Source organism: Lactuca virosa, chromosome 8, assembly GCF_052849685.1.
Source record: "Lactuca virosa cultivar CGN04683 chromosome 8, Lactuca_virosa_CGN04683_v6, whole genome shotgun sequence".
Classification (NCBI taxonomy): Eukaryota; Viridiplantae; Streptophyta; class Magnoliopsida; order Asterales; family Asteraceae; genus Lactuca; species Lactuca virosa.
This window is the reverse complement of record NC_136433.1, coordinates 86858258-86919205: the sequence shown is the minus strand read 5'-3', so window position 1 is coordinate 86919205 and position 60948 is coordinate 86858258. Positions and strand designations below refer to the sequence as shown.

Here is a 60948-nt window from a genome sequence, read left to right as displayed (position 1 = left end):
TCATCTAGCAGAGTATGGATGACAACCACAAACTATTCTAGACAGTCCAGTGGAACACTAGTAGGCTCGCAACCTGTAGGTGTTGTGAACGATGTGTTCACCGGTGTACTCTAAAAACCCATTGACATGTATCGCGGGTGGACTCTCGAAACGATACTGTCAAGAAACGAGATAAACCTTGGCGACTATGGATTTAGTGAATGTTGAGTAAACCCTGGCAATTATGGATTTAGTTCCTGTTGAGTAAACCCTGGCAACAATGGATTTCGTGCCTATTCCTTAGGATAACCGTTAGGAATAAATGAACGAGGAATAGCTGATTCTTAGGGTAGAATAAAGAAGATAATGGGGATGAGTAATTGGGTTGATTGTTTGATGTTTAAACATAATAATTATATTATTGTGGGTTGAAAACCCTATGTACTCACCAGGTTTCCCAACCTGACCCACTCAAGCTTATTTGTATCATAGGTGTCGATATGAAGTTACATTACACCGAGAGATTAAAGAGATGTAGATCACTGGTGTAAATGAATGTAAGTTATGTTTATACTTATGTTTCTGTATTGACGATGACATCCCAAATGTTTTAAAATGAATAAAAAATATGTTTCTTCGGGAATGCGTTGACAACGTATTTATCATGTTTTTCTGAAAACAAATTCCGCAACATTTTTATTTAAAGAGGTACTCTGATTTTAATAAAGCATAAACAAAATCGGTCTTTTCTGGCCGTGAAAATTAGAGATGCACACAAAAACCGGTTTCACTATTCAAAACCGGATCCAATCCGAAACCGGATTGGGTCAAAACCGGTTTTGACCAAACCGGATTGGATCGGATTTAAAACCGGATTTTCAATCGGATCCTAATCCTATATTCCAAATCGGATTTGATACTAGATCGTAAACCGGATTCGCTAAAAACCGGATCCAAATCCGCCCGAAAATCCGATTAAAACCCACTAAAATCGGTTTAAACCGGTTTCAAATCGGATTAGAATTGGATTCGGATTTTGGTTGGAACCGGATCGGATTTTGACCGGATTCGGATCGGATTTTCACTGGATTCGGATCGGATTTTGACCGGATCGGATTTTTGATGGCGTATGCGAAACCGGATCGGATCAGATTCGGGTTTTGTGCATCTCTAGTGAAAATGGGGATGTCACAAACTAAATATGATTTTGGTTTCTCCTAAACCTTCTATTGTATCTATAGGTTGAAAATTAAAGTTCTACATGGATGGGAACATATGCACCTTCGAATCTAGGTGACAAAATGTTTCGGTCTAATTCATGAAAATGATTATGAGGAAACACTTTCTTTGATAGGTTTTAAGGATCTAATAAAGATCAACATAGATATTGGTTGTGTTAATTACATTCTCAAATTCACAATAGGATTACGTTATCCCTCTACATATTTCGAATTGTGAGGAATGGGAAGGAATTGTTTAATCTTGCATGAGATATGTTTATCACATCTTGAAAGGGTTTGAACACATACACTATCCGAATAAAGTGCATAAGCTTAAGAAGCCTAATTAGAGGCTTGATGAAGCATTGTAAAATAGGAATCTACACTTCCATGAGAAAGTCAAATGGTATTGATTTCTAGAAGTCCAGTTGATATCCGAGTATATGTCAAAGCTAGTGGGAGCATAATTGTTATGTTGGTACTGCACTCATACTTCTTTTCAAGTCTAAAGATTTAGATTGTATACAACCTAGTAAAAGGCATACCATGTTGAAATGTTTCTACAACAGACATTCTATATATGGAAATATTATAGCAAGGAGTTAAACCAATATTCGACCCTTGTAATAATGAGTCGAGTCCCATATGCTTTGGATATAAGATCGATTAATATTCGATTATTCTTTTTTGTCAAATACTTTTAGCATTGTGTGAAAAAAGGATTATAATTGCACGTGTCTAAAGTTGTCAAACAACTGTGAAGATCGTTCTAAGGTTTTACCAAAGAATTGGTTGCTTATGGACAGTTGGAAGTATGATATTGTTTGGAAACGACCATAGTGGCACGTTTTGGATTGAGATGATTCTTGGTCATAATTGATGGTCATATGGGAATGTGGAAATGTTTCCATAATGGGTGATGTTTGCAAAGTCTACATATGAGTTGGAAAATTTAAAGAAAAGAAGTGTTCAAGGAATGTACCTTGAATTTGATACTTCATAACCATGGAATTGTTCTGAATAACAAGTTCCAGTGGAACATTTTGTAATGTCGAAGGGTCGGTCGCTGTGAATTGAGAACCTTGACATCATAGAAAGACAACACATGTAGAGATGACATTCCACTACATCTTAGATAGTGACAAGAATTTGGAATCGTGAATTGAGCGTCATTGGAGTAACGTCCAATCGATCTGTTCACAAAGGAAGGACCATCGAGAGGCATATTATGCATGTTCATGACATGGCATGACTGATGTTATCTAATTCAAGAGGTTAGTTGGTTACTCGAAACATTATACAATAAAAATTCATCATTTTTATGGTGATTAAATAAATGGATTTATTTATGATTAATGGGTATGATACTGTAACGTCCCAAAATTTATAACCAAAAATTTCATTTTTGTATTAATAAAACCATCAACCAAACATGTTTATAAAAATCATAAAGGAAAATCAGAGTATATCAAAAATCATCTAAAAATATATCAGAGTCAAATAAGGCGGAAAACCATTGCATATGAGATGCGATCATCCCGAACTCTTCACTTTCGAACCGGAAGTACCTGAAACATAAACTGAAAACCGTAAGCACAAAGCTTAGGAGTTCCCCAAAATACACCATACCATACATATACGCCAGCTCAAGGCTCTACCGAGTCTATTTCACCTCCTGGTATATTTCACCACCGCGTCTATTTCAACTCAAATTTCAACTCAAGGTTGTACCGAGTCTATTTCACCTCCGACTCTATTTCACCCCTGAGTCAATTTCAGCTCAATCGGTATTTTTCAACCATACGAGTCTATTACACCCTCGGGTCTATTTCACCCCACATACATATAGCAAACATGTATACATAAATACAACAAGATTCACAAAGACAACAAACACAGACAACCCTAGTATCTTACAGTATAGTGAGCAAACTCACCTCGATCCAGTGATAAACAAATAGATGCTCGAGCTGGTGAACTTGAGAATCCCCACACTAATCAATTAAATAATACCCTAATTAATAATTAGGTCATAAGCCATAAGTGGGAATCTAATTCCTTAAAACTGACTCTTAGGGTAAAAGGCCATTTTCCCCTTCCCTTAACCTTAAACTACTACTCAAAATACCTAAAATACCCTTAGGTCAAACTTGGTCAAAGTCAACGGTGAAAAGTAAAAGTCAAGGTCAACCTAGCTAGTTGCCACGTCGTGGCCCTCCTTGGCCATGTTGTGGCTACAAACCGACAAAACAGGCGGGTCTTGACCCAGTCGCCACGCCGTGGCAACCTGAGCCACGCCGTGGTGATGAGTCTAGACAACTTAAACAATTAAGTCATTTCCTTCAACTACAAGAGCTCCAAAGCTCAGATTTGGTCCTTCCCAAGGTCTTGATGGATAAGTTTTCCAAATTTATCCCTCAAAACCCCTCAATAAGACAAAATCCCACACCCTAACCACTAATGGTAACTTAATGCATCAAGACTCTCATTAAGTACCTAATCCTTAAAGTTGCACCTCCAAATTTTCTAGAAGGGTTACATCCTCCCAAGAGACCTTAAAAATCATGGCTTTATGGTCTTTCAAGACCAATGCATGCCTTTTCCATTTTAGGTCAAAAATAGGGTTTAATGACCAAAACCCCATGCATGACATCAAAACTCGATTATAACCCAGATCCAGGACACTAAATATTCTATTTGACTTGGAGATTCATAAACTTCCAAAAATTATGAGATCCCACTACTTAAATCCATTAAAACATGGAAAAGGGGGAAAAATCAAAAGATCTAGTAACATGGAAAGAAAATGTTGGATCTTGGACACTCACCAAGGTCCATGAGATATGATAGCTGAAGAAATGATGCTTTCCAAGTGACCACCACACCAAGAGCTTCCTTCTCCTTAAAAAAGCATTAAGAATGAGCTCACAACTTTAATGGAGGCTAGGGTTACGATTTATGAGGTTGAGAGGACGATGGAGGCTGAAACCCTAGCCTTAATGTTGTTTATATTGGGCCCAATGCTCGGAATTAGTGTTTTCACTAAAACACCTGCCACGTCGTGGCAGCCGAAAACCACGTCGTGTCGGGTCATTTAAGTCTCACGATCCAAAATGTTTTGCCACGTTGTGGTGATGCTCCACCATGCCGTGATCACTGAAATTAAAGTTAATGCATAAAGAGTTGATTTTTACCTGGACTGGATGTTACATAATTAAACTGGGATTTTCCGCAACACAATAACTTAAAGCATAAAGAAAAAGTGTCAAGATCCCGATCTTTCTTGACTATTCTAGATCATTCCTACATGATCTATATATTTACAAGGGTCTAAAATATTCCATACTATTCTACGATGTCCTAGAGATGTCTAGGACGTTCTTGTGTTATCCAAGTCATTCCTGCATGATGTAGCGTTTTCTAGATCGCTCCAAAGTCTTCTTAGTTGTTATAACTTCGTCTAGCATCTTACTAACTATTCTGGTCGTTCGATCTTGTTCCAGGGACTTTTATAATTTTCTAGCATCTTTGAGGGTCTCGTAGTGTGTTCTTGCTTTCTCCGAAGACTCATTGAGTATTCTTGATCATTCCACGGTTCTTTAGACGGTCCTAGAAACTTCCGAAAACTTGGTTCGTGACATATGAGAGGCTTCCAAAACCCTTCTGGAACCTCGTAGAAATCGTCCAAGCTATGAGGGTTCTAGAATTAGCTCATTTGTTCAATAATTGAACAATTGCAGTTCAACCGTTACACATTTTATTAATTATAATTAATCCAAAATTAATTTCCAATTAATTCTGGTTAATTCTAAATTAATTCTGAACATTTTCTAATTAATTTAATAATCAAATAATAAATTAACAAATTATTTCCTCCCTCTCCTAAAATTGTTTCTAGTTATTTATAATTCTTAAGGGCAACCCAAAAAGGACTTTGCTTTTATTTCATAAGGTTATACCGATTTAGTTATGACTTTAGACACCTAGTCCAACAAGAAAGTCTTGATCGAGGGACCCAAACCGCATACAAACCAATGGATTTTATCCATCTCTGCAACAGGGTGACCAATAGCGGATAACTGACCACAAAAAATTTTAAACTTTTGTCCAAAACCAGAGACTGTGGAGGCACCTTTGGTAAGCCGACGAAGACTGTCACGAAGGGACTAAATGCGTTCAAATGATGAACTGATGTAGGCCGATTCTAGGCTAGCCAAATATCTCGAGTAATAGTAAACCCAAGAGACTCGGTAGCAGCCTCCTCTGTGAGGGAGGCATTGAGAAGCATGAATCGTCGTTGATCATTTTCTTACTAGGAGTAGGTTTGGTTTTTCTACTCAATGGAATTTTTAAATGGAGGAGATGTTTTCTCTTTGTTGAGAATGCTAGGTTGTTTAGAAGAGGACATGGCATGTGTCTATATTGAAAAAGTTTGTAAGTTTTTTCGCATTATTTTCTGGGCAAGTTTTTGGAAATAGCAACCTACTTTACTTTGTTTAGGTAATATAGTAATTTTTACCCATTATAGCAATCGAATTTCATTTCCTTACATATAATAGCAGTGTATTTACATTTCCCCACTAATGATAGCAATATCTAACAAAGTACAATGCCCATCTTGGTAACGAAACGTAAGTACGTTGCTATTGTGTTTAAAACAAAGTACATTGCTATTATCGGTAAAGAAATGTAAATATGCTTTTGTTATGGGTAAAAAGCAAAGTACATGTCTTTGTATTTTACAGTTTTAGAGACTTGTAAAAAAGAGAAAACAGAGAAGTTATCGAATTCAAACATGTTGAAAGGTAACATTTCAACCTTTATAGATTTGGCTAATATTCAAGTTATATATATTTTAAAATGTCTTGCCTCTTAAAAACCGAATTGTAATTTGGTTGGATCAGAATGAATTTAAATTTAGTTTTGACTATTTGGATCCATATTTTCAAAACCGGAATCCATTTGAATTCATTTGATCGGATTGGATCAAATTGATCCATCCAAACAAACAACCCTACTATTAAGTCATGTATGGATAGAGTAGTTGAATGGGTGATGATTTCTATATGGAAAAAGCCCTGCATGCATAAAGTTTGTTCTTTTTTGGATGTAAATGTAGGGAATTACCATTTAACCCTTACACTCCATCAAATCATTTGACCATATCCATATTGGAGTCGAATTTAAGAACTTGAATCAATCCCGACAATTTGCTAAAGGTTTGGGTCTGAATGTATTAAGCTAAAATTTTGGGCTGAATGCATTAAAACATCATGTATGGATTAAGGAGCTGTTTTGTAGCCTCTTAATGCTTCCATTTAGAGGCATCCTCTAAATGGTTCAGCCATTAAGTGCGTTTGGTTCGTCAAGTTTGAGCCTCTCTCCATGGGTTTAGAGGCATGTGAGCCATTCAGTTAAAAAATGAGTAAGAACCATTCAGAGAGATAAGAAAGACCCTCGATCTTCTCTCTTCCATCGACGATGTAGACAAGCCTCCCCTGCAGTGCCTCCTCTCCCATGTCACAAACCTCCCGGCATCCGCCTTCTCTGAAACAACAAGCGCTTTTGGTGGGTTTGAAATCGATATCATATAAAAAATGAGTTTTCAGAAATCGATTTTGGTGGGATTTTGCTGATTTATTTTTTTTTGTAACAAATCATCATGAAGAACACCTGAATTGAAAAAAAATCTGATATTCAAGGTCAAATCAACGATGAATTTGGGCTTCTTTGGTAGAACCTTGAAAACTTGAACAGGAGATGAAGCAAAAGAAGCATTTGGTGAAGATGTATCCATGAAATTGACGGGTAGTTGACATGTCTGAATAATTATAGGTAAACATAAAAACTAGATAAAATTGATTTTAAACGGTCAACAAAAAAAATGCAATAGGATATATTTTAATATAATATATTTTTTTCGATAACAACATGAAAACTATTTGCACATTCAATATATAATCCTCAAAATTACTCATCTTGCTAATAAAAATATTAATCCTTGGAAACCCGTCGTGAGTGAGCAGAGCATTAAAATCTTTACCGGATAGTACAAATTCACTATTATTGAAGACGAAATAATCTCAATGAACTTTTGACTTGAAATTTCTTACGAGGATTAAGGATGAAGGAGTAGCATTCAAAAGTTGAGCAAAATGATGAGATTCTTCAAAAGAAACAAGGAAGCACAGATTAACGATATCTCTACTAAATCAAGTAGACCATTCTTTTAGGACTCATCGCTAAAATCTAAATGAAATTAAAACAAAGGATATGAAGGCTGTTGACATTGACAAACCAAATGTATAATCGCTAATAAAAAGTTCTCAATCAAATATTCATCATAGACGAGAAATGAAAAAGGAATTAATCAGATGCATGTGAAGTATTAACCTTGGAAGACGTACAAGAAACATAAATATTTACGGTTAACTATTGCTGTAGATGATCTGTACAAACTAAGAGTAAAAGTAATAAACACTGGAAAAACAAATACAAGAAAGAAGAAGATGCAATCAAGTCATGTTTGATCCGATAGAAATAAAAAGGAACATCAAGAAATTGCTCAAAGATGCATCAGGGGATCCAGCACTTAAGGAAATAGTAATAATAATCAATAAATAGGTGACCAAAGAAAACTCAAGAATATGCTCTGGTATGTTTTCACTTTTCACTGCACAAGCAGGTAAAATGAGGAGGAATTGTCTAATGATATCAGAAGAAATAATCGACTAAATGTCCAGTACAGTGATGTTAAAAATAAGGAATTACATATAGATCAAACAATTAGAAGGAAAATGAGTTGGATACATACAAAGAAGCAAAAGATGATACTTTACATACAGATTAAACCTAATCTAATTTCATAATTTGCAGAGTCATGAGAGCAGAAGCAAAAAATCTAAATACCAAATCCAAAACTACTTTATTAATATTTACAAACGAAGAAATAAATGAGTCGAGTTCGACATCAAGAGAGCAGAATTAAACAAGAAAAAAAAATCTACAACTCAAACCCATAGTAATCTAATCTACATCCTGATCATGTAAAAATACCAAATCCATAAGCACAATAGCATATCTAAAAAGAAAAAAGAAAAAAAAAATCATTGATAACATATATTACTTGCATTCGAGAGGATTTATGTGGATTCTCTTCCTCTTGATTTTGGCAACTCTTACCACGACTGCAACATATATCTTGTCCATGGTTTTCTCAACAAACATGAAAAAGTTGTTGTGTGACAAATTCAAATGGCTCAAAAAGTTCAAAGCTGCCATGCTTGAAGGGATCCTCCCACTCAACTCATTTTTTGAGAAATCAAGAGTTTCCAACTTCATCATGTTTCCAATGCTGTCTGGAATACTCCCACTCAAATGATTATTAGACAAATTTAGACCCACCAACATGAAAAGTGTAGTTAGCTCGACCGGTATTTCCCCCACAAGTTTATTGCTTGAAAGGTCCATGTTATAAACCATACCCAAAGTTGTTGTATATTCAAGAGCAACACCTTTCATGACTTGAATAACTTTTATATCAGAATCGAGAGCGGAAGGATTAAAACGTACTGACCGACTCTTAACCATGCCATCTAACTTTCCTACGCAACGAGGGATGGTTCCGGTTAAGTTGTTGTATGCAAGATCCAAAATTTGAAGATTTGAAGTTTTGCATAGAGATGGAGGAATTCTACCAGTGAAGTTATTTTTGTGTAACCTCAAAACTACCAAAACTGATAGTTTTTCTCCAATCCAATTTGGTATATTTCCAGAGAACTTGTTATCACCCAAATCTAAGAATCGTAAACTTTGTAGATTCCCCAATTCGCATGGAAGTTCACCAATAAAGGTATTGTTGTTCAAACTTAACCAAAATAATGATGAATTAAGAGCTGCTATTGAGCTTGGAATGGCACCAGAGAGCCGATTTGAGCTTATATTCATGATAGCCAAACCCTGCAGATTCCCCACACAGTTGGGAATCTTCCCACTTAACATGTTTCTTGAAAGATCAAGTCCTACCAAATATGTTCTTCTGCACAATGACCTTGGAATCGACCCATTGAAAAGGTTATATTCCAGAAGTAATATACCGTAATACACTTTATGATTTCCAGCATTGGGAAGGTTTGTCAAAGGTCCACTGAGTTTGTTGTGAGAGAGATCTAAGAATGGAATGATGGGCATTTTCCGCAACCATTTGGGCAGAGGTCCCGAAAGTGATGTATTGGACATATCTAACCTCCCAAGTCTCCTCTGATATCGAAGCCACTGCGGAAATCCATTACTGAAATTCCAAGAACTGAGACTAAGAGATATCAACTGGAACGGAGGTATCCACCCACGTGAAACATTAAATGTCAGCTTAGTGTTGGAAGAAGTATCCAAGAACTCCAACATCGAAAGATTAGCAAAATGGGTTTCAGTAAATGTTCCTTCTAAAGAATTTCCAGAGATATCAAGAGAACGGAGTTTGGTAAGTTGCCCAATTGAAACTGGAATAGTCCCATTTAACAAATTAGATCCTAGATCCAAATATGTTAAAGCTGCTAACTTTCCAAAGGATTCTGGAATGGGACCACTCAAATGGTTTTGAGATAGATCGAGTACTTCTAAAAAACTTAATCTGCTCAGAGATTCAGGGATTGAACCAGTCATTCTGTTGTCCGATAGATCAAGTTGTCTTAAATTCACCAGTCTTCCAAGTGTTTCTGGAATTCTACCGGTTAAACTCTGACTTAATTCCAGAAACTCCAAAGCATATTTGGAGCACTCTGATGCATTTTTTGGCGAGTCAATCATTTCCATACCAAACTCATTATCTGTCACACTCCATCGTTTCAGCCGGCACTGTCTCCAGATCCCAACATCCTCAATCTCTTTAAACTTGTTAGAAGAGAGATGAAGCTCTAGAAGTTTAGGCATAGTAGGAATCGATGAATTCAGCATGGTATCTGAAAGGTCAAGGACTTCTAGGGAGCTCATGTTTGTCAATACAGATGGAAATATGCCTCCAAGTGGATTCTTGCTAAGATCGAGGTGCTGGATGTTAGAAAGTGTACTGAAATTAAGATGAGGGGAAGATAGATGCGTATTATGGAGCCCACAATCAGACAAATGCAGCTCTGACAAAGAAGGGATCATGCTTAGTAGCTTTGGAAAGTTCCATGCCAAACTGAGATTAAATCTTGATGTTGGGATACAACAAAACGAGTTAAGTACTTCAAACAAATCGATAAATGATTTCGGTGACACTAGCGGAATAAAACTACTGAAAAATTGCAAACGAAATTGAACACGATATTTAACGTGGTTCTGTCTAATCTGACCTACATCCACGGGCGAACGAGAGAGAGGGATTTTATTAACACTAAAGAAAATTACAATCATACAAGGCTTAAACTGCACTTGTAATCTGATCACTCACAATATTGTATCACTCTAATTTTGGCTGCCAAATTTAGACTCTGCACAAAATATCTCACAATATTTTCTTTGGAATTTATCTGCTCAAAAGGCTTGTTATCTGCTCTTTGTTTTGAGCTTGTGGGATTATATTTCTGAATTGCCGAAAGACCTATTTATAGTTGGATATTAGTGCATGAATTCAATCTCCACCAATTAAATAATGCTCCACCAACAATTTGTAAATTCCACCATTCAATTTGTCTGCCAATTGAAGAAAGTAGCTCCATAGCTTGAAATAATTTCATCTGCACATGGAGAAAGTGGAGTTGTGATAGTGATGCAATAATTTCCTTTTGCCACAAACAATTTAATATTGCTTTAGTGGACGTCCAATAATTTCCTTTTGCACCGTAACAAGTGGACGCTTCAATAATTGAATATTAATTCAATTGTTAATTGCTAAGTTACATTTATGGCCCTTAAACTCTTAGGAACTTGTCAATTTGTTCATGACTCCATAAATCTTAACAATCTCCCACTTGGAGGCTTGAACAACTTAGCTTTTCTCTGCCATCCAAAACTTTGCGACATTCCTTAATTACTTACTCTCTCTTTGTCTTTATCTCTCTCTCTCTCTCACTCTCTCTCGTTCTCTGCCATGCCTTTTTTTTTCAAAATTCTGAAAGGCCAGTTGAAGCCATACAAAGCTTCAACTTTTCAGTGGTAACTACCTTGGTGAACATATCTGCTGGATTCTTCGTTCCAAGGATTTTCTTCAGATTTAGAGTTCCATCATTAATTAATTCTCGAATAAAATGGTACCTCATCTGAATGTGTTTCGTTCTACTATGAAACACTGGATTCTTTGCCAAGTAAACTGCACTCTGGTTGTCACAATGCAATACACAATCCTCCTTATGCATTTCAAGTTCTGATAGAAAGTTCTTCAACCATATAAGCTCTTTGGCTGCTTCTGCAATAGCCATATACTCTGCTTCTGTGGTTGAGAGAGCAACACTCTTTTGTAACCTGGACATCCAACTGATTGATGTACCTCCAATTGTGAGCACATAACCTGTTGTGCTCTTTCCTGAATCCACACATCCACCCAAATCAGCATCGGCGAACCCTTCCAAGATCACACCCTTTCTTCTGAAACATAGGGCAACCTCAGATGTTCCTTTCAAGTAGCGTAACAACCACTTTACTCCCTCCCAATGCTCTTTTCCTGGATTTGACATGAACCTGCTCACAACTCCCACTGCATGAGCAATGTCTGGTTGGGTGCATACAATAGCATACATCAAGCTACCAACTGCAGATGTGTAGGGAACTTTAGTCATCTGTTCCTTGTCTTCTTCCGTCTTTCGGGATTGCTTCTTTGAGAGTCTTAACTGACTTCCCAAAGGTGTACTTATGGCTTTAGCATCTGCCATGCTGAACTTTTCTAAAACTTTCTTGATGTACTTAGCTTGTGAAAGTTGTAATGTACCGGTAACTCTGTTCCTGGCTATGCTCATGCCCAATATCTACTTAGCAGCCCCTAGGTCCTTCATCTCGAACTCTCTGGACAACTGCTTCTTAAGCTTGTTGATCTCCTGCATGTCGGACCCAGCGATCAACATGTCATCAACATACAATAAAAGGATGATGTATGAGGAGTTGAATTTCTTCAAGTAACAACAGTGATCCATTTCACATCTATTGTACCCATTCCTTTGCATGAAGCTATCAAACTTCAAGTACCACTGTCTTGGAGCTTGCTTTAATCCATACAGACTTTTCTTTAATTTGCACACCAGGTTTTCCTTGCCAACTGTTGGGAAACCCTCTGGTTGTGCCATGTAGATGTCTTCTTCCAGGTCACCATGGAGAAAAGCTGTCTTCACATCTAGCTGCTTTAGATGGAGATCTTCAGAGGCTACAATTCCCAAGACCATTCTGATTGTAGTCATCTTCACAACTGGGGAGAATATCTCGTTGTAGTTAACACCCCTCTTTTGTTGGAAACCCTTTACTACCAATCTGGCCTTGTATCTTTTAGTGCCATCAATCTCATCTTTGACCCGAAACACCCATTTGTTCTGCAGTGCTTTCTTCCCTGCCGGGAGCTTGACCAAGGACCAAGTATGGTTCTTATCAAGTGAGCTCAACTCGTCTTCCATAGCCGTCTTCCACTGTATGGAATCTTTCATCCTTAAGGCCTCTGGATAAGATTCAGGTTCACCATTCTCAGTCAACAGCAAGTAATTAGCTGAAGGAGAATACCTTACTGGAGGTCTTCGTGCTCTAGTGGATCTACGAATAATAGGAGTTTCGGTTTCTGCATCATCTGCAACCTCATCTTTTGAACTACTATCCACTGTGCTCCCACTATCTCCAGATACATCAGAGCTCCCACTGCTTCCTGAACTTTCACCTATCTCTGGAGTACTAATAGGTTTTACAACGTCATCGTCTGAGATTTCTTCTAACTCAACTTGATCCTTCTTTTCTGGTTGCCTGTCACCATTGGAGCTTTTTGCAAGTTCATCCTTGTATAGAGCATTCTCGTTGAACACCACATCCCGACTTCTGATAACTTTCTTATTCTCATTATCCCAGAAGCGGTACCCCATGTCATCCAACCCGTAACCTATAAAGGTACACTTTCTTGCCTTTGCCTCTAGCTTGTCTCTCTCCGAGTCTTTGATTTTGACATACGAGACACAACCAAATACCTTCAAGTGTTTGAGCGAAATCTCCCGACCTTGCCATTCCTCTTCTGGAATCTTGAACCCTATAGGTACTGAGGGTCCTCTGTTGATTAAATATGCAGCTGTGTTGACCGAATCTGCCCAGAACATCTTGGGTAAACCTGCATGCAGTCTCATGCTTTTAGCCCTTTCGTTCAATGTTCGGTTCATCCTCTCAGCTACTCCATTTTGCTGAGGTGTCTCCGGAACCGTCTTCTGCATTCTGATTCCTTGGTCAGCACAATAATCAACAAATTCTTTGCTACTGTATTCACCCCCATTGTCTGATCTGAAACACTTGATTTTCAAGTTTGTTTCATTCTCTACAATAGCTTTCCATTTCTTGAATGTGCTGAAAACTTCAGACTTATGCTTCAATAAATAAACCCAAACTTTCCTTGTGCAGTCGTCAATGAAAGTAACGTAATATCGGGACCCTCCCACTGAAGAAACTGAAGTGGGACCATAAACATCTGAATGAACTAACTCCAACTTCATGGACTTGGGCGGATGACCAATCTTTGTGAAAGTAACCTTCTTCTGTTTACCCATAATACATGGCTCACAGAAGTCAACTGTCACAGTCTTCAGATCTGGTATTCTTCCTTTGGAGGCTAGCATCTTCATTCCTTTCTCACTCATATGGCCAAGTCTTTGGTGCCATAGAGTAGATGCCCCAACTTCTTCAACAGCATGTGCTTCAGCATCAGAAACTTCCACCATATAAAGTGTACCCCGCTTCTGACCTCTAGCAACAACTAAGTTTCCCTTTGTCACTTTCCACTGATGATCACCAAATGTAACATGGTGACCTTCATCATCAAGCTGCCCCACAGATATTAATATCCTTTTCAAGTCTGGAATGAACTTGACATTCTTCAAAGTCCACTTCGTACCCAAGGTTGTCTTGAGGACCACATCCCCAACTCCAGTAATATCCAGGCTCTTGTTATCTGCTAATCTGACTTTCCCTTTGTACTGCTTAAAATTATGCATTACTTCTGTGGAGTGACTAGCATGAAACGACGCGCCAGAATCCATGATCCAGGATTCAGTTGAGTTTTCAACACAACAAATGAGTGCATCATCTTCAGAATCTGCTGCCATATTTACTTCCTTCTTGCCTTTGTCTGCCGAAGGCTTTGGGCACTGATTTCTGAAATGACCTTTCTTATTACAGTTCCAACAGGTAATATCTTTCCTGTTCTTCGACTGACCTCTCTTTCTTGACTTCGATCTTCCTCTACCACCACCTCCTCTGTTGGTCTTTCTTCCTCTGCCTTCAGTAGTTAGAAGACTACTGGAACCTTCTCCGGCACTCCTTATGCGCACATCCTCACCAAGGATTAAATCGCGAATACCTTCGAATGATAGCTTGGCACCTCCGGCTGAACTGCTAACGGCGGTCACTGTGACGGACCAACTATCGGGTAACGATGATAATAGTAGCAACGCCATGACTTCATCTTCAAATCCAATATCAACAGATATCAATCTTGATATTATTGAGTTGAATTCGTTTACGTGATCTGTCACCGAGCTACCCTCCTTCATCTTCAGATTTACAAGTTGTCGGATCAAGAAAACCTTATTTGCCGCTGAAGGTTTTTCGTACATATTAGACAGCGCATTTATTAGATTGTAGGTTGTCTTCACATTGACAATATTGTAAGCTACATTCTTTGCCAATGATAACCTTATCACTCCAAGTGCCTGCCGATCTAATAAGTCCCACTCCTCCTGCGTCATCGCTTCGGGTTTGTCTTTGGACAAAGGTTGGTGTAACTTCTTCTGGTAGAGATAATCTTCGATTTGCATTTTCAAGAAACCGAAATCTTGACCATCAAATTTTTCGATCTTAACTTTCCCATCTTCAGCCATAGCTCTGATACCAGTTTGTTGGGATACAACAAAACGAGTTAAGTACTTCAAACAAATCGATAAATGATTTCGGTGACACTAGCGGAATAAAACTACTGAAAAATTGCAAACGAAATTGAACACGATATTTAACGTGGTTCGGTCTAATCTGACCTACATCCACGGGCGAACGAGAGAGAGGGGGTTTTATTAACACTAAAGAAAATTACAATCATACAAGGCTTAAACTGCACTTGTAATATGATCATTCACAATATTGTATCACTCTAATTTTGGCTGCCAAATTTAGACTCTGCACAAAATATCTCACAATATTTTCTTTGGAATTTATCTGCTCAAAAGGCTTGTTATCTGCTCTTTGTTTTGAGCTTGTGGGATTATATTTCTGAATTGCCGAAGGACCTATTTATAGTTGGATATTAGTGCATGAATTCAATCTCCACCAATTAAATAATGCTCCACCAACAATTTGTAAATTTCACCATTCAATTTGTCTGCCAATTGAAGAAAGTAGCTCCATAGCTTGAAATAATTCCATCTGCACATAGAGAAAGTGGAGTTGTGATGGTGATGCAATAATTTCCTTTTGCCACAAACAATTTAATATTGCTTTAGTGGACGTCCAATAATTTCCTTTTGCACCGTAACAAGTGGACGTTCAATAATTGAATATTAATTCAATTGTTAATTGCTAAGTTACATTTATGGCCCTTAAACTCTTAGGAACTTGTCAATTTGTTCATGACTCCATAAATCTTAACACTTGAAAGATCCAGGAATTCTAGAAATGTCATGTTTTGAAGAAGGCCGGGGAGTGGACCTTTGAAAGAATTGTAGCCAAGATCAAGGTGTTTGATGTTGGGAAGTATTATACTAGAATTAAGAAAAGCACCAAGATTAACATTGGAGAGACTACATCCACTCAAACTGAACTCTTTTAACGATGGAATCATGTGCAGCAGCATGTCCCAGTTATGTGCTCCGCTAAGATCCATTTCACTCAAGTAGAGAAGCTCAAGTGACGAAAGGCCAAAAGCCCATGCCATATCATCTGCCTTCAGTCCATTCCTACCAAGATCAAGAACCTTTAAGTTAGAAAGATTTCCAATGTGAGGAGGAATAATACCTTCAAAATCAGCATCAGAGAGATTAAGGTAGGTCAGCTGTTTCAAGGATCTAATGAACTCAGAGATTTGATATCCTTGAAAATCATTCCCACTCAAGTCGAGATATTTGAGATGCCTCAACTTTGCCAACGAAGAGCTCACCTTATTACCAAATAAGTAGTAGTCATGTCCTTTGAGATCAAGCTGTTGAACATTTCCAGTGATAGCATCACACTGGATTCCTCCCCACAGGCAACAGTCATTTCCAGCCCATGATGACAACATTCCATAAAAATCTTGGACACTATTTTTGAACTTGAGAAGTGCAAGGCGCTCTTGCTCAAAGCAAATGACACTAACATTTCCAACCCCCAAACAAGTATATGTGGCTGCAAACAAAAAAAGAGATAGGAGAATAGGATGGAGCCCCAAACCCCTCCAGTTCCCCATTATCGACCCTAACTCAGTTTTAGAGTAAAAGAAAATTGAAGTAGAAAGATGGTTTTTGATGATGAAGTGATGGGTTATTATGATCAAGTAACTAGTACATTTATAAAGCCATAAATCAATGAGGAATAACTTGTTGCAATTTTGGAAGACTTGGAAGTCCATGGGGAATTTGTATCCACAACTCAATAGAGAATTTAGCCCACTCATTTTTTTAATAACTAAATATAATAATTAAAATAGAAAAAAAATAATTAATAAAATGTTAGGGGCAGTTTAGCCATTTCATGTTTGTTAGAAGGCATAACCAAAAAATAAACTGTAACTGATTAAAAAAATCACAACTACAGGGACCATTTCTGTAATTTAATCCTTACTAATCAAAGTTCAAGTATTCCATTTATTATTATTTTTTGACACTGCTCTACTAGTATCAGACCTTGGCCTCCCTAAATCACATGCAATATTCAGTTTGTTTATTTGTCTTATTTTATTATTTCATTGAACTGTGGTATATAAGAGAACATTGTTTATTTGCCTTATTTTATTATATGAAAATAATAATTTTAACTTACACAAAAAAATTACAAGATGCAAACTAAGGAGTACATCATTCACTACTACAGTACTCAAGTGTTGTACACTAAGGACCCAATGTGATCAAACAAGTTGTTGTCATGGGAGACTTGAAAGTCAATGGAAATTTTGTATCCACATGCTTTTAGCCTTTGTCTATATTTAGTTTTCCCCATAATAGACATGGAAGTCAATGTTTTATTTATAACCACAATTTTTTTTTTTTTTTTTTTTTTGTAATCTAATACTTACAATCTCTTGAATCGCATTATTTAAAAACTATATTAGAATTTTTATATATTAAATACACGAACGTGTGAATTTAAAAACTATATTATTATTAGGGAGGAGGGAGTCGTTCCCTCCCAACCCACTGAACCCACTGTCACATCAATTTTTGTCTCTTTTTTTTCTTCATCTTTCCCAACCCACAACACACGGAAATCCTATCTTTCTCAACCCACTCAATTAAAAAAATACAAAACAACTAAGTTACAAGTTTTAAAACACATGGTACAAGAGAAAATGAGAGAGATATGATGAAGTGGGTTGGTGAAACCAATTAACCAACCCGTTGAAGCGGGAGTGGTACCGCCGGTAACTTTATTGTTAATTAAGATTTTACCTTTGATTGTTTTGTATTTTTTTAATTGAATGGGTTGAGTGAGTTCAAAAAGATAGGGTTTCAATGTGTTGTGGGTTGAGAAAGATGATGAAAAATAAAAAAGAAAAAGTGATGTGGCAGTGGGTTCAGTGGGTTGGGAGGGAATGACTCCCTCCTCCCTTATAGTATATTTAAGCCGATAATGATACATGAACTTGTGAATTTGTTCACAGGAAAATGATACATAAGAGATCGAAGTAATTTCATGGTATAACTCACATATATGACTTTGAAGTCAATAATGTTGCATAAACTTACTGCCTTGTATCCACAAACTTGTATTCTTTTGGTCAAAAATAAGTGGTTACGGTTACTTATATTCCCCATAGCACACATAATTACTTGGTCACAAGTGTTTAACAAAATATGAATTGAATAAAACACAGTTTTGACAAACAAGCACTTATATGTTTGAGAAATCAAAGATAGTGTATAAACTTTTGTAAATTATAGTTCTATATTATGAACCTGATGTTGATGGTTAACGATTTTAAAAAAACTAGATATAACAGAATAAGTTCTTTTTCGATTATATGACTTAACAAGGTTGATGTGTCAATCCTTAAGAAAATAATTTATGTAATTTGAAATTCAAAATTTCATCTTATCTTTTGTAAAAAAATAGTGGTATTAATATTGTCAAATTACATGTAACATTCAGTTTGTTTATTAAGAAAACTTTGTTTATATAAGACAATGTGTTTCTTACATTATGAGGTTCACGTGAGTTAGAAAAAAACTGACCCGGAACATGGTTTGAAGGAAAACTTTTGCTGACTTGGAAAGTGTGTGTCAAAATACATAAAAGTTTTTTTTTTTTTTTTGCATTATGTGGGTTGAACCACCATAAATATAATTATAAATAAGAACTTACAATAAGATGATACTTAATACACAAATGTGTATTAACTATTAAGTATCACAATTCTATCAATCAATATGTAGCATATAATAAATAGTCTTAGCAATTTCTACCTTTCATTGCATTTTATTGGTTGACAATAAAATGCACTAAACAACCGAAACTATCAGAAAATCACCAAGCCCTCCCCTGTTTCCTATTTGATCAAATCCTTGTTCCAGCTCTCATTTAGTTGTTTTGTTTTTACTTGATTTAACATCATGTGATAGTTTTAACATATATATACAATATTCGCAATCTCATTATTTAGTTCACTTAAATCACAATTACGCAATTTAATCGAAAAATTCCCAGAATTGTAAAAATAGGCAACTAAACAAAATCTCAACTCAACATTCTCCTAAGTTAGTTCTATGTCTTGATTTCACTTAAATCCCAACAACTAATCATTTTACAACCATAAGTTTTCATTCAACAACTATGAAGTCAAAATAAAACAATAAGCATGTTCACTTTCAAACATATAGAACACAATACGTGAAATAACCCTTACTACACTCTTGTCATAAATATAAACAATTGCCAATTGTCTTTCTTAAACTAGAAGTAGTATACCATAGGGGTGTCGAACGGGTAAAATTTTCGGGTTTCGGGTAGAACGGGTATTTCCTTAATAAAATAATATCCGATACCCAACCTATATTGTAATTCGGGTTTTCGGGTTTCGGGTATTCGGGTTTGAGGTCGGGTCGGGTAATTATCGGGTATACCCGAAAATTTCTTAAATGACACTTAATGATATTTTTTTTACATGTTGGAATAAAGAATCGGGTAGGAAAATACTCCATACAATTAACAAGTACATATATAATAACAATACAAATCATTATCATATGTTATGTACTTTTTTAATTCCATTCCGTGCGATAGTGAGAAACTGAGAATTGTGATGACGGTTCAGGACTTCAGCTTCAGCGTCGTATTCCCTTTGCAAGTTTGTGTCGACTGTCGAGCCGTTGTTCATAAGAAGGAAACGAAGGGTTTTGTTTTATTTGAAGTGTGCGTACGTGACTGCATTGTATATTTGGTATTATTTAAAAAACGAATTCGGGTATTCGGGTATACCCGAAAATAAATATTCATACCTAAAACCCGACCTATATTATTATCGGGTTAACCTATTACCCGAATGTTCATACCCGTTACCCGTTCTACCCGACCCATTCTACCCGAATTCGGAACGGGTCGGGTGGGTAGAACGGGTTTCGGGTTTTTTCGACAGGCCTAGTATACCATATATCCTTTGCATAGTATTCCACAATTCAATATGTTGGTTGTTTTCAACAATACTCTACTATATATATGATATACTAGAAGAAAAAAAACAAAATAGTCAAAGAGGTCAAACAAAAGTCAAAGCTGGAGTGAATAGTCAATCGAAGTTGTTAGTATGTAGCTAATGGGTTAGTTACACAACAAAACAGTTACCCGTGTGACTGCATATAGAGAGATCGGAGAAGAGATTATATCATTCTTGAATTATAGTCATCAAAATAAACATTTTGTTTCTTACCCAATTTCTGTAAATTCTTTTCTTTTTCTATCAATAGTCATCAATATTGTCTAGTAATCAGGATGCATAAGTAAGATGTAACATCAATATTAATTACATATCAGTTTATAAAATACTCAACAAGTACGCCTAATCCCCTTTCCAAAGTCAATGAACAAAATAGACTGAAACAAGTATTGGTTGATCATTTTACTAAAAATCCATCATCAATATGTAATATTTGTTATGACAGAAGTATACAATCAACAAAACCAATAGAAATAAAACAAACGAAATTCAAATATATGTAATATACAAGAATTAGATTACAGAAAACATACTTGAATGTTGACTACACAGGAAATAAAATCACGAAATTATACAGATTGAGGCCTGCTTTTGCAGTGTCCTAAGACAAAAATTTCCCTGGAATGGGTCTGTCTTGAGGATACAACAATCAATTCAAGAACAGATCTTGAATCTGTCGAAATTCACCATGATCCTTTTTGATACCAAGGACGATTTTTGAGAGAAAATGTATGTGGTTCATTAGCCTTCAAATTCTGTCTGAATTCCTCCATTTATAGGCTTGCAAAAGTGGTTGTAAACCACCAAACGAAATTAACTGCTAAAAACTAACTGCAGTTAATCCTTTATTTAACATAATTTGTTTTGTAATAAATAAATAAATAATTAATTAATGACTAATTAATTTCGGATTATATATAAAAAATATTATTTAGTCAAGAAGAGCCCCAAGGCCCAAGGCCCTATCTTTGACCATTAATATTTAATAATTCAAGCCTCCTACTAGCCCAATTTGACTAGTCCAACACCACAACCCAAACCCAATTTGCTTAACCCGTTACTTGGTCCATTTAAATAAATGAGTGGGACAAGCCTTATAAGGTGGGAAAAAGTTTTCTCTTCCACCAATGTGGGATAAGTCCCACATTGTGATTTTATAGAGCAAAATTCCAACAATACCCCACATTTTCTATTCAAACTCCAAGAATATTAATATATAATGAAGTCTTAACATATTCCCTTATTGATCGAAACCTTGTTCCAGCTATCATTTGGTTGATAAAATATTCTCAATTTCATTAATTAACATTATCTAATTCGCTTTAATCACCATTACCCAATTTAACGCAGAAGTGACAAAATTAGGTCGCCAAACACAATCTCAACTCAACTTATGTCTTGATTTAGCTTACATCCCAACAAGTAATCATGTTACCAACATTAATTTAACACAAATTAAACAAAAACAGGCTTTACAAACATAATCAACATACCTTGACAAATGTCGCACCGAGTTGATTTCTCCTCAATACTAGATGTGGATGCAAAAATTGACCTTCAATTCCCTGGTTTCCTTCACGAGTTCTTCGTTCGCTTTACTCCAACTTCCCCGCTTTCATCTGTTACGATCGAATCATATTAACTGTAAATTACATGAATGGTCCATGTCTTTTGCTATAATCTGCTGTTCAGTCCTTAATTCAATTTCTTTAGACAAATTTTCATAAGGGTGTTTTTTTCCACACACCAATCTACTACACACCAATCCATATCTATTTAAAAATCATAACTATTAACTAATCATTCCAATAATAAATTATTTAAGTTATATTGTATTCTGAAAAAGTAAAGTTCTTTCTCTCTCATTTTTAATCTCTTTCTCTTATATATATATATATATATATATATATATATGTATATATATATATATATAAAGCATTTACCATGTTGTGCTAGAGTTTTTAAGAGGTACAACCCATAAAGCATTATATATAACAACTTGATGCATTCAGAAAAAAAAAAAAAAGTTTATCTTATTCGATCAAATGCTGAAAAAGTCAAATACTAAACCTTTCCTTATCTCTTCAGATTTTTGACTTGGTCATTTAATCCACGGATGAAATCCCGGCAAAAATCTCTCAATGCGCCCTTATATCAGGCAGGCTCAGTTCCCATCTCAAATATTAAAGATTCAACTCCATTTAGCATCTTATAGCCTTTCTCTCTAAAACCCCTACTAAAAAACACCGTCTTCGTTTCTTATAGTCCCCTGTAGCCGCTTGAATCGGTCAACATTAAATATTCTTTATATTGCATCCAGTCACTCAGTTCTTTCGCAATTGCTCGGCGAGGAAAGCTTTCTCTTCACAATTTCATTGTTTTTCTTCACGATTTTAGGTGGATTATAGAGTTTTCTTTAACGATTTAAGGTTAGGGCTCCATTCGCCACTGCACCTCTTCGAATTACAGGAAAATAATGATCAAAGACCTGCAATTCATTTATATGTGTTTCACTCCTTTCTCTTCCAACTTCGTCTACTTTCCCCTTCTCTTATCAACGACCTGTAATTTATGTACTTTTTAATTTTGGTATGTCTGTGTGTGTTAGGGCTCAATAGAAAACGGGAAATGAAAGTAATATCGAGAAGAAAGAGATAGAGGAGAAGAGAGATCGATAAGAGGATGAGGCAACAGATCTGTGGTGGGATTTGACAGGCGGAGAGGTGGTGATTACCAGATTTCTTCATTTATAACATCATAAAGCTTTCTTTTTTCTCCCGTTCTCATTTTCTGCTTTCGATTTGATTTAGCCAAGAAAACATCTCCTTTTGTTGTATTCACCAGTTCATTCATTAAGCCCATTGGGTTAATGGGTGTGTTTGATTTTGATTAATTCTCTACCTAATTTAGGGTGAATTAGGTTAGGGCATGAATAGAAAACATTATAAATGGTTTGATTAAGTCGGTGTTTCTTCTCCTTCTTCACATTTGTTAATTTGATATCAATTCCTTCTTTGCACTGCTTCGTAATCGATATCTGGATTTATTTTTTTAATTTGCGGGTTTTGGTTTACCGACTTCTCAAATTGAACATATCTATTTTATATTACAGGAGGTAGTTTGGTGAATGAAAGTTGAGGAGCCCATAGTTTCAGAAACAAACAACCTTAGCTTGGTTCTTTGATGTCTTTCTTCTCTTGCTCCTGTGACTTGATTTAGATATGTCGGTTAGTTTTCTATTGTTTATTTTTGTGTTCATTTAGGGGTAAATACCAATTAATTTAAGCTCTGTTAATTTGCTCCAATACCTAAAGAATGAGGTAGGGATATACATATGTTGATAACATGATTCCAGTTAAAATATATTTCTGGTCTGTAGACCAAGGTATGTCGTGAGCAGGTAGTTATAGGATTACAACTATCTAAATGTTTATTTGGGGTGATGGCCAGTGAGATTGATTAGAAATTCAATATTCAGCAGGTCATACATCATACTTATTTAACTCTCTTTTACCATATATATGTTTTTGGTGATACTTTTTCTTGGATCTGCTTTAGACTTAAGGAAATGAATACAATGTTCATTTTTTTAGTTTACCTGATATATGATAAAATATACTTTTTTTATAGTATTCACATCCTGAATCAGTTAAGAGGGCATTTAGGGAAGACCATGAATTAGGATAACTTAAAGGTTGTGTTTGTCATATATGCATTACATGCTTATAAGATTTCACTTCATCTCTAAGGTTGTTTCAGGAGGCTTTTTGCTGAAACTTCCCTTCACAATCATCTTTGAAGATCTTTAGGTTGGTACAAGTAGAGTCAAAGCTAAAAAGCCTAATAGCATGATTTATCATTTAAAGTCAAACTAACTATCTATATGATTTATGTTGTTTCTGTCATCTTCAAGTCGGAACTTTGAGATATAAGTCCCTGGACTTTTGAACATCACACTTGACATTTCATTGCAAATTACCATCTTTCAGATGAAATTGACAAAAAAAACCACTATAGTTTAAGAATGGTGACTTGGAACAAATTATGGAAACAAAATTGCAAAAAAGAACACTATCTTTGCAATTTCTATCCAAAATCTCACTGGTGGTTAAAGATAGATTGTGTATTTTATGGTGTGAAAATAGATTCTTGCTAAGTAAAGATCAAATAAAGTGTGAATTGGTCAATTTTCCCTCGAAGATGATCTATATTAGTTACTGATTTTATCGTGTTCGATGGAGATGATTTTGCAATTGAGAAGTGGAGTTGGATGTTACCTATAGGTATGTATGATCTGGACAAGTTTGCCCTTATGTATGTAGTAGGTTTGGTTGATTTCATTTTTGTTGCTGATATGTTACAGTTTTGATCCAGGTTGATGATTTTACCATTGGTGATGTTTTTTTTACAACTTTAAGTGGAGTTAGTTGTTTGTAATCTTGCTGTTCTTATTTGATGGATATTCTCAACTTGCTCAAAGTGCATTGTTATTGTAGGTTTTAAAGTGGTGGATTAGGATCACATTATCAAAACACTCAATCTTTATATGCTAAGTACTTTTCAAGCAATGTTGATGACAAATTATGCATTGTTAAGGAACATATGTTTTTTTTCTGAGAGAAAGTGTTAACGAACATATGCTTGGATGTAGTGTTAGTTTTATGTATCTTAGTTCTCCCTTAAATCTCAGTTGCTTTCGTATGGCTAAAAAACATGGAGCTTATGCTCTTTGAGAAAAAAAACAAGTTATAACATTCTTAACCACTAAAGGGGATGAAAGTGGTTGAATAAGTGTGAGATTTATGTATATTTTGAGATTCCATTCTAAATAGAAGTTAGAGTGGTATTTATGCATGATCTGAAGAGACAATATTTTGGCATGCCTACAAATCGGATTTCATTAAATTGCATTTCTATGTATTTTAAAAGTTTTGCCAGTTAATCTTTTGGCAACTAATATCAAATCAATGTAATTTTGCTATATAGCAAATATATCTTCCAACGAGGAAGAAAGCAATTGCAGATTTTGTTTACGTAGTTTAAATGAAACAATTTTCCATCTACAAATCCTTCATTTTTATGATACTTTTAATATAAAAATACAAGGGCTTACAAAATTAAAAAGATATCCATCACTCGATAAGTGTTTTAAATTTCCTTTTATCCAAACAATTAAAAATGTTTATTAAAAGTATCCAGTTGCAACATATTTGTTAGTTTATATATGTACGGTTCCTGTCTAATGTACCGTTGTAGTAATATCAAAATATGATATTAAAAAACAATTTGATTATAAAAATATAATAAGAGTAGAAAGTAGAAGCTTCTTAATTAAATATATTAGAAATCATAAATATAAAATCAACTTTTACTAAAATAAGACTTTTCTTCCCGTTCGTCCGTAGTGGCATCCCATTAATATGGAAAAAAATTCAGCACAATGTCATTGATGCCGAAATAATTGTTGGTCAACATGCCGAAATTATTGTATTTTTACCAATGATTCATCTATGTCCGTCTGAAGATGACACATTCTCATTCAAGCTAAAGAGAACAATTTTCAATTCGATCATGTTTTGCGATGACAATCAATAAAGCTCATTGACAAATAACTCTAAATCTAGGTATATATCTTCTAGAATCGGTTTTCTCGTATGACCAACTTTATGTGACATTATCCAGAGGGATATCACGTGCCAATACAAAAGTATTAGTAAAGTCTGACGAACAACTCAATAACAGTAAAGTCTATACATCAAATGTGGTGTATAAAGAAGTGTTACACGAATAATAATGTAAAATCAATCATGTGTTCGTACACATTTGTAAACAATATGAACTCTTCATTTTATATTCTTATCGATTTCGTATTTGTTAGCATAACTTTTATTGATAATTGTTTAGATGTAGTAAATTATTTGCGCAAAAAAATTAACTGCCTCTAGAAACTAATTTATGAAAAAAACTATTCGCACCCGTCGCTTGGCGCGGGTAAACGGCTAGTATATATATATATATATATATATATATATATATATATATATATATATATATATATATATACACACACACACACACATATAGGTAGGTTCAAATGTTTCTCACATCTATTGTGTGCTAGAATGCACCAATATGAATTTAGTATTAATTATATGTATATTAAATGCTATCCATACTTATAACTCATTTTTATGGAAACTAATTAAATTCGTCATTAATGTCAACAATAATATTCTTTCAGAACGAATTCATATCTAGAAGAATGAGAGTGTATTACAGCATAATGAGAGTGTTATCTAGTAGAATACACTCTCGTTCTTCATATTCCATGCAACTTTATTGTATTTTAAGTGAGTGAGTCCTGAAACAAAATACGAACTCATATATAAAAACTAGATGCGAATTCATTCTAAAAGAATGTTATTGCTGACATTAATGACAGATTTAATTAGTTTTCATAAAAAGAGAATTATAATTATGGATATCATTTAATATACATATAATTATGGAAATCATTTAATATCTATATTTATTTAATTAAATAATTATTTAATTTACTAAATTTCTATTGGTGCATTCTAGCACACAATAAATGTAAGAAACAAAATAACATAGCCATATATATATATATATATATATATATATATATATATATATATATATATATATATATATATATATATATATATATATATATATATGCTTAGGTTATTCTATTCAAAGTAATTATTGTGTTATTGTATGCATAAATATGGCCAATCAATTTTACTTATTTTAAGAAAGTGATTAATATATATTATTGAATTAAATATAATTGAAAAATATAATCTTAATTAATTACAAGGGTAATTTAGTCAAATAATATAGATTTAATAAAGGAAAATTGCATTTTTTAAGGGATCATAGATTCTATTAAATTTAAAAATCCGATTTTACGAATTATAATTCTTTTAATTCGGACATTCTGACAGAATATGTTTATGAGTATATTCAAAAATAAAAATATTCTTGAACCATAAATAATAAAAATATTCTTGAACCTATTTCTTGATCATGAATTTAAAAAATTCTTGTAGAATAACAAATTGTTGAACAATCAATTGAAGAATAAAAACAAAAAATACATTATTTCTTAGAGAATACGGGTAACAATTGTTAAGAATTACATTTATTGTTAAAGAATAAAACTAAAAAAACTTTCAAAACGGGAAAGAAAACATCAAAATCTAACAACGACTAAAACATTCTAACAGAATAATGTTGCTTAGAATCACTTTCACTTTTATGGTCCGTTCTTCAAGCATCAACTTCTGTGATTCCAACAGAATTGGAATTCGTGATTCAATTCCAACGGAATTAGAATTCGTGATTCCATTCCAATAGAATTGGAATCTCACCTCCACCTTTGTAACAAAGCTTGTCTCGAATAGCTTCAGGGCTACAACACACCACGATTAATTTGACCTTGTTCTTGTCCACATCAAAGACCTGGTCCCTTATTTCTAATAATTAGTCAAAAAAATAATGAAAACAAAAATAATCATATATCGAATTGATTTAGAATTTTAGATTCCAAGGATTCGATACTTTTATAAAGATAGACAAAAGCGGAATTCAATTACTAAAAGAAAATTTTATGTAAAACGGAAAGTAAAAGATGAAGAAAAACTCACGGGGGATTTTACAGATAACCTTCTTCACTTTCTTGTAGCAGCCGGAGCATTTGAGATCGACATTCAACACCATTTCTGTCACCTGTTTCGTTATATCAAACAGATTTAATCGACATTAGTTCTTGAGTATATTAGCTCATTTCAATTCTTAAAATGCTTAATTAACAGGAAGATTTTGTCATGAGAAACTAGATTGAAAAGATAAAACGATAATGGCTTCGGAATGCAGATGAAACTTAAGTGATAATCTGAGAGGGAATTGAAATATCGAATGAGTACCTTCTCAGGCGCCGTGACAGCGAAGGAAGAATCGATTTGTGAGAGAGATGAAGAGACACAGAATGAGGTGTGTCAGTGAGACTTTGGACTAAAAAGAGGAAAGGGAGCGGTGAAGTGGTGATGTCATCCGCTCACCTCTTTCCACCATCGACGAGCAACAGACCCTTTTCCCTCACACCTTTCCCTTCCTTCCCCATCAACCATCGCTTCTGCCTACCTCCTCCCAAACCTTCTTCTGACCTCCTCCTCTTCTCACCTCACAGTAGTACAAGAGGGAACAAAAGCTCGTTGCTTCTTCCCTTCGTTGCTTCAGTCTCGTCGACCCCGGAGACGCTTCCTTAGCCTGCAATCGAACGACATCGATTGGACCTTGCAGCCGCTTCGTGCTTTCCTTCTCACCTTCATCGATGTACAAATACATGTGTCAACGCCCATGAAATCAGAAATCAAGAAATCGGACTTTCTTTCCCCTTCTTTCTTCATTCGAGCCCTAACTATGTGCGGGTGTATGTGTATCGTGACTCTTAAATCAGAATTGCAGAAAGAACATGTAGAGGTGATAATGGCTTGGTATTTTTTTGAAGATGGCGAAGAGATGGAGGGAATAATAGCTGGTGTTCAGTCAAGATCCAAACTTTGGATCATGGTGGCTGAAAGCTTTCGATCGAATCCTACGGGGGGTTTTTCAAAGTGACATCGGTGGTAATTAAAAGGGATAAATTAGGTTAAAATCAACTAGCATAATTATAGGAAAGTATTTGGGGAAGTTGTTTATAAAATTACCTAATTACCCTTATTTATTTATTTATTTATATTTTAAATTTTGATTGGCCCACATTTATGCATACAATAACACAATAAATACTTTAAACACATGAACCTAGCTCTCTCTCTCTCTCTATATATATATATATATATATATATATATATATATATATATATATATTGTTAGAATGAGGTTCTTTCATAATTTTATTCTATTAGAATATTATTGAAGAATAACAAAATTCTTGAATCCGAGGTTGAAAAATAACAACATTCTAATATATTTTTATACATCCGAACTTAAATACAAATTCATGCATATTCTTACAAACTAAAAGCCTTATATATTTTAATAAAATTGTACATATTCTAAAAGAATATCAACAAAAATGAATAAAATTCTTAAAAAATAACAACATTCTTAAATTGTGAGTATGATCAAACTTTATTCATTCTTCAAGTTATTCCTATTAGGTCTTCAACGCATTCTTCCAACCATTCCTATCACAAATACAACAAAAACTAATAATGGTTGAAAACATGTTACTTGCAATTAACTATCACTTTATATATTCTAGTAGAATAAATAGAATATGACAGAATACATAGAATACATTATGGCAGAAATACACAGATTTTATTCTGGCATAATACATTTTGAAAGAATATATAGAATACATTCAAGCCATTCCTATCACAAATGCAACCAAAACATCAAAATCCAACAATAAACACTAATTCATTCTGAAAGAATACAAACATTCTAAAAGAATGGATATATATAAATAAATTCTGACAGAATACACACAAATCCATTCACACCTCATACTCAACTTTCACATCATAATAGACTAATTTCCTCTAAAAAACAACACCAATTGGGTTTTTTTTATACATTGCAAGAGAGAAAAAGTAAAAAACAAACACTAATGGTATCCTACTGAGAATTAGTCAATTACCAAGAATTTGGCTTGAAACATCTTTTATGCATTCTATCGAACACCTTCTGTGCATTATCAAATGCTTTTGTGTAAAAGAAAAACCACCAACAAAGGAAAAGCTCAATACACACATACAGGGTAAAAGGAACCAACAGCAAAAATCATACCACAACTCCAGGAAAAACCCACCACACTACCACTAAGCAGCAACAAACAATTGCACACAAGCCAAAAAACCAGCAACACAAAAAAAAAAAAAAACACCACGGGTAAAAAGGTCAACCACCCTGAAAACCATTCCGGACAGCAAGAATCGCAGAGGAGCCCCAACAAAACAAAAGCAGACAGTTATGAATCGAGCCAATCAAAACTCAAATTTAGGGAAACTCCATGAAACAGAAATGCATAGGAAGAATCCATAGAAACAACCACATAAATGTGACCTGATGTGGAATAAAGAAAATAAACAATAAAAAACAATCAAATTTATTGAAAAGCTAAGTGATTTGAAGTCATGAAGAAAAAATAAAATTGTTTAAAAAAAATTACAGAAAATGTCGACTTTTGATTGAAGATTAAGATGTGAGATTGACTAATGATTTCTACTCTTTTACCTGAGAAGATGAAGACCGACAGAGGATGGTGGTCGCTTGATGACAGTGGTGTGTCATCACCGCAAACAGGAGGGGGAGGCGTTGCTGGAGAGGAGGCATCGATTGAATGTTTCTATCGTCGAAGGCGAGAGTCGTTGGAGGAAGAAAGAACCGTTGTCGTCGAGGCATCCATTGATTAATTATTTAATATTTACTAATTTATGTTTGGTGCATACATGCACACAATAGTTGCTAAAAACATTTGAACCTAACTCTCTCTCTCTCTCTCTCTCTATATATATATATATATATATATATATATATATATATATATATATATATATATATATATATATATATATATGTATATATGTATAGGGTTAGGTTTTTTTTGTTTCTAGTAACTATTGTGTGCCAGAATGCACAGATCTGGACCATTGGATGGAATATAATCAAAGGTCATGATTAGAGGGTCTATGATACTAGAATAGGATAACATGTACCATATAATCACACAAATTTCAGCATAAGGGCATTTTAGTCAGTTAACCTATATTAAAAAAGGAAATGTTCGGATTTTTAGGGATAATTAATTCCTTTATTTTTAAAATTTTGAATATTTTAAATTAATTCAAAATTAAAAATCCGATTTTATTTTGTCAGAATGATAGAATGTTACCCATAAACCAGTAAATATATTTTTCGATTTTATTCTGTCAGAATGACAGAATGTCAACCATAAACTAGTAAAATACATTCTGAAAAGACTACACAAAATCAATTCTTGAACTAATAATATACCAAATAATTACATTGTATGATTGTGATGCATTGAATAATAACAACATTCTGAAGGAAAAAAGAAAAAAAAACATCAAAATCTGACAAAAACACTAATCTATTCTGAGAGAATATTATTTTTAAGCAACACTTTATACATTGTAGCATAACACATTATGGTATAATACACTCTAGTTCTCTATGTTTTCTTCCTTCTCCACATCAATGTTAGCCTCTTCAAAACCTAAATCCACAAAGAAAACATAATCAAGTTTCAAAAACTAAAAAATTTAATGCATTCTAAGAGAATAAAACTATAAATTCTGACACAATGTATTAATAATTCAATGCATTCTAAGAGAATAAAACTATAAATTCTAACAGAATGCATTTATATAAATAAATTCTAAGAGAGTACATTACATAATGCACTTAAATCATAGTCTTTTCTTCTATATGCATAAACATTCTACAACATGTATAAATGTATTCTGTCAGAATTACTAGCAACACATGTTTTATGTAATATTTATATTCTTATAGAATGAACATGTGTTTGCATTTTGATATGAAAAAGAATCTCCAACTTAACCCTTTTCATTCTAACAGAATACACACCACTATTTTCTTATCCCGGTAAAATAGTTTTACTAAAACTACCGAAATCTATGAAATCAACTGATAAAATAAGGGTAATTTAATCCTTTTGGTCAATTTCAACCAAAAACACCAAAATCAATAAAAATTAATTAAATATTATACACTTCCACATCACAATCACAATTACTTTTCATGAAACACTGAACTAAATAACCAATTACTTTTCATGAAACAATGACTTGTGAATTGAATTAGAAAACGATTATCTACATGTTTGAGGGAAACAACAATTAATATTAAAATTACATTTCAAGATTTTCAAAACAGAAAAAATGATGCATTTGCGTTTAGGAATAAAATAAATAATTAATTCACCTTTGTTAATGTTCCTCTGTTGCCGATTACCACAAAATCCACCGTCCAAATGAAATCAATTCACGAAATCACTGATGAGATATGGCCCAACATACGATGCAGCAGCTCTTGTAATAGCAAAAAGGGCATTAATTGCTACTTTCTTTCTTGTAAAACGATAAATCGATTTGTAATTTGATGGGTTTTGTGCTAAGCATTTGCTGAAGGATTCAGAGGTAAAACTACCGTAATATATGAAATCAACATCCGGGACTTCATCTTGGTCGCCTGCGAAGCCTTTGTATTTTCCCAATCATCGCCTTCGTTCATCGGTCCACACAAGGTAGATGGCGATTAGGGTTGGATTGATAAGATGATGTTGATGAGATATGGCGCATTGATCGGTGGTTGGGGTTTTTTGGAGAAAAACAGGCGTAGATATAGACGGGAAGAAACTAGGTTAAAAGTCAATAAATCAATACCATGAGCTGGAGATCGATTGTAGAAGAAGAAGTGGTGGATAGAAACGATGGGGAGTTCGATTTAGGGCTAATGTTTTAAATTTATATTTGCTTCTTGCGTGATATCAGGAATATCAATTATCTACCATAATTAACTATGCAAAGATTACTATAATACCCTTAAATGATTTATTTAATTATTTATTTTTTTCTAAATTCCTATTGGTGCATTCATGCACACAATAGTTGCTAGAAACATTTGAACCTAGCTCTCTCCCTCTCTCTCTCTCTCTCTCTCTCTCTATATATATATATATATATATATATATATATATATATATATATATATATATATATATATATATATATATATATATATATATATCAAGGTTGTAAAAATTGCTCGACGGTCGACTGGTGTTAAGAGATTAATCGGTCTTGGCGGGGATTAATCGGGGACCATAAATTATTTATCTTATTATTTAATAAATTATATATACTTATTTTAAGCTAATCCGAAACGGTTATTTAAGAGATTAATCGGTCTTGGCGGGGATTAATCGGGGACCATAAATTATTTATCTTATTATTTAATAAATTATATATACTTATTTTAAGCTAATCCGAAACGGTTATTTAATTTTAATTTTAATTTTTTGACGTTTTCGAATTATACATAAGTTAACCCGAAAGGCGAAGCAAATATATGTTAATTCGTAATAGGTTTCAAATTATACATAAGCTAATCAGAATCTATAAACAAATAATATTAATCTGTGGTCCGACCAGGCGAAAACTCGGTAGCCGAGGGTGGTTCCACGGCGACGACTCGGTGGTTTCGGTGGTTCGGAGAAGCGACGACGACATATAATTTCTAATCTTTAATTTATATATGTATAAATCTTTGATGTGTCCAATGTCTCCTATTTCGGCATTATCGCTCGGCGAAATATTTAATCAATTTGTTATAATATTTTATATTTAATTATAAATAAATTACAAAATCATAAAATAAACCCATAATTTTTTGAGTATTTTCAATAAATCAAATAATAAAATGCGATATATAGTGAAAGTATTTTAAAGAAAACTATGATTTTGTAGAACTTTTTTAATTTAACTTTTTGTAATACTATTTAAATTTTAATTATTATTTTGTTTTTATGTGTTTCTTAACCTAAAAAAAATAAAATCAAGCCAACAAAAAACAACGCAAAAATAAGTTTGTAACTTAGTGTATAATGCATTTAATGTCGTACATCATAGTTTGCAAAATATAATTATTTTATATATTTGTTCTACAGTATTTAACTTATTTATGAAAAAATAAGTTTGAATTTAAATATTTAAATAACAAAAAGTAATTTAATAAATTAGTTGGAAATAAAAATGTAATTACTAAATAATATAATTAATAATGAGTAGGCAATAATAAAGTAAGAAAAGTTATTAAGAAGTATAATGATTAGGCTATGAAAAAAATAGACTTTAGTAGGAACTTTGTACATGTGGTTTTCCAAATATAATACTTTATTTTTTTTCAGTCTCGTGAAACGTGAATATGGTTTTAATTTCTATGATAGTTAATCCTTGGTACATAAAAAATAACTTTTTTTACCATTTTTATTTTCTTTTTATTGCAACAATTCAAAAAAAAAAGAACAAAATAAATACTACCCCACCCCCTCTCTCTTTCTCTTCCAATGCTCATCTTCAAAAGAACACCACCACTGACCTTCGTTGTCACCGGAGCACCACCAGAAATGACAACCACCATCGGCGACCATCTCCTTCTTCCATCTTCTTGTTTCGATTGACAGCCACCAAAAAAAAAATTACAGCCTCTTCTTTGTACCACCTATAACCTTCTTCAAAAATCGAGTCCCAACTCTTAATATTGCTAATTGATCACAGTCAAGACCCCCCCCCCCCCCCCCTCTCCTTCTTCTGTATTGTAATTTTAATCGTTGGTCTGAAAAAAAAAACAAGAATATGGAAAATTTAATGGAGGTGTTTGGCGCTGATGGTATCGGGGGCAATAGTGATGAACAAGGTAAGGAGACGATCGTGACTGAAATATGGGTTGGTGGTGTCAGCTACTTCAAGAATGGGTGAAAAAATGTGTTTTGAAGATGATGGTAGTAAATGGTGATAAAGGTTGGAGTGGTGGTTCGTGGATGATGAAGGTATTTTCTAGTGGTGATTTGAAGCTGTGGTGGTGTTGGAATGGAGGGATAAGGGTGGTTGTTTGTGTGGTGGGTTTAAGCTGCCTCCAGTGAAGGTGAAGAAGGATGATGAAGATGGTGGTGGTGATGACTGGAATGAAGGGATAAGGGTGATAGCGTAAGGTTAATGGTGATAAAGGTTCTGGTGGTGGATATGATCTCCGACGGTGATTGTAATTTCTGGCGGAGGTTCGGTGGTGGCGACTTTGATCAGTTGTAGTGGTCTTTGATCAGGCTGTGGTATATACTAGACAATGTTTTTTTTTTCAAATATTTCAAGGTTCAGGCAAAATATTTTATTTACTTGAAGCAAAGTAGATAACAAAACTCACCACTAAGATGGTTTGGAGGATGATGCACTCAAAATGACCTCCAGAAACAAAATGTATCAAGTAAAGAACAATGTTAGTCATGATACAATATATGAAAAACTTAAAACATAATTAGAAAAGGGGACGGATCAAGAAAAAATCCAAAAAAAAAAAAAAAAACAGACAATATCATAACATTAGAAATAATATAGTATCAGAAGTGACTTTATGACCCTCTTTACATCTATTTTCAATGATGATACGCTTTGTGGAAATAATGTAAATGACGAGAAAAACATAACCATCAGTGGTGGGGATAAACAAGGGAAAGGGAAGGAAATTGGAGTGGAGTGGGGTGGAGCCAAGTGAATAATAATTAGTATTAATATGATAAACTTAAAAAAAATACTTAAAAAAAATTCTGATAAAGGGTAAGACTGCAATTCTACTTAGACCAACACCAAAAATACTAGACAAAACTGCAGAATAAGGACCAATATTGCAAGAGAAAATTTTTAGGGATCAAAACTGGAAAAATCAGCTAAACTTAGGAACCAAAAATATAATTTACTCTTATGTTTGAGAATAAACTTTGAGAAATGGATGTGCAAAATCAAACACACTTTGTTTGTAAAATGAAACATTTTCTCATGAATCATTCGATCAAAATTCTTGAATAATTCTTGGTGTGCACATAAAAGCTTCTTTGTTGTAAGGGATATATACACTAAAGTCCCAATATTTTCATCGATTCGACAAGAAATTCCTAAACTTTATTTTTTTGACAGTAAAGTCCAAATTACTGCTAGTTTTTGGCACTTTTACCATTTTTTCCGGTTAGCCGGTAATTATGACTTTTTTGTCAAAAAAAATAAAGTTTAGGACTTTCTTGTCAAATCGTCAATTAGGATTTTACTGCTAAAAAAATAAAGTTTAGGACTTTCTTGTCAAATCGTTGAAAACATTGGGACTTTAGTGTATATATCCATTTTTTTGGTTAAAAATTTAATGGTGTGATACTCTTTAAGCAAAAAGAGTTATTGAAACGTTCTCTACTCAGCTAGATCCTATTGAAATCCTTAACGTTACTTCTTGTTAAATCATTTTTTTAATTTCAACAAACTAGAGATGAGCATGGGATGGAACCGGTACCGACCCGTACCGTTCCCGATTTCCCGAAAACCGAATTTTATCGAAAGTCAATCCCGAGTACCGAACCGAATTAATATCACCGGTACCGGTACCGGGAATGGTACCGGTTTTCGGTACTAGTACCGGTACCGGTGGTACGTAATTCCGAATTTTATGTATTTGGAGTACCGAGTACCGTCCCATATTTTCAAATTTGGTACGGTTCAGTACCGGTTCCGATACGGTACTGGTATGGGATCAGGATTTGGGACAAATTGCTCATCCCTACAACAAACCAACATTGAAAAAAATGGAGATAATCAAGAAAGAAAGAAAGAGAGAACCAAGGTTGTGTTGACTTTTTGCAGTCTCAAAAATGGAGAAATAAGAAACCGAAAAAAAACGAAATTGCCCTTCTTTCCCTTCTCCACATTCACACCTTATTGACTAGGCATGTGTTGTTTGTGTTTGTATAATCTGTCCCCACTTTTTAGTTCAAGATTTGGCAGCGAAGCAAGAAGAAAGTTTTACAAGTCTTTTCACCCTTTCTCGCCCTCTCTTTTGCATATGTTTCTCCTGATCGTGATTGTGTCAGGGTAAAGATTATGATGGTAACAAAAATAGTGGTGCTGCAACAAAAGTCGCAATTAAAAGTTCTTGGGTTACAAAAATACACTAAAGTCCCAATATTTTCAACGATTTGACAAGAATGTCCTAAACTTTATTTTTTTGACAATAAAGTCCTAATTAACGATTTGACAAGAAAGTCCTCATCTTTATTTTTTTGACAAAAAAATCCTAATTACCAGTTAACCGAAAAAAAAGGATAAAAGTGTCAAAAATTACCGATAATTTGGACTTTACTGTCAAAAAAACTAAAGTTTAGGATTTTCTTGTCAAATCGATGAAAATATTGAAACTTTAGTGTATATATCCATTGTTGTAAATAAAACATCAGCAACAAAACTATTCAATAAAGGGTAGGCATCTATATAACCCTTTTCTCCTTTTAAAGTAAACTACAAAATTGGTTCTTGTGTTTTGGTCAAAATCATAGGTTTGATGCAACCTTTGAAAATTTGATAGATCAGAGACTATACGGTTTCAAAAAATTACTGATCGTCGTTGTGTCTAACATATGCTAGAAACTCATTGTTAAATGAATGTAAATTGACCATTTTAACCTTAGTTTTATCTTTTTATTATTTTATATTTCTATAATTTCTATTTATTATTTCAACTATGTGAAAACCCGTGGAACCCACGGGTGTTAATGTTAAATAAAATTTTAAATTTAATTATGTAATAAATAATATATCATTAAATTAGAAGACTAATATTGTATTTTTTATAAGGATTTTATTTGTAGGCATGTAGTTACACAAGAATTGTTAAGTATTTAACTACAAATGGAGATTTTTAAAACCTTTATTTTTTACTTTTTTTCCTTATCTTTCATGTCGATTGTACGTTAGGTTAATAGAATTTTTGATGTTTTCGTATGTTTTTTCTTAGGATATGTTTTCTTAGGATATATCTTGGACGACACCTTTTCATGAACATGTCATACATATTTACACTTTTCTGTCCATCTAATGCAAATATGTAATAACAGTAATGTAGTCTTTCAAGATTTTGTAATGAAAGGTGCATCAGGTCATGTAGCTACCTGCTAGCTGGTATTTCATAAACTGTTTATATAGAAACACATTGAGTCTGAGATTTAATCAACATAGTTATAATAATATGTCATTGAAATCATCCAAAAAATACATTCCAACGATGATAGTAATAAAAAAAAACCAAAATGAAATAAATTTAAATGAACCATTGTCTTAAAATTTGTCCCATAACAAACTTATTTCGACCAATCATTGTACCAAATAACTAAAACAACTTTAAAAACCAAAGCAACCCATCTCAAAAATTCTAATTTGTTTTTGAAAACATAAAACAACTCACTTTTCCACTTTAGGAACTAAAAGTGTATTTCCCTCTCCGATTGATTTTCTTTTAGATTTTGTCGAACTCAAATCACCTCCAGAATCAATGTCATAAATGTCATGGAGGTTGCGCTTCAAATCAGTTGATATTTTCAGCGGACTGGTTGCAGATGATTTATCAACTGTTGATGGAGTAAAACTCTCATCTGTTTGTGATATGACATCCTAAATTAAAAAAAAATAAGCCGTCATTTGGAATATATAAATATTAATGAAAGTTAATATGGGAATATAAAATACCTTTTGAACATTCTGAACAACATCATCTGATTTAAGGGGTACTTCATTTAAGGACACTGATTGAGTAGTCTAGAAAATAAAATGGACATATACAAAACGTTATGTATATAAATAAAAAAAACAAATATAAAGGGTGATCATTAAAACGTTATGTACCAAAATTTCTAGTTTACTTTCCAAATGGGAAACAATGTCCACATCCTCTGTAATTTTGACAACGCTATAGATATTATTATAGTTGTTGACGTTGTAGGATGTAATATCAACAAGAAACGCAAATTTGCGGTTTTTCAATACGTTCATTTGGTTTGGAAAAAGTTGCATACTGTCTCCAACCTGTAAGAAGTCGTTTAATATATTAAAACAAAAAAATGTTATTTGATAAAAAAAAATTTAGAATAAAATAGCATACCTCTTCATGTAATTTTTTCAACTCATATGCACTTATATCCAACAATCTTTTTGCTTCCCTATCAAAAAGAGTAAATCCAATGGTGCCGGTATGATCTTGCACGTTGATAGGAATTATATACCTAAACAAAAAGTATTAGATTAATATTAATTTTGTTGAAATAGTGAAAAGATTAATTAATATTAATATAAGTAGATATGTGTTTACTTTAAAACAACATGAAAATTCTCGTCATTGCAAACTGGATCTTTACACTGAATAACAACACTTTCTGAGATGTTGTCGGGGGCAGTATAAGACAGATTTGGTTTGGGCACTTCGTTTATCTTTTTCCCACATTTGTAGCACGCTTCATAACACCAAGGTAGATTCTGTCTTATATTGACAATCTTACCAACTAATACAAATTTCATTGCCTGTATAAAATAAAATGTAAAATTAACAGAAAAAACACAAAAAATGTAAATAAAATCAAAGGATATAAAATAAAGAAACATACTTTGAGTGGTTCTATGATCTCAGAAATGGTTTTTAAAGGGAAATCCCCTTTAAAATCATCTATGTACGAAGAAGCGTAACTTGGCAGCGTAGTTATGCTTTTTTTCCGGCGTACCTCCATTAACATTAGCTTTCAATCTGTAATGTTTTAAGTTATATTATTAATTAGAATAGACTGAATTGTTATAATTTTAAACACAATATAAAATTTTTTAAACATTTTAAATATATATTAAAATAGACTAACTCTTTTTTGAAGTCATTAATCTCATCAATCTCAGAATTAATGAACATTTTTGTTACATCATAGTGACTTTTTGCTTGACCTATTCCTGTAAAAACAAATTAGTCAATAAAAGTAGATTGATAAAAATAGTTAAATATATATAGTTTCACTACAAACCATCCCAAATGTTAAGTTTAACAAACTGCATCACTATAACAACACAAGTAACCGTGGGGTTACTTTTCAAGTACTGTGACAATTGGTGTGCTTGACTTCCAAATATAGTGACCTGCAAGTGTACAGACCTAAATAAAAAAATAATTTAATTAGTAATTTGGATTGGTTGTTATATTAGTAAAAAATATGAATAAAAATAAAATAAAAAGTTTCTGTTTACATAATCTCACTCTAAGTTGCTTAGTGTAATCTTCATGTAATGCCTTAGTGTGTTAGGATCGGATGCTTCAAGTGGACGAAATGAGACAATTTGTCCAATAACATCTACACAAGTTTAATAAAATAGAAGTAGATATTATTTAGTTAAATACTAACATAGTAACATGGATAATAAAATACACAAATTATAAAACTGAATGAAATAAAATTTAACAACTAACCAAAGAATGACTCTCTTGGGCAAGTTTGTTCGATGATAGAATTAAATTCAACAAACACAAAACCATTAACTGGACCTGAAAAATCCTCACATCTTTTTATAATAGTTTTCCAATCCAAAGTAATGGTTTGTCTCTGACCGGTAACACTAAAACCATTTTTCACAGCAGCCATATTGGGTTTTAAAATGATGTAACTTTGATCTTCCTTTAACAGATGACCAAATCTGGAAAAATTTTGGTTAAATACACGAGACTAGTATTTTGTTCCCTGTTCACCAAAATAAAAAAAAATTATATTGATTGAAACATATGTAATATTTAGTAGTTTTAAAAAAATATAACAAACCTCTTCGTCCATGACGATCATTTCAATGGATAAAACGATATTATTCCTTATGAAATTCCACATCTTTAAAACCCGTAGTTTGAGATGTGAATCATCAGCCAAACTTTCAATGTCTTTTAGGTATACTTTATTACCTATATTCATTTCCTACAAAGAATTGATAGCATAAGAAATAAAAAAATAAGAAAATACCAACATATTATAAAAGTAAAACAGAAACTGTTTAAACCATATACACACAATAAAAAATTAAATCAATTATGTTGAACATAGCAATAGGAAATTTGCAAATTTAATTAATAGCATAAGAAATAAGAAATAAGAAGATAGCAATATATTATAATATCAAAGAAGAAACTGATTAAACTGTTTTAACCATATTATAATTACACATCTTTACAATTCTGTTGTTTATCAATAGTGTTTTTTATCTACATACACTAACATTTTGATATCCATATTATAACTGCATTTGAAACTTTATTGATATATGATTTTATCATGTTAAATCATGTTTATCATTTGTTTAAATTATGATTTGTTTATCCTGTTTAATTTAAAAACACTAACCTGATATGTGAATTCTGAAATCTTGCAGGAAGAGTTATATGTGGAATATTCACAGATGCAATTGAAAGTCACAGAACATGATTAAGGGATTTTAAAAACATGGAGTACACGTTTTGAGGTAATATTTATATACACAGATACCTTTTGGTTAGTTTTGTCTTTTAATGTTTTCATAATCCTTTCAAAACGAATGCATCTTTCTTTGAGCTCAGAAACATGCGAACAAATAACAGTAGAGTGTATTGATTAAAAAAAATAAAAAAGTTTCAGACACAAACATGTACATATATACATACGGTAACAGATACATACACAAAGAAATCAATAAAAAGAGCAGTGAAGATGAATGAAACAGATACATTAAAAAAATGAGACAGCTTAGTGAACTGAATAGGTAGATACAGTAACAGTTACATACAAAGCTTGATATTACGATTATGAAGCCTTCAAATTTATAAAAAAAAACAGATACATACACAAAGAAATTGATAAAAACAACAGTAGAAGGAATCATCAGATGAATGAAATAGTTACCTTAAAGAAAAACAGAAGACGAATTGAGATGGTTTCCTGCAATTGATATCTCTTTTGCTCTGGAAATTGGAATCGCTGTGAATGAAGAAACCGTGATATTGTATTTAAAAAACAAAGATTAGGTAAGTTACGGTATTTAAGGAATTGATAAGCATTTACCTTTTGACAGATTCAATTATCGTATTTAATCAAATTATGATTATTTACCTTCCTTTTTTTATTTCACATGCAGGAAACGGGCGTCCTTAATGAAGGGAAGAACCGGAACTTCACTTTGTGTAAAATAGTGGGAAAATTCGATGGGGGGAAGGCTCTATGACTGCCACGTGTACAAAATCTACCTATTTATTAGAATAGGAGATATACATTAAGGGCCCACCATGACAATTTTCAGCATACTCTTAAGTATCATTTCAATTTATCAAAAACCAACCTACTATTCAGGAAGGGCAAAACGGACCAGCAGTTTTCTGCAGCAAATACCAAACATACGTCATGTCAATCAGACTGATTTTCTAAATCAGATTGAACACCATAGAACAACAAAATAAAAAAAGATGACATTTCACATTCTGATTAACCCTAAACTAATTTCAAAACTTGCAGACTCATGAGAATATAACCAAATAATCAACCAAGATCACTACCATTGCACATTCATAAGATCGGATCATATCTTATCTAAATACCAAATCCAACAAAATATTTCGACCTTTCACCCACACATCCTAATTCTATACATGAAACACTACGAAATTTACAAATGAAGAATAAATAATGAGTCGGTTACCAGGTTCTCACTTGGACCAATGTATATGAAAAGTTGATGGATGCAACAACATGTCGGGAGGAGCAACAGAAGGTGGAGAGGCAGAAAGCAGAATTTAATAGAACTTTTGTAAATTTGCACCTCTAAACAATACCCATATTACAAAGGCCATATAAATACAAAATCCAAATAGTATCTAAAAAGCAAAACAATCATTCATAACATATATTCGAGAACCACTTGCATTCCACAGGATCGATGAGGCTTCTCTTCATCTTGAACAACAGAACTCCAATAACACCCCAAAACCCAGTTCCATAACCACTCATTATGTCCACATAAAACAACCATACTTTGGTCTGCTCATCAGCTGCTTTGGGTTTCTTCTTGCTTGTTATTGTTGGATCTTGATGATTTGAGCAACTGTTTGGCAATGGAGGTCCACAAAGATCTTTGTTCCCAGAATATATTGATGGATCAGTAAGCGTCTGCAGTTGATTTCCTGTTGGAATTTGTCCCGACAAATTGTTGTGTGACAAATTCAAATGACTCAAAAAGCTCAAATCTGCAATGCTTGAAGGAATCATCCAGCTCAACTCGTTTTCTGAAAAATGAGAAAATAACTGTGTCATGTTTCCAATGCTGTCTGGAATACTACCAGTGAGATGATTATTAGAAAATTCAGACCCACCAACATGGAAAGTGCAGTTAGCTCGACGGGTATTTCTCCCACAAGTTTATTGCTTGAAAGGTCCATGTTATAAACCATTCTCCAAGTTGTTGTATATTCAAGATTAACACCTTTCATTACCTGAATCACATTCGTATCATAATTGATAACTGAATAATGCTCATCCATCAAGTGACCCACAACCATGCCATTTAAGTTTCCTACACAACAAGGGATGGTTCCTGTTAAGTTGTTGTATGCAATATCCAAAATTTGAAGATTTGAAGTTTGGCATAGAGATGGAGGAATTCTACTGGTGAAGTTATTTTTGTGTAGCCTCAAAACTACCAAAACTGATAGTTTTTCTCCAATCCAATTTGGTATATTTCCAGAGAACTTGTTATCACCTAAATCTAAGAATCGTAAACCTTGTAGATTCCCCAATTCGAGTGGAAGTTCACCAACAAAGTTATTGTTGTTCAAACTTAACCAATATAATGAAGAAATAAGAGCTAACGAACTTGGAATGACAGAAGAGAGCTGATTTGAGCTTAATATCATGATAGTTAAAACCCTGCAGATTCCCCACACAGTTGGGAATTTTACCACTTAGCATATTTTTCGAAAGATTGAGTACTCGCAAATATGTCCTTCTGCACAGTGACCTTGGAATCGACCCATTGAAAAGGTTATATTCCAAAAGTAAGTCATTATCATTTCCCCCATTAGGAAGGTTTGTCAAAGGTCCGCTAAGTTTGTTGTGAGAGAGATCTAAGAAATTGACATGCAACTTCCGCAACCATGGAGGCAGAGGTCCCAAGATTGTAGCATCGGACAATACTAACTTCTCCGGCTTCTCTTGATTTCGAAGCCACTGCCGGAATCCGTTCATGATAATGCAAGAACTGAGATCAAGAGTTTCCAACTGGAATGGAGGTATCCACCCACTTGAAACATTGAATGTCAACTTAGTGTTTGAAGAACTATCCAAGTACTTCAACATCAAAAGGTTAGCAAAATGGGCTTCAGTAACTATTCCTTCTAAAGAATTGTTGGTGATATAGAGAGAATTGAGTTTGGCAAGTTGCCCAACTGAAACTGGAATAGTCCAATTTAACAGATTAGATCTTAGATCCAAATATGTTGAAGCTGCTAATTTTCCAAGGGATTCTGGAATTGAACCATTTAATTGGTTAGAAGAAAGGTCAAGTTGGGTAAAATTCCCAAAGAATTCTGGAATGGGACCAGTCAAATGATTTTTATTAGCCGAAATATACACTTGCTATATATTTCGGATTTATGTATTGTATCTGTATATTTATTGTGTATTATCTATTCCTTATTTAGCTGATTTGTTAGTTAGACTTTCCCATGTAATACCTCTGTACCTCTTGTATTTACTCAGATGAGTATCAATGAATTAGGCACTGGAATCACAATAATTTACATGGTATCAGAGCCAAGGGCTCCTTACCGGAAAATTCCTTCTTCCCGGCGCAGCCAAGGCTGTACCGCCCTACCCCTGTTCTCTCTTTTGTTTCTGATATCTCCCATATTTTCACAATGGGTGATAAATCTGATCAGAACCTGTCAAAGCTTTCCATCCTTCTTACACAGTCACAAACATACAAAACAAGATTCGAACTCTTGATGGTACCAAGGTTTCGTACTCATCATGGGTTCGGCTGTTCAAGCTCCACGCCAAAGGCTACAAAGCTCTTGCCCACATTGACGGTACAGACCCTCCACTGAAGACTGACCCAACATATGAACCATGGTCAGAAATCGATGTTATTGTCTTACAGTGGATTTACGGGGCAATATCCGATGACCTCCTTGCTAGGGTTCTTGAACCGGATTCTACTGCATATGAAACATAGTCCAAAGTACAAAACATCTTCCTAAACAACAAAGGATCTCGTGCTGCTGCACTTGAACACGAATTCAACAATCTGACCCTCCGAGCCATGTCGTCTCTAGAAGCCTATTGTCAACGCCTCAAAGATTTGGCAAGTCAACTGAACGATGTTGATTGCCCGGTGAATTAGAACCGTCTGGTTCTTCAACTTGTTCGTGGTTTACCTTCTGAATTTGACACATCAGGAGCTTACCTAAATCAAACCCTACCTCCATGGGACACCGCGTGTTCCATGCTTCAACTTGAAAATCAGCGCCAACGCGCTCGGGACTCCTACTCACCTGCCAAGATAGTCACCACCATTGACCATGAACCCCCGGCCAATCCAACTCCTCGTCATGGGGATTCTAGAAACAAAAATCGTCAGCACCAGCAGCGCAATCCGTATCGTCGACCACCAGGAAACAACACCTTCGTGTCTCACAACAGGACCTATAATCAGCTCCTTGGTCGCCAAACGACATCCCACTCAAATAACCGTCTAGGTCCTCCATCTGGTCAAACACGACCTCCGTGGGCCAACTATCCGCCACCATACTGGACTGCACCCTGGTGGGCTTCACCACCACCATGCCCATATCCCACTCAACCTGGATGGGCTCCTCCTTGGGCCATCTCCTCTGCTCAGCAACAGTCAAGACAACCACAGGCTCAAGCTCACTTTTCGGATGTCAACCCACTGGAGCCTTCTGAACTCAGAGCTGCTTTCTCAACCATGAATTTGGACCCAAATGACGATTAGTGGTATAACGACTCAGGTGCTACTACCCATCTCACTGTTGACCCAGGTAAAATCTCAATCCCTAGTGTGTCTTCTGTTAAATTTGTGGTTGTTGGAAATGGTGAACAGGTGTCAGTAATTGGATCAGGCCACACCACTTTACCTCACCCATTTATACCCATCCATCTCAAAGACATACTACACACCACATTCCATTAAAAACCTTGTATTCGTACGAAAATTTTGTCGTGATAATAATTTATCTGTTGAATTTGGCCAATATGGTTTCTCTGTAAAGGATTACAAGATTGGGAAGCACCTGACGAAACACAAAAGTTCCAGTGAACTCTACCCCTTCACCAAACCAACCAATGCTCAAGCTTCATCTTTTTTGTTTTTTCCGGTACGCCTCTTTGGCATTTTAGACTAGGTCACCCGGGTTCTCATGTAATGCATTTTCTAAATCAGAATAAACATATTTCTTGCAATAAAGTTGATCATTCATTTGTTTGTCATTCCTGTCAAATCACTAAACACAAACGTTTACTTTTCAAAACATTCCACAAATATATCCAAACCTAATTCAATACCACCCTCAAAACCTTCCAATGTGACAAAGGCGGAGAATTTGATAATCACCAATTTCATAATTTTTCCACCACCACCGGTCTCCACATTCGTTTTTCATGCCCACATACTTCCCAACAGAATGGCACAGTTGAACGCATGATTCGTCGTCTTAACGAAATCATATTATCCCTCCTAACTCATGCTTCTCTACCATGACACTTTTGGGTTGATGCCCTGCACACAGCCACCTACCTTCACAATATACTTCCCACTAAATTACTTGACAACCGTACCCCCACTTCCGCTCTCCACCTCAAAAATCCTACATCTGATCACTTACAAACCTTTGGTTGTGCATGCTTTCCTAACCGAAATGCCACCCTACAACATAAACTTTCCCCCAGATCTACACCATGTATCTTCCTAGGTTACCCAACACAATACATGGGATATCGATGCCTTGACACAACCACGGGAAAGGTCATCTTATCTAGCCATGTAACTTTTGACGAAACCACCTTCTCGTATGCTAATCTCAACCCACATTCACCACACAAGTACTCATTTCTAGATTCTGAGCCATCCCCACTCATCTTCCACCCTCAACACACATCCCAATCTGACCCTACCCCGCCACCAACCGCCACCTGTCCTAACCCTACTCCCTCACCACCAGTTACACCCTAATCCCCACCCTTAACCACCCAGCCTACACCATTACCTCCACCATATTACCCTTTAACTTACTCCTGGAGAAGCCAATGTTGGGTTTTGAGCATTCTAACACTCCTAAGTGTATATACAACCCTAAATACCTTGGATCTATGTTTTCTCTATTATACATACAAATATGAATATCCAAGGTATTATCCTAACTAGCATACTAAAACATTGATACTAGGGTAATAAAATAGATAGAATACATACCTTGTTGTTGCTTGACTCCATGAAGCTTGAGAGCCTAGTGCCCCAAGTGTGACACTTCAAATGGTTCATACAACATCATGAACACATGGAATAACCATGAGAAGAAGACACTCCAAGCTCAAATTGACTAGCCCTCACATATGTATCACACATGTCAATTTCTTGAGCTAAAGGGGTCCTTATATAGTGTGCACATTAGGGTTACACCATGTAACCCATGACTTTACCCATTCCTTATGCTCCATGGGTTTTAACCTCCATTGAGTATCCATGGGTCACCAGATGGGTTAAACCCAACATAAGGAATCTTGGATCATAAGCCCACATATATAAGAATGAATGATTTACACAATCAATCCCCATATATTTAATTAGTCTCTTTTTGATCACTATATTAAGTCCAAATTAATTCTTGATCAATACTAATTAAATAACATGATTTCATATTAATATATTAGAACTTATAATATATTAATATGTCACAAAATGTCTTCTCCTCACAAACGGTCTATCCAAATGTTCCGATGCCATGCAACCCAAATGGACCATTCCGAGTCGGGTCAAGTACATACCAACTATAGTTATGGACTTAGACACTAATCCAACAGTCTCCCACTTGAATAAGTCTAAAACTATTATTGCGTATGACTTCAGGAACCAACTGGCAATCGTAGCTCTCAAAAGCCGTTGTCGAACTCTGACCTTGTCGATGAACCCTGACCTTTGTCAATGACTTGTCCATTAGATAAGGGATCATATATTCCTCCATTCTAGATATCATATGGACTGAGACATGGATTATGAATCATTCTCTCTGTCCATTTGTTGTTTCCCGATTTCCGATTTATGACGACTGACTAATTGAACAAATCAAATCAGTCCAGGCCCGGCCGAGCACTTACATTTGTCATCACTAAATCATCGACGGGCCCACATATATCGTTGTTATCCTGAAGGTAAAAGGAATGGATAAACTTCGACTCATATGGCTTGTTCTACTACTTGTTGAATCATACACAAAGGCACGTTTTATAACATCGAGTTACCAATGTGTTTTCGCGCAATCAATGTACAACCAACTCATAGTAACAACTCATATCTCTAGGTTTGAAAAATATAAGATATTATCGTCTCATGATCACTCGTGATAAAATCCATGAAGTGAGTCAAATGAGCATGGGTTGAATCCAATACTCAGAACTTAGGAGCACTCATGAGTGTTGTAGCACCGCTTTGTCCAACATTTTAGACCTCTACAAGCCAACCCATGACAGTCTTGATTCATATCTACTTCCAACATATGACCGACTGTGGATGGTTTGAATAACTTAGTCATTCAGACAGAAAGACCTAGTCATTCAGACAGAAAGACCTAGTCATTCTGGAAGTCAAAACATGCAAAGCGAAACACAAGAATAATCGAATCCAATATGGTCTCAGAACTTATGAATATAAATAAACACACCTTTTATTTATCACCATATTGATTACCCATTATTCATTACATATTGTTTCAAACTATCAACTTTATACTTGAATTAAAACAATAGTTGTCCCATGCTCCAAGCATATACACTATGTTTTTCTAAACACTAGTCATGTCATACACCAAGTATGCATACTAAGTTTGTCTATGATCTTTACTTTGTGAAATAGATCGATTAAACATAATTCCAATGATTCTCATTTCACAATCCCAAATCCTTACCGCAAACATAAGAATTCCAAATTCCTGCCATTTACCTAAATCTTGTTAGATTCTAAACTTATATGCATTGATCCTCTTGTAATGATTATGCACAGAGTCACAAAGACTTGTCAACAGACATTACAGGGTATTCCAATGGAGATCATTCCATGGAACTGAAGTCTCAAATTCAAAGTACATCGCTTTGAACATCCTTCTTGCATTAAGTTTCCTAATCTTACACAGATTTAATGAACAACTTCCACCTATGGGAATATTTCCATATTCTCATTTTGACTATCACTTCTGAACAAGAGTTGCCTCTTTTTTCAGAATATGTCAAAATGGACCTTCCAAAATTAACATTATACTTCCAACTGTCCCTAAGCAACCAATCTTTGGTAAACCTTAGATTGTCCTCAATAATTGCTTAACCAGTTTAGTCATATCCAATTCTAGACTTTTCCCTTCTTAATGCCCTAACATTTGGAAAATTTAGAAAGGATGAATATTATAGCACATGCAATCGATCCTATATCTGAAGCATATGGGACACGATTCATGATGTCTCACATAAAGACATGATACTAGACCAGTCCTTTTGCTATAATATTTCTATGTCTATTTGCCAAGTTCTCATAATTCAGATTATGAAAAGGGATGTCGTAATCATAATCGAATTTTAGGACGCAAATAATGAACCCATATATAGCTTGACTAAAAACGATTAAAACCTCAATCTAAGCTTTTGGAATTGAAATGAAGTACAATTTCCTCTCCCTTAATTATAACAAAACAACTTTTCAACCCGTGCAACTTCATGAGTTGAAACTTTTGTTTTCTATAATTAACATTGCTATCTTGCAATACTTATCATAATTATCATGCTCCCACTAACATGATGATTATTAGCATAACACTTATGCTCCCACTAGCTATGACATGTACTAAAAAATCAACTGGACTTCTAGAAATCAATACTTTATTGACTTTCTTACCAAAGTTCAGTTTTCTGATACGATATGCTTTTGATAAAACTTTATCAAAATCATACACCTTTCCTTAGATAGCACACATGTGTGTCTAAACAATTTCAGAACTATGAAAAGGTATGCCGTAATCATAGTCCCAATTGTTTAGACCTTTGCCATTTCTCACAAGTCCATGTTAGTGTGTCGGTTAACCACACACGCTCCACTAACGACTTTGAGAATGCAAATATCACAATTGCTATCTATCTAAAATCTACTTAGTGAAAGTGTTTCCTCACCATCATTTTTCATGAATCGGAGAGAAACCTTATGACACTTAGATTGTTTATGGTGTAAGTGTTCTTATCCAAACTCATATGGACTGAACTCAATCTTACTTTCTTGCCACCTGGCAGTACAGGGGCCTGTCATTGCTTCTAAGTTGTTATGCAACCAATTGTGAACTCTCAGAACTCATATGCAAAGCCAACTTTGACTGGAATGGGCACAGAAATAGGAATATGTCAACACGATAGGTTATAAACCTCAAGTTGTGTGCTAGTGATGAACTATAGGTTTTATTCTTGATTAGATCTTGAAGTTATTTCAGGATCTTTAAGACTCCCACTGTCCTCTTGACATATAAGACTATCTAGCCAAATATTCAAGAGATAGTGCAGATTCTTTATCAAGACAAACACTTCACACAATTGGCCTTAGTTGGTCTTTGTTTTATCCAAAAACATCACAACTTACCAATTTCAAATGTACAAGAGTAGAAAACATTTTACTCTTACATTTGACAAGTGTTATAAACCTTCTTTAAGATGTGTCACTCAAGCTACAATCTTGGAGTATGACTCTAAGACTTGTTTTGGAACGAAGTATGACTCATCTTCTTGATTTAACCATTTCAACAATTCATGACTCCTCTACTTAGCCATAAGAATGCACTAAGATGTCCTTAGAAGACCAATTGTGATATGGTTCTTTAATCATTAAGATGATCACAAAACATGATACTAAAGTACTCTCCCATCTTTTCAGATTTGAGAAATTTTTATCCTTCTGCCTAATTTGATTCTTCTCATTCGTTCTGCCATACATCAAAACTTTTCCAATGTTTCAGAATTATACTTAAACTTGTAAGTATAATCATATTTACTAAACTTTAGTATTGCATGACGAATAGTCTTATCGATCTTTTGTGGTAGACTTGATCAGTGCACCAGAATGTGTACTCGATCCCTTAGTCCTTCACTTGACTCACATATACATGTGAACAAGGAATTAATCTTAATTTTCCAAAGATAAAAAATTCTCATTCATCATACTATACAACTTGCATGATTTCCAAGTTTCTATCCAACTGAAACCTTGGGTGATGAGAATCTTTCCTTATTTGGTAAATTAGACATTACCACAAATGAAAGAAACAAATCCAATTTCCATTACTGCTATCAATGGAATCATATAAGCAACAATTTTTCACAAATGCCATTGTAAGGATACTTAGAATAAATAAAATAAAAAATTTCCTTTTAATTTTAAAACTTTGCGGAAAAACTTATCCTTACAGTGCAAAAGCATATGAAAGACTTGTTGTTATCTATTCCTAAGCAGTATATCATAACTCCTAAGTAACAGCTCAAAATTCTGATCACTGAACCATGCAATCGAGATCCATCTTTGTGATAAGAATCAACATACACTTCCTTTTAAGTTTCTTCACTTTACTTTGATTCTTAAAACATCAACATGTGACCCAGTCACATCATGTAACAAGAATCTCAGAATAGAAACTTAACAGAGTTAGATAGTGGACTTTATCTGAAGTTGGGTCAAACTTATTGACTTGATCAACCTTATGATCTTTCAGATAAATATGCAGCTTCGCAATCAATGCCCCTTCCTTTGGCAAGAGAAACATATCGACTCCTTGGGAATGGTGTATTGGACTATCACAGACTTGCCTTTCTCTTTACCATTTGGTCAACCGAGTTGACTATGGCCAATCTCTTTCCATTGGGAAGAGAAAGCTTTTTTGGATATCCAATGTTACATTTTCCAAAGTCCATGGAAGTTTGGGAAGTTGATCTTCTAATCAAATTTTCTCTACCAGTGCTCCAAATAATTGCTGATTCAGCAGCACAAAGAAAATAGATAAGATCAACAAGGGTCATGCCATAGTATTTTACATAGTAGTCCTTAAAGAACTCACTATGTGACTAAGAAAGTGATTGAACATCCAACTTTCTTAAAACTTTGACACCCAACTCTCCCGGATTGTCAATATGTGACTTCATCTCCAAGATGCGATCACACATAGACCCTGCATGCCAATAGGGCTTGAGTGACCTTGAACTTGTGGGTTAGGGAGAATAATTGGAGGAGGTGGAGGAAGTAAAGTTCCAAGAGATTTGGGAAGATCACAGATGTCTGAACTAGACATCTTTTGGGAGATATTTAAGAAACTTGATTCAAGGTCCTTAATATAACACCCAATATGAAATATTAAGGCTAGGACCCAACACAATATTTTATAACTTAGAAGAGGGATGCCGTAATACAAGCTACATAATATTTGAAGGTAGGTGAATGACGATTCACCAATTTCCACCATGAAAACGAAATAAATTATTAGGTTTTAATTGGTTTTGAAACTCCTAGATCTTTTGAGATTCATTGAACTTTTCAATGGCATGTTTCAGTCTCGAGTGTGCCCTTCAGGTTTTGTGACTGGGATGCCGAGGATCACAAAACAAGGTGTGAAGTAACCATGCAAATTACTTGGTACTCTTAAATGTTTATCACCCAACCGATGTGCCGGTTAACCACACACGCTCCACCGGCCTATGATAAACTTTAAGAAACCCTTTGCCTACCTTGTTAAATCAAGCTAGTGTGCCGGTTAACCACACACGCTCCACTAACCGACTTAAGCAAAGTGTAAAGTGTAACTTCATGGGTTAGCACCTTATTCACATTTTCCTAAGTAACTAAGATTGGGAATTTATAAGTGTTAGGTTACTTAGCATTTATCATTAATATTTTTAATGAAGGGAGAGTTATAGTCCTTGTCCTACCCGTTCGGCTAACGACCATCCACCAGTCAAGGAAGCGGTGGGTGAGAGTGGACACCCATTAAACCGCCATTTTATAGACAGTAACCTTATACCCCCTTATAGACCGGCTTCGTGAATGAGGCCTACTAACGGTAAGACTGACTTGCTCTTATACATACATATATATATATATATATATATATATATATATATATATATGTATATATATATATATATTATTAACTTATAATATTATAAAGTATAAGGGTTGAATTTTAACTTTTAAAATCCTAAGGGCTTAATTTGGAATTAAAATATTCATGAAAGAAAACATTTCAAATTCCAAAACTTGAGGGAAAGTTTTGAACTATTTAAAAACTTTTCAATTCCATAACTTATGTGTTTAAAGTAGTTTTAATTCAACAAACTCTTCAAGTTCCATAACTTGAGGACAAGTTATGGAAGACTTTAAACCAATAAAGAATGTGACTTTTCTTTATTCATAACCTATGGAAATATTTATGAGTTTTATGAATCTTAAATGTGACTTTTCATATAATATTGAGGATAAGTTACAAAAACACATTTTAGAATCAACTCTTAGATTAATTTGGATTGAAAACCACAATTTCACATAACATTCCTATTAATCTAAACAACTCATAAGAACAAGATAATTCATTCAAACTTTTTCATGTAATTAGCCTAATCATTAAACTAATACAAAACATGAATCTATTGATAATTATCTTTGAAATTGGATTAGCATGAACATTACAACATCAAAAACAGGTTTATGGGTTCAAAAACAGCTTATGGTAATGCCCCTAGTCCATTTCCAGCCAAAAAACTCGAAGATATGCTGTCAGGGGGTCCAACTCGTCGAGTGCATGAACCAACTCGACGAGTTGGATCATTTTGAACACTTTTATGGCATGGACTCGTCGAGTCTCCTGATGGACTCGCCGAGTTAGCTGCCCAGACATCAAAAAACTTTAATTTTAAGCAGTTTTTGCAAGTATAACAAGAAAACAAGCCTAGGCTCTGATACCACTGTTGGGTTTTGAGCATTCTAACACTCCTAAGTGTACATGCAACCCTAAATACCTTGGATCTATGTTTTCTCTATTATACATACAAATATGAATATCCAAGGTATTATCCTAACTAGCATACCAAAACATTGATACTAGGGTAATAAAATAGATAGAATACATACCTTGTTGTTGTTGCTTGACTCCATGAAGCTTGAGAGCCTAGTGCCCCAAGTGTGACACCTCAAATGGTTCACACAACATCATGAACACATGGAATAACCATGAGAAGAAGACACTCCAAGCTCAAATTGACTAGCCCTCACACATGTATCACACGTGTCAATTTCTTGAGCTAAAGGGGTCCTTATATAGTGTGCACATTAGGGTTACACCATATAACCCATGACTTTACCCATTCCTTATGCTCCATGGGTTTTAACCTCCATTGAGTATCCATGGGTCACCACATGGGTTAAACCCAACATAAGGAATCTTGGATCATAAGCCCACATATATAAGAATGAATGATTTACACAATCAATCCCCAAATATTTAATTAGACTTTTTTTATCACTAAATTAAGTCCAAATTAATTCTTGATCAATACTAATTAAATTACATGATTTCATATTAATATATTAGAACTTATAATATATTAATATGTCACAAAATGTCTTCTCCTCACAAACGGTCTATCCAAATGTTCTGATGCCATGCAACTCAAATGGACCATGCCGAGTCGGGTCAAGTACATACCAATTATAGTTATGGACTTAGACACTAATCCAACAGCCAACCACGCCCTACGCCTCCACCGACTGACCGCCATCCCATGACCACCCGATCACAATCCGGAATCAACAAACCTAAAATGCCTTTCAACCTCCATACAACGACCACACACCCAACCGTTTCCCCTCTACCCAAATCCCACAAACACGCCTTGTCTGATCCAAACTGGCACTGCGCCATGACTGATGAACACATGGCTCTAATAGATAACAACACATGGGAACTTGTGGCACGTCCACCGGATGCTCATGTTATACTTTACATGTGGATTTATCGACAAAAATTTCATGTTAACGGGACTCTTGAAAGAGATAAAGCACGCATAGTGGTTGATGGTAAAATATCAACAAGTTGGAGTAGATTGTGATGAAACTTTTCAGTCCCGTCGTGAAACCAACCACCATCCAAATTATTCTTAGTCTTGCAGTTTCACGATCATGGCTAATACATCAGCTAGACATCAAGTACGCGTTCTTACACTGGGATCTCAAGGAAACAGTTTATATATACCAACCCCCGGGATTCATGGACCCACAAAATCCTACACACATTTGTCATTTACGCAAATCTCTATATGGGCTAAAACAAGCCCCGCGGGTATGGTATCATCGTTTTGCAACTTACATTCACAATTGCGGTTTCAAAAGTACAAAAAGTGACACTTCTCTTTTCGTATTCCAAAAAGGCACTAAAATGGTGTATCTTCTTCTCTATGTGGACGATATAATCTTGACCGCATCCGACAACGCTACTCTTCGATACTTCATCCACTTATTATCACAAGACTTTGCAATGTATGATATTGGGCCTCTTCATCACTTCCTAGGCATTCAAGTTACACACCAACATGGAGGTTTATTCCTTACCTGAGAACAGTATGTGAATGACATTCTTTATCGGGAAAACATGCAACATTGCAAACCATGCGCCACTCCTGTTGACACCAGCTCTAAACTCAGTGCAACCGCCGGTGACCCTATGCAAGATACCACTTTATATCGCAGCCGCGTTGGTGCTCTACAGTACCTAACTTTCACTCGCCCGGATATTGCCTATGCAGTCCAACATTTGTCTCTTCATGCATGCCCCGCGTGAACCGCACTTCAACTTCTTAAAACGCATTTTGTGATATCTCAAAGGCACCAGCCATCATGGACTCCATATCTCTCCCTCACGATCTACAAAACTAACCGCTTACTCCGATGCAGACTGGGGAGGGTGCCCTAACTTCAGATGCTCCACGTCCGGATACTGTGTATTTCTTGGTGACAACATTGTCTCATGGTCGTCGAAATGACAACATACTATTTCTCGTTCAAGCGCTGAAGCCGAATACAAAGGAGTTGCTAATGCAGCGGCTGAAACTACATGTCTGCGTAACTTACTCCTTGAGCTCCACCTTCCGTTATGCCAAGCCACCATCATATACTGTGACAACATTTCAGCCGTATATCTCACTCAAAACCCAGTCCAACACCCACGCACGAAACATATTGAAATCGACATTCATTTTGTTCGTGAGAAAGTGCGTATGGGTTCCCTTCGAGTTCTACATGTTCCTGCGGATTACCAGTACACATATATCTTCACTAAGGGGTTACCTTGTCAGTTGTTTACCCGCTTTCGTTCCAGTCTCTTTATCAGACCAGCTACCGATTCGACTGCAGGGGAGTATTAGCCGAAATATACACTTGCTATATATTTCGGATTTATATATTGTATATGTATATTTATTGTGTATTATCTATTACTTATTTAGCTGATTTGTTAGTTAGACTTTTCTGTGTAATACCTCTGTACCTCTTGTATTTATTCAGATGAGTATCAATGAATTAGGCATTGGAATCTCAATAATTTACAGTTTTGAGATATATCTAGTACTTCTAAAAATCTTAATCTTTTTAGAGATTTAGGGATTGAACCATTCAGTCCATTCTTTGAAAGATCAAGGTGTCTTAGATTCTCCAGTCTTCCAAGTGTTTCTGGAATTCTATCATTTACACTCCGACTTAAATCCAGAAACTCCAAAGCATATTGGGAGCATTTCGATGCATTCTTTGGTGAGTCAATCATTTCCATACCAAAATCATTATTTGCCACAGTCAATTGTTTTAGGTAGCAATGTCTCCAGATTCCAACATGATCAATCTGGTTAAACGTGTTAAGAGAAAGATCAAGCTTTAGAAGTTTAGGCATAATAGGAACCAATGAATATAGCATGGTATCCGAAAGGTCAAGGACTCGTAGGGAACTCATGTTAGTCAAAACATATGGAAATATGCCCCCCAAGTTGATTATCGCTAAGATGGAGGTGTTGGATGTTAGAAAGTGAACTGAAATTAAGAAAAGGGGAAGATAGATGCGTCTTATCCAGCCCACAGCCTGACAAATTCAGCTTGACAAAGAAGGGATCATGCTTAGTAGGTTTGAAAAGTTCCATGCCAAACTAAGATTAAATTGAGAAAGATCGAGGAATGTTAGGGCTAACATGTTTTGGAAAAGGCAGGAAGTGGACCTTTGAAATAATTGTAGCCAAGATTGAGGTGTTTGATGTTGGGAAGTATTCTACTCAAATTAAGAAAAGCACCAAGATTAACATTGAAAAGTTGACAACTAGACAAACTTAACTCTTTCAACGAGGGAATCAAGTGTAGCACCATGTCCCAGTTTTGTGTTCCACCAAGATCCAATGAATTCAAGTAGAGAAGCTCGAGTGATGAAATACCAAAAGCCCATGCCATATCGTCTGCCTTTAGTTCATTCCAACTAAGATCTATGAGAAGTATAATACCGATTTTTGTTATTCGTTTGTACAAAGTATTACAAGGTATAAATACACAAATAAATGATTTACAAAAGGAAACAAATCAACTTAAATAAATAAAAGATAATCTATCCTTTATCGTTAACACCCCCCCCCCTCAAGCAAACTGGTGGAGATGACACATGTCACATGCCTCGAAAATATTCAAAGAGTGGCCTGGGCAACGGTTTGGTGAAGATGTCAGCCACCTAGAGCTTGGTAGGAACGAATTTTGTATGAAGTTTCCCTGAAGAAACTAATTCTCGAACGTAATGATAATAAATATCAATATGTTTGGCATGCTTGTGGGAAACAAGATTTTGACTTAGAAAAATAGCACTAAGATTATCACACAATAATGTACGGCGTCCTGGAGGTAAAGCATGTAGGTCATGAAGAAGATGAGTAACCCAAATGAGTTCAGTAGTAGTATTGGCCATGACATGATATTCTGATTCACAATTGGATGTTGAAACTGTTGGTTGTTTCTTAACACTCCAAGAGACAAGATTACCACCCAAGAAAATAGAATATACATATGTGGAGCATCTAGTCTCGATACAACGTGCCCAATCCGCATCGGAGTAGCCAGTTAAAGAGGTCGTAGGTTTGTTGGAAAAATTAAGACCATACGCAAGAGTACCCTTTACATAACACAAAATGCGTTTGACCATTTGAAAGTGATCAATAGTTGGAGCATGTAAAAACTGGCGTGCCTGATCGACAGCATAAGAAAGATCAGGATGAGTAATAGTTAAGTATTAGAGCGCACTTACTAATGAACGATAGTGAGTTGGATCGGAATAAGGAGTGCCAGTGGAAACAAAGGTATCATTCATGCTCAAGGGAGTAGCCACAGGTTTAGAATCTAATAAAGAAGCACATGTCAAGATATCATGAGCATACTTGGATTGATTAAAAAATAAAGCATCAGAAGTATAGGAAACCTCAAGGCCCAAGAAATAACTAAGGGTACCCATGTCTTTAATAGAGAACTCAGTATGCAAGCGTATGATAAAGTTTTTAATGGAGGTCTCATCATTTGATGTAAGAATAATGTTATCCACGTAAACAAGCAAATATAAAATGCATGAGTTCTTGTGAAAAACAAAAAGTGATGTACATGATGGACTACATCGAAATCCTTGCTGCAAAAGAAACGTGCTTAAGCGTTGAAACCATACGCGAGGAGCTTGTTTTAATCCATACAAGGCCTTTTTAAGACGACATACATGGTCCGGAAATTATGGGTTAGGAAAACTGGGGGGTTTCTCCATAAAGACATTCTCATTGAGAAATCCATTTAAAATGCATTTTTAACATCAAGTTGATGAAGATGCCATTTGTGTGTAACATCAAGAGATAAAACGATGCGAACAGTAGAGGCCTTAATCACCAGACTAAAAGTATGAGAAAAATCAAAACCGGGTATTTGATTGAAGCCTTGGGTAACGAGACGAGCTTTTAAACGATCAACAGTGACGTCAGGTTCATATTTGGTACGAAAAACCCTTTTCGAACCAACAACATTTGAAGATGATGGATGTGGAACTAAATCCCAAGTGTCTTGATCATGGAGGGCCCGAAGTTCATCGTCCATGGCTTGAGACCACGAAGGATCTTTGGATGAAGTTTTAAATCCTCGAGGTTCTTTAGCAAAGAAAAGAGCATGATGTAACTGAGAAGTAGTAGTAATGGAAATATCAACACGATGTTTTGTAACAACTAGAAAATTTTGGGTCAAACGAAGTCGAAGGGGTCTTGTGTATAAGAGCACCCACAACGTGTGTGTGTATATATATATATATATATATATATATATATATATATATATATATAACTTTGATGCAATAATATTTATTGAAAACCAAGAGGGTACCATTTGTATGATTAAAGATAATATACACTTGGAGATCCATGTTGAAATAAACCTTGAAAAGTCAATGCAAGTCAAACAAGAATCAAATGGTTTTAACATAAAAGCATGTATTTATGCCATGACTTTGAACTTTCGATTGTAAGGCCACCATCTTTGTGATTTCTATTACATAGGACCGAAAACACATTCATGGGATCACCACAAGACTGAAATCTCTAGTTTAAGGCCCATTAAGGCCGAAATCTCTTCAAGAAAGGACCGAAATCACTTGTTTGAAGCCCTTTAGGACCGAAATCATCAAGTATGGGTATGTACCAAGGGAGTTCGGTCATACCTAGACCGAAATCACCTTCTTTATGGCCGAAAGCTCCAAGGTGGTCCTTCCTAGAGTGATTTCGATGGGATTAAGAAGATAAGGTTTGACCTTATGATAGGATAGTTCACCCGATTCCAGTAAGATAACAATCTCCCAAGTAAACCCCCAACAAATAAACGTATTATCCAACAAGTATCTAAGCAAAAGTCTAATCACTTATTTTCATCATATTAAGGCCGAAATCACCTTCTCCAAACCTCACCATTCCCATTTGCACTTGTTGTAAACTTCATTCCCTCTCAAAGCATCAAACCTAAGCCTCCAAGGATTTAAATCTTCAAGCATTAATCTTAGTATTTTGGTAAGTAATTTCGAGATTTCCTAGCATTCTATACATTTTTATGTTAAGTTCATCCCATTTACACATATTATTATGTGTTAAACTCTTAGGATAACATTCTTGCCATGAAAGTTCAACTACCACATTTAAGTGTTAGGCTTGGAAATCTTCACACCATCTTCTCAAATAACCCACAAAACCACTCAAGGTGAGTTCATACCCCTATTTTTTCGATATTTTCATGTTTTTAGGGGGGGGGGGGAATACAAGTCAAAATTTATTTATTACATAAATACTTGTTGTTACTTCTTGATGTTGAAGTATAAACCATTATTTGCTCAAGTTATGATTATCACTACTTTTTATACAATATTTGTGATATATTAGTTTTGATATGCAAAGTTAACAAAAACATAACTCATTATATGATACAAATATCATCAGGAAAATATGATTTGCAAAACTACAAGGTTTTGGAAACTTTTACTAAAAGATAGCTTTTCTAGCAAAATTGGTTACATTATAGTTATTTACTATTTTGGTGGGTTACAACCCAAAGATATCATGTTTTGATTTCATATTTTGACACTAGACAAGATTACAACTTTATATTTATATAAAAGATTATATAAATAGTCTCAACAAACATACAAGATAAACTATAACTGGTATAGTTTGGGAGT

General features: G+C 34.7%; 2 protein-coding genes and 2 long non-coding RNA genes across 6 annotated transcripts; 1 reads left to right on the top strand and 3 right to left on the bottom strand.

Moving 5' to 3' along the window:
- Positions 1-15248: 15248 nt before the first annotated feature.
- On the bottom strand, positions 15249-16840 carry LOC145133513 (receptor-like protein EIX2). 2 transcript variants are annotated; one of them, XM_079068449.1, is made up of 2 exons: positions 16047-16840; positions 15249-15764 (listed from the first exon to the last, which is right to left on the bottom strand). In XM_079068449.1, the coding sequence occupies exons 1-2, from the start codon at positions 16780-16782 to the stop codon at positions 15712-15714; spliced, it is 789 nt and encodes a 262-aa protein (XP_078924575.1). In that variant the 5' UTR covers positions 16783-16840; the 3' UTR covers positions 15249-15711. The 2 variants fall into 2 exon arrangements, with proteins under 2 accessions (XP_078924575.1, XP_078924576.1); XM_079068450.1 differs by having other exon boundaries at positions 16119-16840.
- Positions 16841-22347: 5507 nt separating this feature from the next.
- Positions 22348-24809, top strand: LOC145134658 (uncharacterized). 2 transcript variants are annotated; one of them, XR_013719257.1, is made up of 4 exons: positions 22348-22670; positions 22850-22964; positions 23354-24524; positions 24616-24809. It is a non-coding gene; the product is annotated as an uncharacterized LOC145134658 (long non-coding RNA). The 2 variants fall into 2 exon arrangements; XR_013719256.1 differs by having other exon boundaries at positions 22411-22670; positions 23354-24809.
- Positions 24810-27635: 2826 nt separating this feature from the next.
- LOC145128851 (uncharacterized) lies at positions 27636-28212 on the bottom strand. The gene is made up of 3 exons (XR_013717143.1): positions 28194-28212; positions 27915-27996; positions 27636-27743 (listed from the first exon to the last, which is right to left on the bottom strand). It is a non-coding gene; the product is annotated as an uncharacterized LOC145128851 (long non-coding RNA).
- A 10100-nt stretch (positions 28213-38312) lies between these two features.
- LOC145130584 (uncharacterized) lies at positions 38313-40522 on the bottom strand. Its single transcript, XM_079065359.1, has 10 exons — positions 40351-40522; positions 40141-40234; positions 39911-40038; positions 39755-39839; positions 39576-39645; positions 39217-39425; positions 39010-39130; positions 38754-38933; positions 38598-38666; positions 38313-38522 (listed from the first exon to the last, which is right to left on the bottom strand). Exons 1-10 carry the CDS (start codon positions 40520-40522, stop codon positions 38313-38315), a joined length of 1338 nt encoding a protein of 445 aa, XP_078921485.1.
- Positions 40523-60948: the final 20426 nt, after the last annotated feature.

What these genes read in the sequence shown, in the direction of transcription:
- LOC145133513 (XM_079068449.1), bottom strand. Translation starts at nt 16,782, where the DNA reads ATGGGGAACTGGAGGGGTTTGGGGCTCCATCCTATTCTCCTATCTCTT. An exon ending in TGGCTACAATTCTTTCAAAG is followed by an intron (nt 15,765 to 16,046) that starts GTCCACTCCCCG and finishes CTCTATGTGCAG; the next exon opens with ATGGAATTATTTCAAGCTAT.
- LOC145130584 (XM_079065359.1), bottom strand. Translation starts at nt 40,522, where the DNA reads ATGGCTGCTGTGAAAAATGGTTTTAGTGTTACCGGTCAGAGACAAACC. An exon ending in ATTACACTAAGCAACTTAGA is followed by an intron (nt 40,039 to 40,140) that starts GTGAGATTATGT and finishes TTTTTTATTTAG; the next exon opens with GTCTGTACACTTGCAGGTCA. An exon ending in AAAGTAAACTAGAAATTTTG is followed by an intron (nt 38,667 to 38,753) that starts GTACATAACGTT and finishes TTTATTTTCTAG; the next exon opens with ACTACTCAATCAGTGTCCTT.